The 60,948-nt window shown below is 35.8% G+C and overlaps 1 non-coding gene across 1 annotated transcript; it reads right to left on the bottom strand.

Annotated features, from left to right (window-relative positions):
- Positions 1-23,484: 23,484 nt before the first annotated feature.
- LOC126030643 (small nucleolar RNA SNORA4) lies at positions 23,485-23,622 on the bottom strand. Its single transcript, XR_007503150.1, has one exon. It is a non-coding gene; the product is annotated as a small nucleolar RNA SNORA4 (small nucleolar RNA).
- Between the last annotated feature and the right edge of the window lie 37,326 nt (positions 23,623-60,948).

Here is a 60,948-nt window from a genome sequence, read left to right as displayed (position 1 = left end):
TATGACTTCAAAATATAAACCTCTTAAGCCTCTTAAGAAATATATGCTGGAATTGGTAACAAATTATATAGATGACTGCAAAAAAAATTTTAAAATAAAATGTAGAATAAATCACTGCTCTCCAGAAGTAAGAAATGGACTATTTAATCGTATCATTATTTTAACAATGGCCTGGACAAATCTTTCAATTCTAATTCACTGTGATGTAAAGTGGCCTGTTGTTAATTTTTAACACAGCACAATTCGAACACTGATTTATTCAGTATGCTAAGGCACCCAGCTCTCTAATTAGTGGTTTATTAAGACTCACTGTGAGCATACTGTCTGGATAAGTTATAATTGTGTTGTTACTTAGAGTAACATAGAAATATGAAGATTGGTGGAACATGGGAAATCAAGTTTCATGTCAAAGCAGTACTATTACTTAATAGTGGAAGATGAATCCATTATACTTTTATGTTTTGTTCTTTGGGGGAGTAATAGCTTATTTCCTAATTAGTAAAGCAAAGTTAAAATAGATTACCAAAGAAAGCTCAAATTGTTTTCAGTACTATGAAACAATGCTTTGGTGATTGCTTTAACAAATCTAGGAAAAGTCTGAGAAGAGAAACATAAGTTACTTGAAGAGAAAATATTATTTTTCTTAATATCAAAAATTAAATATGGATATGAATAATAAAATTGCTTCTATTATCTTCACCATTAGGGTATTAAATTACAGGAAGACATATATTCAGTACAATGAATTGATAATTAGTAGAATATGCCAATAACCTTAAGACAAAAAGGATGTTTTATGTATTTCATGAGCACAGTTATTTAGCTTAATTTCTACAAAGAGCTACTAATTTCTACAAAGAGCTGATAGTTTACTCTTAACCAATATGTTGACTGATCTGGAAAACAATTCCACTTTGGTTATAATAGAATTTAAATCCCTATATATTTTTGTGAAATGTTTGTGAAAACATTAAAATTTATGTTTCCTTCCCATACTTCTATCCTATCCCACCTTGATTCCTTAAGTATATTTTTTCAACTATTAGTAGGTAACCAAAGGCTTTATCTGAAGTTATCTCTACTCTCACCAATAAACAAATATTTCCTGAGACATCTACAATGTGTAAATCCTAGGTTTATGTAACTATAAGTGAATACAAAATATTTATTTTCAGCATTGCATTCAATAGTATTTTCAGAGGGAAACATAACTTTTGCACATGATGTTATAAGTAATACATCAATTCATTTTAACAGTTTATTTATTAATTGATTGGTTTTGGACCACACCTGGCAACGCTCAGGGGTTACTCCTCGCTCTATGCTCAGAAATTTCAGCAAGCTTGGGGTACCATATGGGATGCCAGGAATTGAAATGGGTCTGTCCTAGGTCGGCTGCATACAAGGCAAATGCCCTTCTGCTGTGCTATCTCCAGCCCCTTCAGTTCACTTTAGATATTTCAAAAGTTGAATACACAGAGATAAATCATGAACAAAGGGTATAGGACTGTCAGTCAATATATTTTTGGAAATATATACACAAAATTGGCAGCTAAGAAGTGAAGTAAGAAAATTGAAACCTCACACATTCCACTTGTATTTTCCTTTGCATGGTTTTAATTATTTACTGTGCTCTTAAAACTTTAAATTAAATATTTTTTTCAAAAGTTTAAGTAAAGCTAGCTTGTAAAGAACTCTGAGTTTTCAAACTAAGAAGATATTTGGCATGGGGTCCTGGGTTCTGAACAAGGTGCGATGCCATTTTGTAAAGGCCCACATAGTAGGCTTTGTAGAATTACATATTAATTATAGAGCACTGGATGGTTGTGAATAATGAGGAGATGGAGTAGAAGTCTTTCTCTGCCAGCCTGGGCCAGGTGCCTGTAACTCATTCCAGCCGGCAGGTCCGCAGGTTCAGGGTAATGGCGAGGAAATGATCCACAAGCAATCAGGTTCATCAGGAGACATCAGCTTAATTCCAGGCCCTAGTCATAATGTGTGGCTTCTAAGCTCTAAGCAGGCTTCTAAGCAGGCTCCATAAGCTGCCCTGAACTTAAACCTATTTCTTATCCCTCAATACTGCCAACTCTCCCAGCAGCTGCTTGCTTCTCTCTCCAGCCCCTTTATACCCCTCAAGCAACCCTTTTGTTACCTTTCATAGACCCCTCCCAGAGATGGGCTGACCTGACCAACAGGTAATATTAGCATTATGCCCTGGGAGGGGGTGACAGGCTTCTCTTTCTCAAGCCTAAATTTTCATTATACTACCCCAACCTACCTGGCCATACCAATCAGCCTATCTGGAAAGGACATGGGAGAGTGGTAGGAAGCAGCCCTGATGGGGTTAGTTTGTGACTTGTGACTTACGGAATAAAGTTTTATTTTGCTTTACCCCAATTGTGTGGTCTTGTCCATTGACTCCAGACACTAAATCCAGGATTGAATGATGGTAACTCAGTTTCCAACAAAGCTACGTAGGTCCCATGAATATACACCAGGACTCTTTCAAGGTAAGTGAAGGCTTAAAGGAAACAAGCTCTAGAGGGAGCACAAGGGGAAGAAACTGGATGCTATATGGTTCCCCAGGACTGGAGGATGTGCGGGATACCCATTAAAAGGTGGGTTTGACTATTGTCATTATCAGAGGCAACACCAAGATGGGTTTGAGTCCCACCCTGAGACTTGAATTCTACTGAAGATCCCAATCACTATGTGTCTCTGTCTTTGTGTCAGGGAGCATATGGACATGGGTTCGAGTACACATGGAACCTCTTGGGTTTGATTCCAACTGGAACTTCCAGTCACTCTGTGTCTCGCTGTCTTTTTCTACCATGCTGTGTTTTCTCTGTACTACTGTCTTATCTGGTCAGAACATGGAGAAAAATTCTAGGAAGAATGCCACCCCGTTGGGAGTGGTGAAATTTGGTTTGAGTTCAGCAAAAATTGTGTGTTGTGTTATGTGCCAGTTATTGAGTCTTGTGTCTATCTTTGTTGCATAGCTTGATTTGAAAGTCTGGTATTATTTGCTTCACAATCAGCCAACAGGACTTAATTCCATCCTGGAGAAGTCCAGACTTTATGATCCATTTTAGTAGTTTCACTGTCATTCTCAGGTGGGAGGGTGCAGAAGAAGCTCAGTTGAGCTTCTCTGCATGTGTATGGAGAGAGGGAGAAGGCAGAATCAAGGAAGGAAGTCCGGAGGAGTTGGATACTGAGACACCAGCCTCCTTTCCAATAGTTGGAACTGGCTGGAGATAGAGGAAAAAGAGCCATTTTAAAACCCAATCCAAGAGGGCTAGAGTATGTGATTTTGAAAACACATACTGTTGGTGATTAAGAATTGGAATTTGCTCATTATCTCAGCAGGGAAGCTATCCTAGTCCCTTCCCCTTAGAGAACTTATTGTCTGTATGCTAATGAGTAAACTGCTGATAACTTTCAAGTGGAGAGAAACTTTCTCTGATTTTACAGGTTTTTGAGAATGAAGAATTAAGCAGAAAGTTTTGCAAGTTATTGTGGTTAGCCTTTTTAGACAATATTGTCAATTTTGTGAGTGCATGATATTATTAAGGTAACAATTTCATGTCAGTTTTGCCACATCAAACTTTAATGTTGGACTTAAGATAGATTTAAGTATGAAAATCTCAATACTTTATGGTTAACTTAGTAAAGGCTTCTTTCTAAAGGTGATGGTACTTGATTGTGCATATCTAAAGGATGGAAAATCGATATATTTGGTTTAAAGGTCTTTAATAAAGTTCATAAAGGGCAATCTGGTCTTTCTAGGTGTAAGATTGTTTAGCAATTTGGTTCCAAATTGACAGTGGGTAGTTTTAAGTTCCCCTCCTAGATACTTAGTGCTGAGTTCTAGGCAGCTAATTTGAGAAGCTAGCATGACCTGGGGGAGGAAGAGGATACAGAAAAAAGATAGAAAAAAGGCCAAGAATGGCCTCTCCAGTGCTTAGAGCTGGGTGAAAGCAGTTGCCTGTGGCAGTCAGGGCAGCAAAACTGCACATTGGAGAATAAAGAGAGAGGACATTGGAACAAGAAGGGTAGAAGTATGTTTTATGCAAAAAGATAATGTATCAAGATATGAATGAAAAAAGGGAATTTTGTGAGAGTGTAATTAGTTGGATGCAAATAGGAACAAAGAAAAGAAGCTGTATGGTCAAACTGGATTATTAATATATCTCTAAATTAGAAATGATCTAATATTTTGGTATAAAGAATTCTATGAAGGGGCTGGAGCAATAGCACAGCAGTAGGGAGTTTGCCTTGCATGCAACTGACCCAGGACAAACCTTGGTTCTATCCCTGGCATCCCATATGGTCTCCCAAATCAGGAGCGATTTTCTGAGCACATAGCCAGGAGTAACCCCTGAGCATCACCGGGTATGGCCCAAACAAACAAAAAAGAATTTTATTTAAAAAAAAAAGCTTAGAAGCTCTAGATTTATGTTACAATGCTCTTAAGAAATGGACCTTTAGAAATGACAAATAATCAAGGTTTTCCAAATGAGATTTAAAATTATATTCATAATAGTTGTTCTGTGTGTTTTGTAAATTGAGAAACATTTTTCTCTTTTCTTGACACCGTCAGTATTTTTTATGCTTCATGTTATTATGTTGGTTTGCATAAATACAGGCAGCAGGAAGTTTTCCTCTCTGTAGTGGGGATTATTTCACATGCATACAGGAAATCTTAAATGTCATCAAGGGCACCCCAGAGCCCTCTTTTAGGGAAACAGTTAAAAGGGGTTGAAGTTAAGTGACAAGTAGGTCCAGTACTGTTATAAGTACTCTGCTAACCTCAGGGATACCCTAAAGGCAGATTGGTTTAGGGAAATCAGAAACCATCTAGGAATGTTTAGATCTGCACCAACTGGTCGCAGCCTGGGCCCTGCTTGCAGCACTGAGAAAAGTTTTGAATATCAGTATCTCTTCCAAACCTTGAGAGGGGTGAGGCATATTCCCTTCAGGACACTCCTACAGAGGATGAGAAGTCCAAGGTCACCTTTGGCTCATCATGTTGACTTGACTTTCACATGTTTACATCAGCCAGGCTTGGTAAACCCTGTATTAATACTGTTATTGGCAAACCACCTGTTCTGTCATTTCTGAATCCCAGAAATTCTCTGTAAATAATGGTGTGCCTTAAATGGAGATTTCTCCATTCTTGCTGGGCTTTTTGAAAGGAACAAGTCAGGTTTATTCAGCCATCTGGCAATATTTAATGTGAGGGTGGGAAAAAAAACTATTTTTCTGTAGCTGACTGAATTAAATGCATTCTCATAAGCTTAACTTAAAGTCCACTCCTCTTGGGTAACCCATATGAAAGTACTTTCTGGTAGTAAAAGAGTAGTCATTAGAAACTGAAAGCTATACATGTGATTGCTAGTCTGGCTAGAATAGTGGAAACCAGAACTTTACCTAGGAAAACTTAGGCTAAGCAGGACAATGAGGAAAGTAGCTGTTAGTGAACTGAGTGGGAGTCCTGGGTCTCCTCTTTTGGAAAGTCCTCTAACAATAGGGAGCATATCCTGAGGAAAAGTGGGAGTGTGACCTCAAAGAGATGCCAAAATTACTCAGGGAACAGGTATAGTGCTTTCACTTCTGTGTCATAGACCCAGAGGGATCATTTTCTACTGCTCTGTCCTCCTAGGGATAGAGGAAAACATTCACTGCTCCAGAGCCTGATTGGTTTAAGTAACATTCCTCTGTCTAATTGATCTGATTTTTCAGACATAGGTAAGTGCAGACCTGAACCACTCAATTGCCTTGGTCTTCATTAAGAGCTAAAGAAGCATGAGATTTCACCCCTTCTTATAAGTAGAGCCTACAGTCATTTACCAATGACTACTTCTTATAAGTAGAACCAGCCTGAAGAAATTAAAGAATTTGGGCCTTCACCCAGATTCCCTTTATTGACTTCTAAGGTGGTGAAATCTCGAGGCAAAATGTAAAACAGAAAGATCAGCAGGAAAGCTGCCAAGGAATAAAGGCAAGTGGGGCCACAAAAACTCAACTAACTAAGGCTATGGACATCAATTGAAAATTACACTTTGCCTGGGGCCGGAGAGATAGCACAGCAGCCAAGCAGCTGATCCAGGTCCCAAGGCGGTTGGTTCATTCCCCGTGTCCCATATGGTCCCTGGTGCCTGCCAGGAGCGATTTCTGAGCAGATAGCCAGGAGTAACCCCTGAGCACAGCTGGATGTGGCCCAAAAACAAACAAACAAACAAACAAACAAAAAGAAAATTACACTATGCCCAGCCACCCTAACTTCTACTTCTACTACTACTACTACTACTACTACTACTACTACTACTACTACTACTACTACTACTACTAGAACACTTTTTCTCAAAGTTTAATAACTGAGTTTTGTGCCTAAACAGAAGGTACGTGCAATGCAATGAACTGCTTTTTGGCTATATTTCTGAGTGAAGGCAAATTTGCAGATTTTGAGAGCATTTTCCAAGTTCAGGAACAACCTTGTTCATGGCCACTAATGCTGCAGTTGGCTTCAGGCACTGTAAAGACTCTCTGGTAATTGAAGTCTGCCAAGTTCATGGCTTTCCATAGCAGAATATGCTAGTATTGATCAAGGGCACAGAGTCTAAGATGGAATGGATACTTCTTATCATTTCCATCCTTATCAGAAGTCTTCTGTATAGCAGGCAGGTTGTAAAAGTTAGAGTTAGAGTGTTTCCCCTGTATGGCTCTAACAGGGAGATTGGACTAAAATGTTTTGTCACTGGGTCTTGAGTAATTTCTGGGCTGTTTTGATTAAGGTAGGCATTTTAAGGAATTTACATGTTGGACCTGATGATAAGAGGCTCTAGCTCCAGACTTCATTCAACGTCAAGGGAAGATATTAGCAGCTTTTCATGTGCTTATTGTTTGCAGAAATATATATTTAACTCCTTTTCTATTAAAAATGTTCTTGGTTAAGGTGCAAGTTCTTTACATATTATAAATATGAATTGTTTCTAATGTAGGTGAGTTAATGTATGTTTCCATTTCGCAGAGCTAGTTGCCAGAGTTGCCATCAAATTTAGATGACCTACTTTTATCTTTTCTTATTTATACTTTAGGTAGTACACTTTAAAATGTTTAACCAAATGTGAGGTCATGTGAGGTACTCCATTTTTTTCTTATAGATATTTGGTTATAATATAGATATTATAGATATTTAGTTTGGGGCCTCACTGTCATTGCTATGGGTTTACTCTTGACTCCACATTCAGAGATCACTCTTGGGGGGGGGGTCAGGGACCATCAGGGGTGTCGGGCTTAGGTTGTTCATATCCAAGGCAAGAGCCCTATCTGCTGTATTATTTATTCAAACCCAGAATTAACATATTTTTTGTATTTCACCATTGTACTTACTCTTCCATTTTTTCCTTTGTGCTTTTTGTTTATTTGGGACGCACTTTGGCAGTGCTCAGAAGTTAGTCCAGCTCAGTCTTCAGGAGTAATTACCATGAGTGATTGGCCATTGAATCTAGGTCTTCCATATGTAAAATTATTCCATATGCAATACTCCAGTCACTTGAGATGACCTCTTGCCCACCTGTGATATATTATGAACAATTCTTGTGTGTGTATTGTACAATATAAAGACATGTGTTTATTTCTTTCTTCCCTGGTACCATTTATTGAAAGATTATTGTTTCTCAACTATAGGCATTCTTTTTGAAAACCTAAACTGGATTTTTAAATTGCTTAATACAATGTACTATAACTTGCATTAAAAACTCAATGAGATTCAGATAGCAACTGCATTGAATTGTAGAGCAGTGTAAGGATTGTTAACATTTTAAATTTATTTTTTATCATCTTTGGTATCAGTAATGCTTCTTATAATTTCCAAAGTATAAGTTAAGCATTTCTTTGACTACATTTATTTCTTGGCATTTTATACTTTTTCTGTGTTAACATAAATTAAATTGTTTTCTTAATTCATTTTGGGGTTTTCTTTGCAACTGTATAGCAACATTGATTTTTTTGTATATTGATCTTATATTCTGCAACCTTGCTGAACTCATTTATTAGTCCTAAATCATTTACTGGGCATTCTTGATATATAAGAAAAAAAAAAACAGTGTTGATTTCTTTAAAATACATAGGAAAAAAGAAAGACCATAATTTACTATAGATGGGTCAAATTTTCCTCATATAGTTTGTGCTTTTCTCCTACATCTCTTGAGATGACCTCTAAATTCTCAGCTCCCTGGTGTTTATTCAAACTATTCCAATGAGGTGAGGTTAAATCAGACAGGACCTGATCTTTTTAATCTGGCTTAAGGATATTTTGTTTCTTTCTTTTCCCCCTTAACTTTAATGTGTTTTATTCATATTTATGATCACTCCCTTTTCTAGAAGAACTTCTATTTTTGATGTAGGTGTTCACTATACTAGAATATTCTTTCTCTCAGAAAATTCTCCCAAACATTATATTCAAATCTTGTCCACAAACTAAAGTGAATTCCATTTTTTTCTAGAGCAGACTATGAAAATAAAGGTAGGGGCTGGAGAGATAGCATGGAGGTAAGGTGCTTGCCTTCCATGCAGAAAGACAGTGGTTTGAATCCTGGCATCCCATATCATATCGAGCCTGCCAGGAGCGATTTCTGATCTTAAGAGCCAGGAGTAAGCCCTGAGTGCTGCCGGGTGTGACCCAAAAACAAAAAACAAAAACAAACAAACAAAAAAAAAAAAAGAAAAGAAAAGAAAAGAAAGGTAAAACAAAAAGGCATCTAAAATAAAAATGCTGCATTTTATACTCTCTACTTTCTAGTCTCTGAAATTCTGAAGCAAATTTTGCTTTTCTCTCAGTACAAGTTTTCCAAAAAGAAAAATGCTGGGAAATTTGGTTTCCTATTTATTATTCTGTTTGTAAGGTTGAATTGGTCATTATTCATTAGGAAGAAAGTTGAGAATAAAAAATTAGATCACTTTAAAAGTCTCTGTGCATTAGCTCCTCACATTGGTTGCCTATTTTTCCAGCTTTCTTCATGTGCAAATATCTGTTGATGGGTATATAGAGAAATCATTCTTTTCCAGGTATTTATACCCAGCTTCAAATTTTGTTTTTTGTTATTTTTTTTGTTTTCATTTGATTCACTTAAAACACATTTTTCCACATTGTAATATTGCAGCTTGCCAAAAATGATTTTTGCTTCAATATCTGCTTATAATTACTTTAAACAAGTATTTTTCTGCCTTCTAGCTGCTAAATAAATCCAAATAATCAACACTAATCCTTTAAAAATATTCTTTGACAGTTTATAAGCAGACATATGAATACATATTTAGTATTTAAAATGCTTTTTTTCCTCAATAGAGTAGACTGAATATGAAGAGACCATTTTCTATGAGTCTTAAAAATGCTTTTTAAACAAATAATACAGTTAAAAGAATTAAGTTATTGTATTGTAGATTATTTCAATTATCTACACTCATATTTTAGAAAATATTCATTTTGGAAAGATGAATTCAAATAATTCATTGAACACAGAGCCCTGAGTTCAATGCCAGGCTCTGCATGTTTCTCTCAGCTCTGTTGGGAGTGGTTCCCTCTTAAAAGATGTTTAGGTGCATGATATGCATGTATAAGACACCTATGGTTCTATCCCTGTGAACACCACACAAAATGTATACATAAATAAATGTAAAGAATTAGGAAAATTTAAATTTTGAGCAAGAGGAACTATGCAGGTGTGCCAGAACTTCTTCCTTTTTATTTTTCTATTGCTCAACGAAATGCAAACCTGAGACCAGGAGCTCTTGCAAGCTGCAAAGTCAGCTCAGTGAGCAGCAGGCTTAATGGCTTGGGGGCAGGGGTGGGAGGTGCAAGCACATGGCCACCCTTCCATGCATCAGCTCATTCCATGCTCTCGCTATAGTCTTGGGAACCAGAGAAATCCCAAACAGATGCTTTTTCCTCAAGGTAAGGGAGAAAGTGAAAACGAATCCTGGTAATAAAGAAAGAAAAAAAAATTAAAATTACATCTGTGTATTTCAACCCAAATTTAGGAAGGAGATATTGCAGATTTTATAAACAACCCTGAAACTACTATTTTTGCAATTATTTTGTGTACCTTTATCCTTCAGACATAAAAAATCATTCCAGTTTTCCCATCTGTACAAATGAAAGTACCTTAAACAAAGTGTGTGTGTGTGTGTGTGTGTGTGTGTGTGTGTGTGTGTGTGTGTGTGTGTGTGTGTGTGTTTGGGGGGGGTTGGGCCTCACCCGGCGTTGCTCAGGGGTTACTCCTGGCTGTCTGCTCAGAAATAGCTCCTGGCAGGCACAGGGGACCATATGGGACACAGGGATTCGAACCAACCACCTTTGGTCTTGGATTGGCTGCTTGCAAGGCAAACGCCACTGTGCTATCTCTCTGGGCCCCCAAAGTATATATTTTTTAAACCAACAAGTATGACTAAGACACGAATGAGTATTGATATATTCATGAGTGTTCAATTTTCTGTGAAGCATTAAAAAAACATATTTTAGGGCCACCTCTCATTGTTCAGGTTGGAAAAAATTTAGTTAGGAAACTATTGAAGCAAGAAAAAATAATGCAAATAATAGAGCTGGACTTGTTTAGATTGGAATTACAATTTCATATCTGCTATACATGTGACCTTTGCAAAAATTATCTCAGAGTAGAGAAGTTGGACCACATCTAGAGGTGCTCAAGGGCTAATCCTAGGTTTGTGCTCATTTCTTGAGAAGATGTATCTTTAACTGATATAAGGAAGAATATCAACATTTGCTCTTCAGACAAGCATGCTTTTTATATTACCAGCTTCAAGTAGGTGGAAAACTTATTTATTATAGACAGAAAGTGGTAGAATTGCTGAGAAAGAAGAATCAGAGTTGATGTTCCCCCAACCACGGGCAGGGGTCCTCAAACTTTTTAAATAGGGGGCCAATTCACTGTCCCTCAGACCATTGGAGGGTCTGACTATAGTAAAAACAAAACTTATGAACAAATTCTTATGCACACTGCATATATCTTATTTTGCAATGAAGAAACAAAACAGATACAAATACAATATGTGGCCCGCGGGCCATAGTTTGAGAACCACTAGAAAATGAGAATTTGGGAGTGGAGAATGGATATTTATATTCAGGGTTTATTCCTGCCTCTATTTCAGGATCACTCCTGGAGATGCATGGTGTGGCCATTGACTGAACTGGGATTAACCACGTGGAAATCTTGCACCTTACCTGCTGTACTATCTCTCAATCCTGAGAATAAGAGGATGAAATGGATTCAATGGATAATAGATTGCTCTTAATACATTCATTTGCTAAGGCTATCCTAAAATGCCACAACCTGGATAGCTCAGTATTTATTTTCTCACAGTTATGGAAGTTGGAAGTCTGATATTATGGTGAGCTCAGAAAATGTTTGGGGGAAGTCAGCCTTTAATGGGAAAAGAGCCCTTTAAGCAGGCACTGCAAAGTCTAGCAGACATTACTTCTTTTCCTTCTCTTATATTCTATTATACTTCAGTCCAACAAAATCACCTTCTACACCTTCTTTGACTAGAAACTTCCTCAAAGTCTATACTGGATCATAAAATCCAGAAAATTTCACAAAAATAACCCCTATTAGACAATTGACTTCAACTCTAAGACTTGTACTCAGCTGTACTACCTTATACAATTGTCCATAAAAAGGTGGTCACTCTTGATCAAACAAATTTTCCCATGAGAGAAACAACTTTAGTTTTGTTTGTGGAATTGTTCTGGCTGTGCTCAGGGCTTACTTATGACTCTTCACTAAGGGATCACTCCTGGTGGGCTCAGGGGACTAGATGGGGTTCTGGAGATCAAAACTGGGCCACCATATGCTAGACATGCACACTAATCACTGTTCTGTTGCTTTATTGATTAGATAATGCCGACTGTTCATATGTCTTTGCACAGTATTGACACATTTATTTCATATATATTTAGAATGTATCATCATAGGGTTATTCAAACTATTTATTTTTAAATTGATAAATCAGTACACATCATATGAAATTTAGGAAAATATTTAAATGAACTTATTATTACTTTATAATTTCATAAAATTTTAAGAATTCCTCTTTATGAATATATTTTTGTGTCATTGTCACACACCTCCACAATGAAATAAAACCTCTTTCATATGTGATATATGAAGAAGCCTAGTCATGAAACAACAACAAAATACCAAAGACATTTTTTTAAATTTTATTTTATTGAAAACATTGTGATCTACAAAGTCATTGATAGTTGAATTTCAGTCAGGGCCATTCCCACCACCAGTGTCGACCTCCCTCCACCAAAGACACTTACATTGAAGAGTTATGAATAGAGCTGAGCTTACTGGACCTGGTGAAACAAAGCAGACACTGGTGGAGCGTGTGGTAGTGAATTGACATATATTGGACTGAACTATGCAGGCAACCATCATTAACTATATCGTACATTACTGTCAATAAAAATACAAAAAAAATACCAACATGCTTCACATTTAAAAATAAAAATCATTGTTTCGGTGATCTTTGAGAATCAGCCTGATGCAAATCTTTCAACATTGCTTCCTGAGTATCTCATCATAAATGACCCCTTTAAAATATTATGTTGAAAAAAATAATAAAATATTATCTTGGATAAGGATTTTGATTTCATATATTTTGTAATAGCAAAGAACCTGGGATCTAAATAATGAAGCCTGCAGGCTGAATTCCTGATAAACTGAGTTGAGGATGGCTGGCTGGTCTTCTGACTGTAGTCTTCAAGATATCTCTATTTTGTGTACATTTGTTGCCCCTTAACTGCTAGAAAGACACTGAGTCCTACCTAATGACCTCAATTTACCTTAAATGTTTTCTTATGATTTATATCCAAGTCTAAATGGAGATGAGGGCTTTCACTATGAATTTTATAGGGTCATAATGCAGTTTACAAAATTCAGGAAAAACACTTTCTCTAGTCTATAAGTTACATAATTCATTACAACTTAACAATCATCTATTCAATACCTACTCCTCCCATCTCACTCAAGATTTCTTGCACATGTACCCCTCCCTGGGGTTGCAGATAGATTCCTGTGTATGTGACAGGCACACAGAAAACCTTTGCTTAATACCTTTCCTCTATTTTTATTACTGAATTTTATGCAAGCTTTTCAGGCATTCATAATGCATATCTAGTAATGGATAATTTATAGTTCCATTGCAGTATTTTTTCCTCATAGTACAAATCTAATTTAATAACAAGCAACACAAGAATGTAAAAATAGTAATAATAATTACATTTAGTAAGTACCAAAAATGGCATTTGTTTTAATTCTTTACCTTCCTCACCTACAAAGTAAGGAGATAATGGGGGCACAAATAGGAAATGCTAGGCAATCTAACTCAAAAGACTAGACCTTATATTCTACTTTGAAAATTTAAGACTTACATTGAATGCCAAAATCTCTAAAAAAAATTCTTCTCTGAATTATCTTGCTAAAAATTTCAGTTTTTCTGAAATGGGCATTGTATGGGCTGGATTATATGTCTATACATCATTAGAATATTTGTGATTCTGGAGTTCCATTATGTTTACCACTGCTCATTTGTAAGTTCTTTCCTTCCAATGAATTGTCTTAAAAGGATTAGGAAGATGAATAAAACTCTATTTCTGGGAGAAATTCAAAGCCTAATTGGGAGATATATGTACCCAATTAAAACACATTATGATGTTCAGGGTATTTTATACAGTAAATTTAAACTCTTACGCTAGAACAGGAGTGCCTGGTGTGGACATAGATTGATTTATGAGGGAGTAGCTATAGGCACAGATGAAAGGGAGGTCTGCATTTGCCAGGAAAGAACTAAGGAGTTCCAAGTTGAGACAAGATGTGTTTTTAATGTTCCAAGATTCAAGTTTAGGTGTGAGTTTTGTTGTGCAATTTTTTTTTCTTTTTTGGTTTTTGGGCCACACCCAGCGTCGCTCAGGGTTTACTCCTGGCTGTCTGCTCAGAAATAGCTCCTGGCAGGCACGGGGGACCATATGGGACACCGGGATTCGAACCAACCACCTTTGGTCCTGGATCGGCTGCTTGCAAGGCAAATGCCGCTGTGCTATCTCTCCGGGCCCTGTTGTGCAATATTTTAGAAAAGTTATAATGCACTTGGTCCATATCTTCTCTCCTCCTGCCAGTTTTCTGTCCTATTAAATATCCTCCAGGTGGGAACAAGATTCCAGATAGCTAATATAGTCTGGAAAAACCAGGATTTGATCAACTAGATAAACAGTGATTATAACAATGAATCTGAATTTTTTTAAATTTAGAATATAGATGACCCAAAAAACATTAGAAATTACAGAATAGTCATTGCATAGGATTTTAAGTCAAATCAGAATGCTCTCTGCCTCTGCCAATCATGGAGCAAGATAAGAAACTCATCCTCTCAGCTTGAAAGGCTTCTTTGATGTTATGATAATTTTTTTTACCTCCTAATTCATACCCCATCTATTAGTGGCTTATCAGGATCTGGCTCATTTTACAAACGAGGAATTTTATTTAAAATAACCAATCTTGTATATATCTTCTAGACCAGTAAATACTCCTTTTTTCGAGTTCACGGATTTATACTGCCTGATTATCTGACATAAGTCTATGAACTGCTCTTTATATAGATCCATAGGTCTCTCTCTAGGTCTTTTTTCTCAAAAATTTTTCTAGTCTTAAAGTATAAAGCATCACATTATTTTTTATGATGCTGCTGCTCTTTCTTTTTGTGCCTAGGTTACTTGCCAAAACCCATTCTCAGAAAACCTTCCCAGCATTGCCTCCAAATTGTTCTTATCCTTCTGAGAGGATCAAAAGCACTAAAGTAGAAAAAAATGGTGGGGATTTGATAACTAGGTAACTAGGTGACTAGACACAAAGTATTTTGTTCACTCTCTGTCCTCCAATAAAAGTGAAACTAAGAAAGCTGCTTTGGCCAGTTTCCCCTCTAACAGTGTCCAGGACGATATGAAACAGAAGGGGAGTGAAAAAAAAAGTAGGGACTGAGAGGTCCAGGAAAAAGAAGAATAAGAAGAGACTCATAAAGATTAACCATGGCAATAGCAATAGAAGGAAATGATTATCTGATCAATCAAGGCAGTAAAATACCTGCCACCCAATTAACTTGTGGTGTTTGTTTTGGTGATGAGCTAAGTAGATTACACAGGTTAGCATTTGCATAGATCTACTTAAAGTGCAGAGGAAGAAGTAAAAGCCTTCAAACAGAAAATTATAAGGAGAATCAATGACCTTTTCTGAATGGTACTAAACGATGTGCTTGAAGCATTGATTCTTCACTTGGTTGAATACCAAAATCACTGGAGAAGCGAAACTATATATTATAGGAGACTTTAAATCTATTTCATATGAGTCACTGGATGTGAGACCCCAGAATGTATATGTTCATGTGTGTAAAATGGTCATCATCTCAATGACTTAGCATGCTGTTCTAGAGATTCAGAAGATCAGAGCCCCAATTTTCCTATAATCTTTGCCATAATCCAGAGAAGTAGGGTAAACAGGGAAGCTTTCTTGAAGCATTCCTTCTGTAATTGTTTCAATAAACCTCAGAGGTAGGGGAAGGATGGGGCCCTGCTTCTGCATAATGAACTACAGACTTGTGCAGAAAGCTGTAAAACAGGCTTCAGAAGGTATAAAATGAACTTTTTGCATAATGGGTCTGGTGGTTAATGAAATAATGTAGTGGAGATGGCTCATTAAAGCTCTGCCTGTGGTGTTGCATCTGCTGTGTGGGACACAGTCACTATGTGTGCTGTTCTGATTTGCAGGCTCCAAGCTCTGTGGAAAGAATAGTTACAGTTGATCAGTTATTCAACAGCATGTTCCATGAGATTGATCATCCTTTACAGATAAATACTGGAACATGGAATGCATATGAGAAGCTGTATGGTTTATTATGTTGCTTCACACTTTGTCATAAATGTATTTCCCACAAAAAGGAGATGTGCTGCAAACTTGAGTATTTAAGCTCAAAAGACAGGTTCTAAGTGTAAAATTATAGAACAAACTCAAGAGCAACGACTCAAGAATAATCACAGTTCCTGAGGAATAGGAAGGAGAATTTGAGGAAGAACCACTAGACAAAAAAAAATCACAGATAAGAATTTTCAGAGTTAAGGACTACAGATTCTCAGATTCAATAGGCTAGAAGAGTCCCAGTGAAAATATTACCTAATAGAAAAACTCCAAGATACATTGCAATTAGAATGACAAACTCAAAGACGAGAGAATACCAAAAGTACCAAGATCAAAGAAGGAATTTACATACAAAGGAACTCCCTTTATAAAACTCATAGCAGATATAACAATGAAACTCTACAGGCCAGAAAAGAATGTAGAAACTCTGCAGGCCAAACAAGAAAAAAAAATACACAAAAAAAAGTTCCATAAATTAACATCTCATCAAAAATACTCATCCACATAGATTATCATTCAGATTTGAAGGAATGATACAAAGCAGCATGAATAAGCATTAACATAGGGAACTTGAGTCTTGCATCTTAGTCCACTAGGTCATCCTGACATGCTAGCAAGACATTAGGGAATTCATGGCCTTGAAACCAAATTTTCAAGCAGCATTAAAATAGCTTCTTTAGGGGCAGGAGAGATATCATGGAGGTAAGGCGTTTGCCTTTCATGCAGAAGGTCATAGGTTCAAATCCCAGCATCCCATATGGTCCCTCATGCCTGCCAGGAGCGATTTCTGAGCATGGAGCCAGGTGTAACCCCTGAGCACTGTCGGGTGTGACCCCAAAACCAAAAATAAATCAATAAATAATAAATAATAAATAAATAAAATAGCTTCTTTAAAAGTCAAGAGAAACTTAACTTTTCACAATGGAATAAGCCATTTGCTCATGCACTTTATTGCTAGCTATTTAAGGGTTTTATAATTTTAAATAATGAATTAATGTTTTATTTATTTTAAACATTAATTTTATGTCTAGTAAAGTGATATCTACATATGTAGTTATTTTTCTTTTATTTGTTAATGCAGTGTGCTTAATAATTACAATATAAATTTTTCTTTTTGGGGGAGGGTTTGGGCCAAACCGAGTGCCACTCAATGGTTACTCTTGACTCTGCACATAGAGATTGCTCATGGCAGGCTCGGAAACCATATGGGATGCTGAGTATGGAACCATGTGCAAAACGAACACCCTACAGCTGTGCAGTATCAAGAGGAAAATTTATGGCTTTACAAGCATTTACTAGGAAGAAAGAAGGAGCCTACAGACATAATTTAATGATACAGCTTAAAAATTCAGGAAAGAACAATAAGATAAACAAAAAATAGGCAGGTGAAAGGAATTAGTAAAATTTAGAATAGAAATGAATGAACTGAAAAAAATGAATGAACTGTAAATAGAATAAACAATCTGAAATTTCAGTGAAAGCAAGGTTTGATTCTTAAAAAAAGATTTACAAACCATTAACCAAACTCACAAAGAAAGGGAGAAAGATAAACTTAATATATCAGGGGCCAGAGAAATAGCATGGAGATAGGGCATTTGCCTTACATGCACAAGAATGGTGGTTCGAATCCTGGCAACCCATATCTTTCCCCGAGCCTGCCAGGAGAGATTACTGAGCCTAGAGCCAGGAGTAATCCCCGAGCACTGCTGGGTGAGACCCAAAAACCAATATCTATATATATATATGTGTATATATATGTATATATACACATCAATATACATATATACATGTATATATATAATTAGAAATAAAGAAAGTAAATAGTATAGACAACTACAGAAGTTCAAAGGGTAATAAGAGATTACTTTGATTAACTCTATGCCACAGAATATGAGAATTTGGAAGAAATGATAAATTCTTAGACTCCTATAACCTCCTAAGATTAAGCCAAGATGGTCTTGCATATCTAAATAGACTTATCACTATTGAAGAAATCAAAATAGTAAACAAAAGTCTTCCCAAACACAAAAGTGCAAGCATTAGTGTAATTTTTTCAAAGCTTTCAAGAGACTCTACTACCAATACTTTCAGGCTTTTCTTTGTTTTGTTTTTTTTTGTTTTGTTTTTTTAAATTGAAGAAACCGAAAGACCCCCAAATAATTTTTATGAAGCTAATATCACCCTAATACCAAAAGCAGATCGAGATGCCACAAAAAGAGAACTATAGATCAATATTCTTAATTCTTAATGCAAAGATCCTCAACAAAATCCTAGCAAACAGGACCCAGTGTCTCATCAAGACATGACCAAGTAAAAGTCATCTCAGAGATGCAAGGATGGTTTAACATACACAAGTCAATGAATGTACTACACTAACAACAAGAAAAAGAAAAACCATATGACCATATCAATAGATGTAGTCAAAGCATTTGATAAGATATGATACCCATTCATGATAAAAACTCTCAACAAGATGGGAATGGAAGGAACTTTTCTCAATTATAGTCAATGCCATTTACCTCAAGCCATCAGCAAATATTATACTCAATAGAGGAAATACTGAAAACCTTTCTTCTAAAATCTGGCACAAGACAAGACTGCTTCCTCTTGCCACTTCTATTCAACATAAACTAGAAATACTTGCCATAGAAATTAGGCAAGTAAAAGATATCAAGGGTGCTCATATTTGAAAGGAAGTAGTCAATCTCTCACTGTATGCAGATGACATCATACAATATTTAGAAAATCCTAAAACATACTAAGAAGCTTCTAGGAACAATAATTTCATATAGAAAAGTGGCAGGCTACAAAATTAATATGCAAAAATCATTTAAAAAATCTCATTAGCATTAGTACAGAAACTCAAATATCATAGTGTCAACTTAAAGAGGTGAAAGAAAATGAGAGGTATCACTTTCCCCAACTTTAAATTGTACTACAAAGTCCTCAAAACAGCATGGTATTGGAATAAATTCAGTCCCTTAGATAAATGGGATAGACTTGAGTATTCAGAACACAGAGTACAATCAATTAATCTTTAATATAGGGGGAAAAAACACCAAAATGGAGCAAGGAAAGTCTCTTTAACAAGTGGGTTTTGGACAACTGATCAGCTATATGCAAAAAAATTAACTCAGATCTCAAACTAACACCATGCACAAAGGTGAAATCCAAATGGATTAAAGACCTTAATATCAGACACAGAACCATAAGTTCTACAGAAGAACATGTATGTAAAACACTCCATGATATTGAGACTAAAGGCATCTTCAAGGAATAAACACCATTGTCCAAGCAAGTGGAAGCAGAGATAAACAAATGAAACTATATTAAGCTGAGAAACTTCTATACCTCAAAGGAAACAGTGACTAGGATACAAAAATCACCTGTGGAATGGGTGAAACTATTCACTAAAACAGAAATTTACAAGAAAAAAATCTAAACTCATCAAAAAATGAGGAAGATAAATGAACAGATATTTCTTCAAAGAAGAAACATAGATGGTCAATAGGCATATAAAAATAATGCTCCACATCACTAATCATCAAGTTATGAAAAGCAAAAGAACATTTAGGTATATTCTCATGACACAGCAAATGGCACCCATCACAAAGAACAAGAACAACCAGTGCTGTCTGGGATGTGGGGAGAAATTACTCAATCACTGATGGTGAGAATGTCATTTATTTCAACCTTTCTGAAAAACAATATGAGTATTTCTTAAAGAGCTAGAAATTGAGCTTCCTCATCATATGACCCAGCAATACCACTCCTAGGGATCTCCCTAGGAACAAAAAACAAAACATGATAAAAAAAATATGCCCTCTGAACCCTTATGTTTATCACAGAACTATTTACAATAGTCAGAATCTAGAAATAACCCAGGTACTCAACAATGGATGAGTGGCTAAAGAAACTGTGGTACATATACACAATAGAATACTATACAGCTGTAGGAAAAATGAAGTAATGAAAATTTCCTATACATGGATGGGAATGGAGACTATTATGCTGAGTGAGTGAGCCAGAAAGAGAGGCTGACCATAGAATAGTATCACTCATCTGTGAAATATAAGAACAATAAAAGACCAGTATGGCAATAATATCTAGAGACAATAGACTGGAACTACAGGAGGACCAGCTCATAACCTCAAGCTTGCCACAAAGAGCAGTTAGTGAAGCTAAAGCACTAACCAAAATGACAACTATCATGATATTGATAGTAAGAGTGAGGGACAGAATGTCTGTCTGAGAGACAGACAGGTGTTTGAGATGGAGGGAGGGGAATGAGGGGACATTAGTGTTGATCACACTGGTGAAAGGCAGTCTACATTCTATGACTAAAATCCCCCTAGTATAAAAATTTTTTGTTTACATGATCATTAAATAAAAAATAAAAAGAGAATTTGTCTATCTTACATAATTTTAAGAGTCTTTAGCAAAAAATAAAGCATGCTATTAGTTTTTAAAATGTATAAACCTGTAAGAAAAGATATATCCATTTGGAAAATATTTCTTATTCTCTATAATTGAATTGCAATTTTCCAGAATTTCAGGAATAAATTTCATTCTTCCATGTGTGTGTTACTACCTCCACAATGAAAACAAACTCATATATGTTATAATAAAACATAGCAAGGGAAGAGTAAATAGCCAAAATCTTTGCAACTAGTACCTGTCAACAAAGCTTTCTTGTATGAAGAGGGGTCCTTGCGACATTGATTGAGGGAAGAACACTCTCTGTGATGGGCATGGCGTCAGAATGATGTAGGTATGGAATGCATAATTCATAGCATTGCATATCGTGGTAGTTGGATAAAATTTGTAAAGAAAAATAACTGTTTTGCTTCTGGGACACAGCCAACTGTTTTCAGGGCTTACTTCTGAATCTGTGTTTAGAAATTACTCCTTGCCATGCTCAGGGAACTTACAGAAAGAATTGGAAACTCCCTGGCACTTCCAATTCATTTTTTCTATTTAACTTATTTTTCTATTTATTTACCTTTTGGTTTCATATTGTAGGGGCTTCCATATTTTAACAAGCCCCTAAAATTCTAATATCCATCAATGAAACTATTTTTTCCTATTCAATTTAGTTTCTAAGATTGTTTTTTTTTTATTTTAAAATGACTTAATTTTCTTGTAGCATTCTATTTGTTAATTGAATGCAATTATCCTTTTGTTTCTTGACTTTGTTTTATTATTATAATAGTAATAATAATTATTATTATTGGGGGGGTTTGGGCCACACCCGGTGATGCTCAGGGGTTACTCCTGGCTATGCGCTCAGAAATCACTCCTGGCTTGGGGGACCATATGGGACGCCAGGGGATCAAACTGCTGTTCATCCTAGGTCAGCCACATGCAAGGCATATGCCCTATTACTGCGCCACTGCTTAGGCCCCTGTTTTTTTTTTTTTTTTTTTAACTTTCAGACCACACCCAGTGGCTCTCAGGGATCACTCTTGGTAGGTAGGGCTTAAGGGGCCATCTAGAATACCAGGGATCCAATCTGGGTCAACAATGTGCAAGGTAAGTACCTTTCCCACTGTACAGTCTCTCTAATTCCTAAATAAAATTATCTTAAATGTCTCAAATCACTAAATAATAACGTAGTAATTTCTCCTAATTTCTTTAATTGCAATTTAATTTTTTTCTATTTATTTTACCAGTACCATTTTTGTTAAAGCTGTCCTTTTAAATCTATGCTGATTCTTTGCCCATGCATATTTAAAGCAGAATTACAAAAAAAACCTGTTTGACTTTTATTGAAGTAAACCAAAGTTATTTTAATTAGTGCAAAAAAGGATAGAAATATATGCCAAACTGAGAGCAGGTTATATATCTGGCAAGTTGGCAGGTCTGAATCACTCAGGACAATTGATCATGGAAATTATCCATTTTGTTAAGAGCATTTATAAATTATTTCCTTTTGCTAGTTTCTTTCACTGGAAGAGAATGTAAGATGTTTTACCTGCCCACCTAATCTCTTTCATTCAGTTTTCTCTATTGAGCATAGCTGTCAGCTAATCCTGGGGCCCCAAGTTCATAGATTTATTGACCTAATCACTCAGTAGGGTCCACTGTGTTGTGTAGGGCACTAGAGAACAGTCTAAAATATCCCTTTTGAGTTTCAACTGATATTTTCACTTGTACTTCTATTTTAAATTCTATCCCTTAAATGCAATTATGTGTGCACACACCTACATGCATATATAATTTAAATTGCACATAATTTAACATTCATTTTTTTTTTTTTTTTTTGGTTTTTGGGCCACACCCGGTAACGCTCAGGGGTTACTCCTGGCTATGCGCTCAGAAGTTGCTCCTGCTTGGGGGACCATATGGGACACCGGGGGATCGACCGCGGTCCGTCCAAGGCTAGCGCAGGCAAGGCAGGCACCTTACCTTTAGCGCCACCGCCCGGCCCCCTTTAACATTCATTTTAATTGAGTCAAACATTGTTAAAAATATCACCACGCTTACTTTGGTAGAGTTAATTTTTTTCTTTGATTTGAGGCACCATGATTTAAAATATTACTGATATGGTTTTATGCATTTCAACCTTATACCTTCCATCCAAATGTTGCTCTCTAAGCCCACCCTGCTCTCATTTTGGTAGAGCTTTTATAGAATTGCAGAGAAAAAAAATACACATTTTGTTTGACTTGTTTAATTAGAAGAGTTATTCTTTATTCTTTTATCTTCAAGTATTAAATTTATCAAGTGAAAAGTGATCTGGATCAGTTGTCTCAAGAAAGCTTTTAGATAATTCATACTATAATCGCAGATATATAAATTTATTTCTCAGTTATTAAGTATTAAAAGCTAAAATGCTAATTCCATGTACCACTAGGGAGAACATAAAGTTTTACATTCTCAGTTGGGATCAGAGCAATAGCACAGCAGTAGAGCGTTTGTTGTTCATGCAGCCAGACAGACCCAGATTTGATTCCCAGCATCCCATTTGGTCCCCGAGCCTACCAGAAGCGATTTCTGAGTAGAGTTAGGAGTAACCTTTGAGCACAGCTGGGTGTGCCCAAAAAACAAAACAAAACAAAACAAAAATTATCTTTCCATATTGGGCAAAGTATTTTCCTCTGTGCTTCAGTAAAATATTGGCGACTGGAGAATGACTTCTAAGATTTTTCTAGACAAAATATTTTTGTATTCTAATAGGTAATTTAAATTTCTACTAAAATTCACCAAATACTGTTGGCCAAATATGCATATCACTATGGTCAAGAAAGTAATAGTTTTTGGGTTTGGGGGACACATTTATTAATGCTCAGAGGTTACTCCTGGCTCTGCACTTAGTAATTACACTGGGTGCTCGGGGTCAAATCTAGATCATTTATGTGAATGGTAAATGCCTGCTTGCTATAATATTGGTCTGGCAAAAAAATTTTTTTAATGGAATTACAATTATGACTTTTAATCTTTATTTTAAAATTATATCATTAGATATTTATTTAATTAAAAACTTTTTTTTAACAATGTAAACCACAACATAGTAGTAAGCTATGATGAGTGACATAGCCCACTGTGGAGGATGGTCTTTAAGTTCATTTTCCCAAAGAATTCAAGCTGGCAAAGGTCATTGAGTAACCTCCCCCAAATTAACTTTTAGTAAGAAATGTATTTAAATTTTAAACTAATATTGTAACTAGCATAAAACTAAAATTTTCTTTGTAATTAAATTTACTCAAACTTAAAGCTATGATTTGATTTAAAAACTGTGAACTAAATGGTGGCAAAAGTTATATAGATAGGATAAAAATCATGATACTAGAAAAAAATGGTGTAGTCTGTGAAATATGCCCATGGCAGGTTAGTTTAGGAATATATTTGCAAACACATTCATTTTCCACTTCACATATCTTTGGTGTACAGCTCGAAGGTTGCTTGTTTACTGAACCCAATTGAATTGGAAGAGTTTCATCTAAAATACTACATTTTATCAAAAACTGGTCTATTTACACAAACCAAGGACTGTGTATTTGTGTCTCTAGAATATCTTGAAGTTCTTGGCATTTAATGAATGTTAAATCAATATTGGTTGCAACAATAAACCAAATAAGTATATTGTTAAATGCAGTGGCCAAAAGCTTCCTATTATTGATTTCTTTTCAGCATGTATCACTAACTCCGGGTCAATGAGAGCTCTTTTAACTTTAGTTCCAGAAGATAATGCCCACAGGAACACAGAGCAAAACCAGGCTTGGTGTAAAAGATTAATAAAAAGAAAAAAAAGCAAAACTATTGAGATCTTTTGAAAACAGCCATGAATCCTTGCAAGTTTTAGTAAGGAAATATTTTAAACACAGTTGAATTCTAACTTCTAAGATACACAGACACTGAGATTAATGGTTCTCTGATATAGATTTATTTTTCGTTAGAGCAAAGTCAACTGTAAGTAGATAAAAATCTCACTCTGTACCATCTTCAGTACTTAACCTTACTAATGAACTCATGTTGTTAGCCTTGCCCAATGTCTTTCAGGTAGGAAATCAACCTACTTTCCTTCATCAAATTCAAATATAAAATTCATTATATTTATTTCATCTAATCCCCATGAATTGAGCAGTGTAGTATAACTGTGTTTTAGATAAACCCGGTTGTTAAAATGTTTAAAAGGCTATAAAATAACTGAAAAAGCTCAGTGAGAAATAATTCCAATATATTTCAGATACTTGGTACTTAAAAAATTCAACTTCTATACATAAAGGACAAATTCAGAGATTAATAGAGTATAAGTAATAGAATTTCCTATTTCTAGGGAAGCTACAGATCCTTGGTGCTTTATATAGCATAGTATCTTCTTCTTTTTTTTTTTTTTTTCTAAAAAGTACCCTGATTTGAGTATAGAAGAAGGAAAGAAATAGGAGAGAAAGGGGAGAAAGATGAAAAACAAATGGGGAAAATGGTCAAGGGGATTCAAATACATTGTTGGTATTAAAAATGATAAAGCTAATATTCAAACCACAAAGTCAACAATACTGAAATAATAAGATCCAAAATTTAATAGCTAAATAAAAAAAGGTGCCTGTCAAGATGGCAGGTGGCAATGATAGTGGTGGTGGGTTACTGGGAGGGAATCTGGAAGCAATGGTAGAGGAAAGTTGACAATGGTTCTGGAACATTGTACATCTGACACTCAGTTACAAATAACTTCGTAAATCATGCACTTTAACAAAAAAACACTAAAATTTAAAAATATACTCTGGTTTGGGTAACAAATATAAAATTGCTCTACATAGTTATAACAATGGATTTAAGAATATAATGTGTAAAAAATAATCCTATGGAAAATTGTCTCATTTAAGGAAACTAACAAAGTCTATGGAAGCAATACTTTTAGATATGTATTACATTATATGGCTTAATGCAGTTTGAAACTAGAAGAATTTATAACTGATTAGATTCTGAATTCAATGCAAATCCCTAATTTTAGGCAACTCAGGAATCCATTAACATTATCTTCTTATTAAATTTTATCTACTTGGCAGAAATAAGGTAACTGTGTTTAAAAGAAATTAAGATTCTTTCTTGATCTTTACCCTCCCCATTCTTAACGGTATTTACATTATATTTTAAGCACCATACAGTGTAGATAACCTTTAGATAGCATATGTATATTCATAAGCTGTTTATAAGAACTTTGCTGAAATCTTAAGATTTATTGTATTAGAAGTATTTGCTTTGCACAGTCTTTGTTTTTTCTCTGACTTCTAAAGTGCTTAGAGTTTCTAAAGTCTATATTTGTTCCTGTTTTATATTTAGCAAAAGGGGTATCAGCAAACTATGCTTGTATAGTGATTATTTTTGAAGGTTAAGTTAAATGCAGAGTAAAGATGTAATATTGTTTTAACATATTTAGTCCTTTCCAACTCAAAAGATATTATTAAATTTAATTACTGAATTCTTTATTGCTAAATGTACAATATTTATTCACTTGCTTTAGCCATACACAATTAAAATTTTTTAGCATTTAATATAAATTCTAGATTAAGGGATAGTAAAAATAGTAATAATAATGCTGGAATTAGATAAAAGAGTTAGTGAAATTAAGATGCTTTATCTTAGTAAAACTTAGTGAACTGAAAAGAGGGAAAGTTCTGGGAAAAGGAAACTAAAAATTCAATTATTTTAATTTTAGCATTTAATTTTAATTTAAAGCATATCACACTCTATGGCTATTAAATATATTTGAATGTTTTCACAAGAAAGTTACATAATTTTCTTATATCTATATCTATATAGTTTTCATAGACCTTAATAACAATAAAATTTATTTTTTAGTTTGCTAGATTTTAAGGTATTATATTATGTATCAGGGACAAGTATTTTTCAACTCCAGTGGACCTGTTTTACTTGTTCAGAATGACTTTATGTTGGATCATTTTGCCTCTTGCAACTTGTTCCTAATGTTCAGATTCTGAAGATGAAATGTGACCTTGTTATGTCTAATTAACCTTTTTTCACCATCAGTAGGTTTGTTTTAGAGATAATTTGTGAAAGCACATAAGGATGGTGCTTACTTCATAGTATACTGGTAATCTATTAGCTTAAATGTTGATTTAAATTCTGTGAGCCACTCTCACAAATAAAGTGATCCCAAATATCCATAGGCAGCCTATGAAACACAGGAGATAACTAGAATCTGAAAGTGAACGGTAGTGTTGTGTAGTGTTGTGTAATTTATTTCTTCCTCTATAGGATCTGACAGTTTCGGTCCATGTCAGAACTGAGTTAAACTGAGGGACCTACATATACATGGTGTCTGAGAATTGTAAGTTGGTGTGGGAATTGTGTGCCCAACAAACGCGTTGAAACTGGGTGCTAAGTCTTTTAGTTAAGAACAAATTTAACACATCCCTCATATTCACAGTTTCAAACATGATGCCAAAGCAGAAGGCAACAAAGTTCTGTCGACTCAGAAGCACTCACTTTCTAAAAGAAACAATAACACCTCTTGTAAGTCCTTAGACATATGGGGGATGTGTACTTTTTCATTACATACAGATAAGTTTTCTAAATAACTTCTGCTTTAATTTTAATTATCTTAATATGAAGATGAATCCAGTGATGTCAGGTGCCAGTGGAGTTCCTGAATAAGCGACTTAGCATGGGAAGGGACTGTAAAAGACCAATTTTGGGGAGATTATTTGCATGCTCTAGCTGAGAGTAGAATATTTATAATGTGCTCAGCAATCAGGACCAAAGGATTTCAACCAAACAAATGAGGGGAAAGCAGGGCGTGGACTCTGTGTTTAGGCGAAAATAGGGTGTGTGGGTTGCTCTTTTGGGAGGTCAGCTTGTGCCTTCCAGATAAGTGCTCATCTTTAGCATTGGGGTGGCATCTCTTACATGGTTGCCTGTTGAGGCTCCTTCCGGAGAAAGTCGACTTTACAGGTGCCTTGGATTGTCTCCCTTGGTGAAAGCCTCATTCTGCTTTCCCAAGCCCAGTTCCATACATGATACGCCCATAAAATAGGCTGGAGAAGTGACAATGACGGGGTTTTATTTATTTTTATATGTTACTCTTAGATATCTATATATTATTATTTTTAACAATTAAGATAGTCTGATTTGCAAAGTTATTCATAGATGAGTTTTAGACACACAATGTTCTAACACTAATTTCACTACCAGTATTAACTTCCTTCCAGGTTTCCTCTTACCTATCTGCCTGCTTCCACTACAGCCCTTCTCAGAATCAATGGTTCTCTTTAAGAGCCTCTTGTTCAAATTCTATCCAGATTATAGTCTCCAGAGTACCCATATCTAAGGGCCATTGGAAGAGGAGTTGGTGAAATACTTGTCAGAAGCCCACTACTGTTTTTAAAGAAATTCTAAATAAACTTTGACTATACATTTGTTGCATGAGCATAAATAAAATAGTGAAGCAGAATAGAACCTATGTGATCACCCTGAATTATTAATATATTTAAGATTATTAGTGCCTATTTTCTTTCACATAATTATCTCAGCAAGAACTACAACACTGTATTGTAGGCATTGATAATAATTTCTGTTTGTTTTTAATTTTTGGGCCACACCCCACTGCGCTCAGTGGTTACTACAGGCTCTCTGCTCAGAAATTGCTCCTGGCAGGTTCAGTGGACCATATGGGATGTCGAAAATCGAACCCAGGTTCATCCCAGGTTGGCTGTGTGCAAGGCAAATGCCGAACCACTTTGTTATAGCTCCAGCCCCAATTTATTTTATTTTATATTTTAAATTAAAAACACTTGGGGGGTTACACCTGGCAGCACTCAGGGATTACTCTTAGCTCTGTGCCCAGAAATCACCCCTGGCAGGCATGGGGGACCATATGGGAGGCCGGGATTTGAACCACCATCCGTCCTAGATTGGCTGCATGCAAGCAAATGACCTACCACTGTGCTATCTCTCTGGCCCTAATTTTAAAAAAAGTTTTTTAAATTTTAACCCCCAACTTAATTAATGGACTATTTTTTTCTATTGTTCATGAAATATTCTTTTTGCTTCAACATACTGAATATGTTCCCCAATATTTGAGTGTGTTCAGGAATATTCACCAAGATACTAAGGGCTTGCCAATTAAAGCCCACATTGAAATGTTGTAAAAAAAGAACAGTTTGTCGTAATAACAGATACTGTACATAATAAGAACAATTTGCTTCTTGAAAGCTAATTACAAGAGTTGTTTGAAAAAATCAGGACTTTATTCAGAAGCTCAGGCATGAAACAGCTGTATAAATACTACCCAGTAATGGCAAGAGAGTAGGGTGGAAAAAAATAGGTTAGTTAAAAGTTTAAACAAAAAATAAAGAATTAAAAATAAAGGAAATTAATTCCCTTAACCCTTTTTAGTGACTGCAGTAAATAATGAAGGCCATAATGTTCTAGGTTTGCAGCATAATTTTTAAAGGTATTTTTACATGATAATTGATAGTATTATAATTTAAAGCTCTACATATCTTTTGAATTAATTGCATTTAAATATCTGGGATCATGTCCATACTCAAGGTAAACTCTTATAGCAGTTTGAATCATGCCAGTTTTCTCTGGAGAAACGTTGTAAAACAGGTACCAACAAAACAGATGGCATTTTAAGTCTGATACTCTCCCTCAACGGAATAAATTGGCATCCAGAATGTAAAGTTGGGAAGCCTGTTTTGTGGTTTTTCATGGTCGTTTATAAGATGGATTATTAGAAAAGCAACCTTTTTCATTCCAGGGTCTTATTCAGACAGACCCAAGAAGTCCTGATTCTTGACTGAGCAAGCAAGTTATGTGGGAAATAGGGAAAAAAAAAAGGTTATTTGTTGAGTTAAGAGAGCCCCATGGAGTTATAAATACATATACACATTGCATAGATAACGTCTTCTGAGTTTTATTTCTTTAAACTGCACTACAGTCTCTCTACATTCATCATAAATCCTGACCAAGTCTAATTTAATTGGGTTTCAAGATCACTAGTGTTTTATCTGCTACTGAACTTTTAACAGTCACTTCATTATTCACTGCAGTGGGATATGTATTATCTATTTTATGGTCGAATATTTTTACTCAACAGAGTTTTTATTGTTTTGTTTGTTTTTGTTTTGGGGCCATGTCTGGCAATGCTTCTGGCTCTTCATTCAGGAATTCAGGTGGTGCTTTGGTGACCATGTAGAATGTCAGGTATCCAACCTGGGCAAGCACCCTACCAGCCCTTAATTTTTTTAACCCTTAAATTAGAATTCTTTTTATCATTTAGTTAAATGTTAAATACAATATATCATGAGCATTTGTTGGAGGATTAGATATTGAAGAAAATATTCTAAATATTTGAATGTGTTTTACATGAAATATAGGATTTTGAACATTAATTTTTTTAAAAATCTGTGGGCTATTCATAGTCTCATACAGTATAAGGGTTAAATATTTAGCTTTAGAAATATGTTTTTATTTTTTACATAGGCCCCATGATTTATAAATTTGTTGACAAAAGAGATACAGGAATGCAGTGTTCCAATTCCAGTTCTAATACCAGTATCTGCAGCTCTCCACCAGTTGGATTGAAAAATCGTTCAGGAGGTAAGGTGCTTGCTTTTCATATAGCTGACCCTTTCTTGCAATTCAGACCTTGATGGGGCTGGAAGGTGATGGGATGGTGGATGAGGTTTTTCCCCTCCAGTTTGGACCAGTCGTCTGCCACCCTGGTCAGCCGACGGGTCTGAGGGTTCAGGATAGATGCGGGTAGAAAACTCACAGGCAATCAGGCTTCAGGATATATGAGCTTTATTCATTGGAAGAAGGCCGAAGAATCCGTCCCAGAATGACCCCCAGCCTTCCTCAAACCCTTGCTTTTATACACAAGAATCAGGTACCATCCTAGGGTGGGAGCAGAATACCAAGTAAGGAATAATTCAATATACTATCACCAGGTCACACCCAAGGGTGGGGCACAATTATTGATTAGGGTAGGACCAGTAACCCAACAACCTTGATAGATCCCTGAAACCACACATGCTTACTCCTGTAAGCACCCAGGAGTGAATCTGAGCACAGACATAGGAACAAGCTCTGAGCACTGCAAATGTTACCCCTGAACCAAAAGTAAATAAAGACGTTGAAAATATTAATTTATTAGTTCAACGCTGAGCACATTTGCAACATGTCTTAGATGCCTGACTTTTTGTTATTTAAAATGATATTTAATATTAGTATCACCACAGCAGTGATGCTCTAGGATAGAACTTGGAACTTCTTGTATACCAGTCATGCTTACAGCTTTTTGAAATGTTTCCCCAGCCACCTGATTTTTTTTTCACTCATCTACAATATTTAGTAATGTGGACTATTTTACATAGTTATATGTTCTTATAAATGAATCACATTTTCTTTTTTTTAATAATGTCTTTATTTGTAATGGCATCTCTCCTGTTAGAAGTGAGTCATTTTCAAGTGCAGGTAATTATTTTGTGCCTATCTCCAAGGAATATAGTGTCAGTTTCATAACAGATGTGCTATAAAATAAATATATGATTCAATAAAAATTGATCATATATTTTTGTTTTCATAAATATTTTTATTTTTTGGACTGTGTGACAAGCTTTATGTATTAAGAAAATATTAACACATTGTGGATAGTAAGAGAGCTACACTAACATAGAACTATATAGTACAATGAAAATTTTGTTACAGAAAAACCTCAAGTTATCCCAACTTTGGGAAATGCTTTCTTGGGAGAATGAGATGTTAATGGAGACTTGCAGAATAAGGAAGAGCTCTCTAGGTAAATATGGGGAGGGGATCAAAGAAAGAAATGTATTACAGAAATCATAAAATCTGTAAGACTCAGCATCATTATTTAATCTCTGCAATGATACTAGTATCTAACTTGAGGATCTTTCCATAAAATTTGTTTCATTAAAAATAATAGGTACTCAGCATTTCAATTATCATGTGCAAACTTATCATTATCAAATATGAAATTTCAATTTTTATCATTGCAGGGGATATAAAAATATGTAAATCTACATTGTCAAGTTTACAACGTTGGTAGTAAAAGCAAACTCAGACAGGGAAAAATTATACAGAGAGATCTTATTACATATTTTTGAGATAAGCTGTTTTAAATTACCGTCTGCATAAAATGCTGTGTAAAATGGACAAAAGAAACAATAATATAAAATAATTATAACTGTAAAACAGAACAGTGAGATAAAGTATTAGACCTATAAATATATCTAGGTTTGCATTTGCATGATAAAATTTGTATTTGGTTGTTTAAAGTTATTATTATTCCGAGATGTGATTTTATTATCATTGATAAAAATATTATTTATGGGGGCCGGAGAGATAGCATGGAGGTAAGGCGTTTGCCTTTCATGCAGAAGGTCATCAGTTCGAATTCCGGCTTCCCATATGGTCCCCCGTGCCTGCCAGGAGCAATTTCGGAGCATGGAGCCAGGAGTATCCCCAGAGCACTGCCAGATGTGACCCAAAAACCATACACACACAAAAAAAATATTACCTATGATTCAGAGTTTGTGAAAACTCAAAGCACAGTAACTCCATAAATTTGTAAACTATTAGTATTAGTGTGAAAATTCTGTAAGGAGTAACCATATTCTGACTTCTTTTTGAAAACAATTTTTCAGATATTTAGCAAAAAGCAATTAAAATGAGTACTTCTGCCCTTTAAAATAAACTCAAATAGGCAACTAAGTCAGAGAAGTTAATTTATTTAAAAACAAATTTGAAATAAAATTTTTTAAAAGGGATTTAAAAATTTGATATGATTCAAAGGATATGGTAATACCTTGTCAATTAAGAACTTTAAATAAAAAGAACTTTTTAAAAATTTATTGAGACCATTGTGAATTACAAGTCTGTCACAGTTGTATTTGAAGCATATAGTGACAGTGAATTAGAGTCATTCCCACCACTAGTGTTGATCATTCTCCACCATAGTTCCCAGCATGTATCCCCTACATCTACCCTTAGCCCCTTGAACTACTAGTGTAGCACGTCTGTTTTGTGTTTAGCTTGTTATAGTTTGGGTCTCTTGTTTTATTGTTGTTAACTTTAGCTTGGGTATTTAGATCTGACCCCCTTTTTTTTACTCAGTGCTCTTGAAACCATCAGTACTCTTGGATCCCATCCACTTTTCTCTCTCTTTTTTTTTTAAATTTGTAGAAGAATATAAAAATATAGGCTGAACAAAATGATTCAAGTTCTAAGGTTCAATGAAAAAGGCTGGAGCCCATATCTAGAAGATATTAAAAGGGGGTGGCAGATGTGACAAGATTTTTGTTTTGCATAGGTGCAGTAAATGTTGGGGAAATTAGAAAGGAAATTTCCTTGACCTAAGAGATACAAGGTGTCTTCCTCCATGAAGCATACTGTCATAAGACTGACTAGAGGCTCCAAACATATTGGTTGTCTAATCCCAAGGTCTTTCTTAATGATTCCAGAAGAAGTTCTGTTCAGTTTTGGCTGTCAAAGTCAGTCTTCTATAATTAGAGATCTTGATTTTTGCACAGGTCCTAGGATGAAGCTTAGGGTAAAGTCTTTCTTTATGGCCTCAGGAAAAATTCTGCACAGTCATGGTTGTCATAGTCAGTCTTCTGTAATTAGATCTTGTGACAGAGCATCTTCTGATTTCATCTCAGTATTAGGTGATGAGGTAGTGTAACCTGCCCTTAGACTGAGTTGCTTTTGTTTCCTTGTGGTCAGGGTGTCATGGGACCCTACCCTGGAACAAGTTAGTACCAAGGTGTTATTAGGGTTTCTTTAGGGGGCAGTTTGATTTCTGGTGCTGGTGCAGGAAACTGTGCCAGTTCTAATGTTGGGATCTGGGGTTTAGGGTGGATGGTCGATGTTTCATTGATTGAAGCCTAAGTCAAGTCCCCATGACTAATGTTTAAGGTGGGAGGTGCCATACAATTTATGGTTCTTATCCCTATTAGTTAAGAACTTCTTTCTATACATATGATTTCTTCATTTTAGTGTGCCTATGCATTTGGGTATAAAAATACTTTCTATAGGGATTACATTGTTGTCTTAATATGTTTGAACCTCTATTAGTGGTTTATAGTTAATTTGATTTTCCTAAGAGTTTTCTTCCAAATTGACAAAGTGTCACCTTATTACTATCTTTTCATTGAAAGGAGGGAGTGAAAGAGGGAAGAAAAAGGAAAAGAGGAGGGTGTAGGTACATTAGAAGAAATGAGAAAAAAGGAGAGGACAGCAGAAGAGAGCTGAGGAGAGCAGAGGAGACAGAGGAAAGCAAAGTGAGATCAGGGAGAGAAATATTGAGAATGGGGGTAAAACAAAAGAAGTAGAGAGAAGGATGAGAATGCAAGTGAATAAGTGAGAGAGAAAAAGAAGAGAGTATATTCTGTTGTATAAATTATTAAAGAGTCCTAGTACGGATGGATGGATGGATGGATGGATGGATGGATGGATGGATGGATGGATGGAAGAGGCCTTTCTTGGCCCCGGCTAGTGCCTGCAGCTCCTTCAGCCCACAGGTCTGTGGATATCAGGGTAATGGAGAGGAAATGGTAATGGAGAGGTAATGGAGCAGTCAGATGAAGTTTCAGGAGACATCAGCTTTATTACAAGACCCTAACTACCATTGCATATCTCACATGACCTTTAAACTAAGCATCCTCTCTGCATCCCTCCTGTGTATCAGATCTCCTTCCTGTTGTGTCTCTTTCACCCCTTCCCCAGGCCACTTTAATGACCAACCACAGACCCTTCCCAGCTGAGGGAGGATCTGACCATCCAGGTAAGATTAGCATTTGGCCTTGGGGAAGGGTAAAATCTTTTCTCTCCCTTAAAAAACATCTTTGCTCCCCATTTCTTAAAAAGCAAAAGATGTCCTTTTTCCGAGGACCTCAGCCTCCCAATTTGCAGAAGCTTAAAGAGGCCACTGATTGGAAAAAAAAAACCCAGAAAGAAAAGGCTTCATTGATGGTGGACTGGTTTCTGGATGAGACAGACCTACAGCCCTCCACATGGATTCCGGCTTTGGAACTAACAAACTTTCAGGTTAAGACCACCTGGCTTTAAACTCCCAGATTGTGGCTGCAGTGGAGAGCTGCCTAAACAGGCACTGTGCTCCAATACGAGCTGCCCCAATGTGCAGAGAGGTGGTGGCAGCTGTGGGCATGCTCCCAAGCAGGCAAGTGGAATGGTGAGCGGCTCCAGCCTGGGACCTTTTGCAGGACAGGGTTCGTGGAGGTAAAGCCATGTGGCCAGCCTGCATCCTGCTGAGTCGCCCACAGCTTATCCAGGTCTGGACAATTTGGTGATCATGGTGATGGGAAAAAAGACGAAAAAGGAGAGAGAACCGCCCAGCAAGCCCAATAGAAGTTGATTTTTAAAATCTCCTGCATTTAAACTGTTTCAGGTTATCTCTTAATCCTAGTTGAGTCATTGTTTTGCTGGTTTAAATGTATTTTATAGTTTTCCTAATTAATATTTCCAATTGCATAATGTTTTATTGTGTATCTTAATGTAGTAGCCTGTTTTCAAGCTGTTCTTGTAATTTCATTTAGGAAAGTTTAATGAAAGGAACTAAGGATGTTCCAGTATAAAAGTGCTTGGTTATATAGCATTAAGAAGTTTAAAGTCCAGATATATTTTGCAGAAAAGTTTTGGTAATGGAAAAGGCTGATATATTAATTATACATTTTAAACTTTGTTGCTTTGGGGGAATATTAGGTTTCCTGCTTTCAGACAAACAAAAGCTAACCTTTCCTTTTTTGTTTTTTTAAAACAAGGAATGGGGAGATGTTACCCCTCCCCAAGGCCAAATGCTATTCTTATCTAGACATTCCCACATCTGGGAGGAGTTTATGGTTGGTAATTAAAGTAGCCTGGGGGAAGGGCTGAAGGACAGGAGTAGCAGGAAGGGAGATGCAGCAGGTAGAGATAAGACACAGGTTGGGTGCAAAGAGGCTGGCTGATTTTAAAGATCATGTAAGGAATATGCACATGGTGGATAGGGCCTTGTAATAAAGCTGGATGTCTCCTGAAACTTCATTTGACTGCTGTGGGTCATATCCTCACTGTTATCCCGATACCTACAGATCTGCCAGGCTGCAAGCCCTGGACTGGTTGGATAAAGACCTCATCATCCACTAGGACTTATTAATTAATACTTATTACAGTATATTCTACAGCCTCTTTTTATAGACCTTTGGATTAGGATTGTACCTTTATGATTTATGAACTTTAATAAACTGCAAACTATAGTTACACTGGGAGGTAAGCTTTCATCTATAAATTTTAGGAGACAAATCAGTCCACAGTAACTGTGTTTTCTGAACATATTTAAGGAGAATTTTAAGTAGACATGCTTACTCAAAGGCTAATTTTACAGAACTGAAATAACTAGGTTTCTGGCTGGCCAGAAAGATGATTGGAAATAGCTTTCAACTGGAGGAGTCCTATCCTGCTACTCAATAGCACTGTGTTCATTTTCTACCTGGATGATTCCTTCTCAGGAACCCTCAGTCTTATTTGGTCTACAGTTGAGCATAGTATTGAGATAAGAGTAGAATTCCGGGGCTGGCAAGGTGGCGCTAGATGAAAGGTGTCTGCCTTGCAAGCGCTAGCCAAGGAAAGACAGCGGTTTGATCCCTCGTCTCATATGGTTCCCCCAAGCCAGGGGCAACTTCTGAGCACTTAGCCAGGAGTAACCCCTGAGCATCAAACAGGTGTGGCCCGAAAAACCAAAAGAAAAAAAAAAGAGTGGCCTTCCTAGAAAGAGTGTTCTTTCTACAAGAAGAATGACCTTGTATCCTAAAAACATAAAAGTGGAAATACAACAGAAAAGATTTGAGAGGCACCAGGGAAGGGAGACTTTATCTTGAGGACTATAGGGTTTTAAAAGGGAGGCTTTATATTTCCATTTGTTTTTAATGTAGACATGCTAGGGGAGTTTCATTTACCATTTTCCTTCCTCTTAGAAATTTTCAAATTTGAGGAGTGTTAACCAAATGACATAACTTGTTTCTCCTTCAATGCTATTGGTAAACCACACTCCTGGGTTTAATCAGAGAAACCCAAAGATTTATGATGGCAGTTTATTCTTATGAATCTACCTTTGAGTTAGGGGTAAATTAACTTATGGACTTGATTTCTCAAAAGTATATTTTTGTTTTAAACTTTCAACCCCTAGGCTTGTTCTTCAAATCATGTTCTCTCTCCAGAATACAAATCTCCCTCAATTGCTTTTTTCTATGCCCCCTCCCTTTTTTTGAAGCCTGTGTTGTCTCTTGAACATCAAGCAGTATCCACATTGAGGAAGCACTATAGAGAAAATACCTCTAATTAGTTGACAGAGTGATTAGGACTGGTCACTAAAACATGTATTGATTTAATTAGTTAAGATTTGAAGGCTATCAACTACTGCCTAGGAAACTGATATCTCGAAGCTATAGCAGCACCTTGATTCCCTAAACATTACTCACTTTTTAATAATTTTTCTTTTTATTTGAATTAAATATACCCATTAAACAATTAAATAATATTTCTGGAAGGAAGCTAGAGTTTCTTAAATAATATTTTAATGGTCTTAGAGATAGAAATTCTAAAGTTAAGGTCTTTTAAAAACCACAAGTTTTAAAATTAGGCCCAGTCTCATTTTTATAATCACAATTCAAGTTTATTTTAATGTCAATTTATGTGGAAAATTAATAGACTATATGTCTAGTACCATTACATCTTATATGTATGGGGCACCACTTACATTGTATATGAAGATGATTAATTTATAATTGCTCATTATTTATTGAACTCATGATGTGCTTAGTATAGGCATACGCATATGTATCTGTAAGTCACATAGACAGAACAAGAACCATATGAAGAAGGTAACAGAACACTGAATGAAATTAGTAAGAGGAAGAGGTATAGGCATAGAATGATATAACTCATTTGTGGAATATATTAAGAAAAAAGATAGCAGGTTATGACTATCCAAAGGCAATAGAGTCAAGGGCCAGGAGAACCTATCTATGGTGGGAAGCTTGCCATAGTTGGGGAGCACAATTAAGGTAGAGAAGGGACCACTATGACAATAAGGGTTGGAAATGATTACTCTGGACAAGAACTGGGTGCTGACATGAAATAAAGTGATATTTATGATGCCCTTTCAGTAACAATATTGCAAACCACAGTGTCTAAAAAGATAAAAATAACAGAGAGAAGAAGGAAGAAAGGGAGGAACAGAAAGAGAGAGAAAGAAATATCTGCCATAGAGGGGAGGGAGAGAGGCAAACTGGGGTCATTGGTGGTAGGAAATGTGCACTGGGGAGAGGTTTGGTACATTGTATGAGTTAAACTCAATTATGAACAACTTTATAACTGTGTATCTCATGGTGATTCAATTAAATAATTTATTTACAAAAATATTTGAGGAAAGAAATAAAGATTACAGGGTGTAGAAGACAAGAATCTCCAGTAGGACTAGAATTATGTTTCTGTGTTTAATTATTATATGCCCTCAATCCAGCTAGCATATCTGCAAAAATCCTTATCTAGGCTAATCATGTCTGATTATACATGAATCTTTTGCCCTCAGAATTGAGGTTACAGTTCTTGATTGCCAGATTGTCTTAGGACTTTCTTTCCTTCCTGACTATTTCAATTATTGGCATGGTTTCACCAGGATTGGGGATACATAGGTGAGACAGTGATGAATTACCTGGTTTCCTGAGTTTTACATGAAGTAAGAGAGGAACAAAGGGTTATCAGGGAAAATGGCATTAAACTCTAATTAAATAATTACATTTAATTACTTTACTCTAATTACTGCTGTCATTCTACAAAGTCCAGGATAAAGTCAAGTTCTATTACATTTAGAAGTTGAGAAAGCTCTAATGTAACTTTCAAAAGTGACATTGTGATGGAGCTTATTTTTTGAGAAGATCTTCAATGTAAGTAATCCTGAATCTTCAAGGCAATTCTGAGAAGGAAATAAGTTTCTTAACTTATACCTGAGTAAACAGAGGTTCAAGTTTTATAACTAAATTCTTTTCTTATTTTACAAGTCTTTCACAATTATATTTAAGGCACGCAGTGACAGTGAATCAGGGCAATTCCCACCACCAGTGTTGACCTCCCTTCACTCCTGTTCCTAGAAAGCACCCCATACCTCCACCCTATGTCCCATGGACTGCTAGTATAACAGGTCCCTCTTGTATATAGCTTGTTGTAGTTTGAGTCTTGATTCTGTTGTTGTTGGCCTTGGGTTGAGTATTTATGTCTGATTATTTTTTATTTCCTCTCAATGTTCATGAGACGCTTGCCACTTTTTTCCTTCCTTTCTCTGTTTCATCAATTTATGAGGCAGAGCAAGATGATTCATGTTCTATGGTTCTGTTAAAAAAAGGGGAAGGAGTCCCTGTTTATAAGCTATAAATATACATTTACAAAAAGAAAGAAAAAGAAAAACCAAAACAAAATGAAACAAAGAAACAAGACAAGAAAACAAAATGAAAACTAAAACAACAACAACAACAAAAAAAAAAAAGGAGAAAGAAGAGGGGACTTGTGTGGCAGGTTTTTTTTTTTTTTTTGTGCATAGGTACAGTAAGTATTGGGGAAATTGGAAAGAAAGGAAATTCCCTTGGCCTAAGAGATACAGGGTATCTCCATCCTTGAAGCATACTGTCATGGGATCAACTAAGTTATTAACATGTGCAGTGAGAAGCTTCAGTGATGATATTTAAACTTGGTTGTCTTCCACATCTGAACATCAACTTTCCATGATTAAGATGATGTGTCTATGTTCAGAACACAATCATGAAAGGGACATTGGGATTTCTGGTCTTTTATCCTTAAATGGTTCTCTGGTTTTGCATTTCAAGATTAGTGTATTTTTAAGCTTAGTAAATATGAGTTAATGAACTGATTTTTAAGCTAGAAAAGTGCTCCTTTTCTCTGTATTTTTACTGCCCACATATCTTAATAGGCTAAGTACAATACTAGTGGGAGTCTTTCTGTAAAACAAAACAAAACAAAACAAAGTGGCAATTCCTTGTGTTCATTTACTATTAATAAAGCATTCAAATATACCCCACCAAAAGCAAGTGCTTCATTATTATATTTTCAAAATAATGGTTCTTCCATTGAGCTAAATTGTTTTTCTCCTTTTCAAATACACCCACTTATGTAACAGGGATCTTTTGAGTCATTGTTTTTTGCCCGAGTCTCAGTTATTCCCCACATTTCTTATTGCAAAGGAACTTTAAACCTACTAATTGTGGCATCAGTCACTGAGTACTCAACTATATAGATTATAAGGTGTCATTTTTATAATTAATAATATAATAGTACTTGCTAAATTACACTCCGGAAGCAGCATTGGGAAGCAGTTCTTCAAGAAAAGGAAATAAATTCAAAGCTAAGAGGTTTGTAGCAGTGAATTTTCTTTTTAAAACTGTGATAAAAGAGATGGGATAAAATGTACCACTTCAAACATTTTTAAATGTATGGTTAGCAAAATAAATGATTTATTATAGTATATTAGCTATTACTACTACCAGTATTAATTTCCAGAGACTTTTTAGAACTCCAACTTTTATAACAATTAAACAAGGACTTCCCGGCTGGAAAACTCAACAGGATGAGTCCCCCTCCCCCTTTTTTTTGTATGTTTAAGGACTGACATTTTGATCTCTACCTCTGCATGATCCCTTGAACATCAGCTAGAATGACCCATGAGCACAAATCTAGGAGTAGAATCTGACCAGTTGCAGGTGTAGCCTTCAAACAAACAAAAACACTCTCACCATTGTCTTCAAAATAAAGTCCTATTTTCTTATGTCTCTATACATCTCACTATATTAGGTATATGTTGTAAGTGGAATCAGCAAATTTTGTTCTTTATATCTGATGCAATAGAGAATGTATAAATAGATAAGTAAAGTTCATTATTGCTTTTTAATTTTGGTCCTGTTTAATTGATAGTATTTTGGCTTTGGTTAATTCAGCTATTCTGTTGAAAGTCATATAAACTACTTCTATTTTAATTTATAAACAAAGCTCTTAGAAAAGATGAAACAATGCATGTATCTCTGTGTTTTTATTAGACAGTGATAATACAGAATCAAGTCTGATTTTCTTTACTGATGACCTATGCTAACACTTTATATTCGGTAAACAAGAGATAAATGAATTTACCCTAAGAGATTACTCTCCTACTGTGAAACACAAAACAAGGATAGGCATTATTTTGAACATCAAAACTTCTTCCTCCAAGTGTTAGAACAGAAGAGGAGATATCACCCTCTTACCTAATTAGGAAGGTGTCATAATATCATTTTGTCTATAAATAAACCATGCAATTTGCAGCAACTTGAATATAAGTAGAGGAAATCATGCTGAGCAAAGTCACAAGGTATCTTTCATATGGAGGACTTAAAGATACACAGCAAGGTAGTAAGAAAAAGAAGAAAAGAGGCAAATATAGAATATCTTTCATATGTAGAACTTAAAGGTATACAGAAAGGTAGAAACAAAAGTCTAAAGGCAACATAATGGGGAACTTACCCACAATTTTTTAGGGGAATAAGAGGGGAGATATGGTCTTTGGAGAAAGAAGATGGCTGATGGGTCTGATGGTGGAATTACGTCCATGAGAAATTATTATTATAACATTGTAGACAAAAACATAATTAAAAAATTAACAAACAATTTAACAACCAACATTGGGAAAGTGTAAGCCATCCACACTCATATTTCTGGGTTCTGTTTATATTACCCTCTTCATCTGGAACTTTTTGTTCACAGGAATCCACTTCATTTAAATGAGAAAGTTTCTTCAACTTTCTGTCAAGCACTTGTATAAAAGATTTCAAGTAAGAAGCTCACTGTACCCAATGGACTTATTTTACTGTTTTGGTTGATTAAATTTTTAGAAAAATAATACTGTCTTTAAGAGAGCAAAGGAAAATAAACTGTGGGAAGAGTCAAATCAACAACATCACAGCAGTCTGCATTCCCACTGCTCCGTCCCTCCCCACCCCCCATTACTATCTGGAAGACATATGAAGGGTAAATAGGGTCTCTGATCTGGAAGCCTAACATAGCAGATAAAGTGTTAAGTCATAATTATTTAAGTTGGTGGAATAGCACATATACTTTTACTACTTCAGCTATTTTATTTTATTTTTTTTATTTAAACACCTTGATTACATACATGATTGTGTTTGGGTTTCAGCTATTTTAATACAGAATTTTATTACTATGCTTTGTTAAGATTTGTCTCACTTGATCAGTATATGCCCCTCTTCCCATTTTAAATTCAGTTTCAGAGACTCTGTTTTGTTCCCTGAGTCACCTCAACCTTTGTTCCATTTAACCTAGAAGATAAGCCACAAGAAAGAACCTTAGAGTTATTTTGGGCATTTTTTGTTCAACTGTAAAGTTCGTTTCACAGGTCTAAGCTTCATCCAGAACGAAAGGCACTCAAGTGCTTCCATATGAACCATCCTTCTTACTGGGGCAACTTAATCTGTGGATGAATGAGATTTAGTTCAGTGATTCTATTTCAGGAAAATCCTATTTGGAAAAAGTCAAAGCACGGAAAAAGTCAAAGTGGTGGAGTTTGTGCTTGTGTGCATGAAAGGACTTGTTGATGGAAGGGTAGAGAATAAAAGGCAGAGAGAAAGAAAACTGAATGAAGCAGACATAGAGGAAACAGCTAAGAGATGGAGAGAGCGTTGCTGGTGTGACTAAAGCAAACAAAAAGATGTAAAAAAAAAAAAGAAAGAAATGAAGAGGCAAGGAACAAGCTGAGAAGTGGCACAGGGAGAAGCCACAGGCTTTGTCCATTTCCCCAAGCACAAGCTTTTATTTGAAAAAATTCACAAAAGTGAAATTTATTTATAAATTTGGTGTTGCTGCAAATCTGATATGCAATTACAAAGTGGTGAGTGCCTACCCTTTCTTTACATCTATCAGTACTTAATGGCCTTACAATGACTGTATAGCACTTGGGAGGGTAAATAGTTCCATAATGTTATTTGTTAAATACATTTTTAATTGAATCTCTGTGGGATACACAGTTACGAAGTTGTTCATGGTTGAGTTTCAGTCATACAATACCCAACACCCATCTTTTCACTAGAGCACTGTTCCTGCCAACAATGTTTCCAGTTTTCCTCCTGTCATTCCCTGCCTGCCTCTATGATAGATAGTCTTTCTTACCTTTTTTCTTCCTTTTTTTTTCATATTCTTTAGACACAGTGGTTTATAATATTGTTGCTGAAGGGTAATCATGCATATTACTTTAACTCCTTTGATTACCCAGTTTTTTGGTCCAGAGTAATCATTTCCAACTCTCATGGTCATAATGGTTTCTTCTCTGCTCTAACTGTATTCTCCTGCTCTTTGTAACAAGTTTTCTACTACAGACCAATTTTCCTGGCCCTTTCTATACCTTTGAGTATTATTTTTATATATATTATGTTTATATATACTATTTTTATGTTCATATAATTTTATTTTTGGATTAATTAGAAAAATCTCAGGAAGTTTTCTTTCTCTATTCCCCAAAGAAGAAAATAAAGTAAGTGGGAAGAAATTCATTAGTTACAATTCCAATGATGACTTTTCTTTGGGAATTATTAAGAATTCCTGCAATTTTTATGATAATAAAATAGATCATGGCAAAAATATTAACTGGTGAGGAGAAGATGCCAGAAAAAGGCATCTAAAAAGGAGCCACTTTGGATTGCGTCCAAAGAAAATGTGAGGCACAAAATACAAAACATGAGAGTGCAGTAAATGACAAGGGGCAATTTATCTGAAAATATAACTGTATATTTCATGACCACAATGGTACTGTAGTGAGGATATGTGGTAGTTTTTATCATGAACAGGTGTTGGACCTTATCAAATGCTTTCTCTGCATCTATTTATATGATTATGTGATTTTATTTTTCCTTTAGTTGATATGGTATATTACATTGATTGACTTGTGTATTTAGGCATCCTTGCATCTCTGTAATGAAAAAAAAAAGAATTCCTGCTTTTATAAAGAGCTCCTTCATTATTCTATCTTTCTAGTGGGGAGCAGCTATGGTCTTTGGATCTGTAGCTATCAAGATGTGGAAGTTTGCTCGCAAATTGTAATGTGACTCTATTGTGTGTTAGCTACCCATCATTACTCTCACTGTTACATGATATTATTGCCAAGAAAATAAGCAGTTTTCCTTTGCTACACATAGGTTGAAAGTATGTCACAAGTAACTCCAAGTTCCCTGAGCTGGTTGTTGCCATGATTATTTTGACACCTTTGGAAGTTTTAAAATTAGGAGTGCAATTCCTATATATATTGATCTTATAGACTCTGGTATTTGTCCAAAGAAATTATCTGCCTTGATAATTTCAACTTTCTTCTAGCCAGAAAAATAAAAAATATACAAATTTCATCACGTACATTTCTTCCTTAATAGAACTTTGATAGCTAATCAGTGAGCATGTGATTTTTTAAAATCTTTCTTCAGTGTCACAGTCACAATCTAGTAAGTCTCATCAGTAGGCCCATTGAGAAGCCTTTCCTCAGTGTGGATGGCTGGCCAATATTTCTGATAGTGAGGGTGCTATTTCTCATGCTTAGTTACAAAAGTTTATTTGGCTTAAATATTATCTTTGGCTGTATTAAGTGTGTATATATTTGAGCTTTTACTTCCAAAACACAGCTAGAAGTGCTCAGCATTTACTCTAGGCTCTGCAGTGAGAAATTACTGTTGACAGTGCTCAAGGGTTATATGAGATGCTATGATGAAATTAAAGTCAGCAGCATGCAAGACAAATGCCCTACCCTCTGAATTATTGTTTCAATCCCTCAAATTAATTTCTTATACTAATTAGAAGTATTTGAGAAATTGTTTTGTTTTTAAAAAATTAATTTATCTGTAGATATATAACAGATAAAACTTCTAAAGCTTTAAAAAGCATCATCAATTAATGAATTGTATATCTATAATTAAGATTAATGTTCAATAACAACTGAATAAAATGATAAAAATTAAAAGCAAACAGGCAAATAGATATAAAGAAAATGTATTTTGTGTAATTGTAGCCTTGGTTTATATTTGAGAGCTTTTAAAGAAAATATATTTATTGTAATATTGTATTATATCATGTTATGTCTTGAATATGTGTAATTATAAATTTACATCTGTCCATATTGCATTAAGTTTATTACTAAAGTCCACTTCTGATCCCATATAATCACTCCTTTTATCTCATTTACCTTCCTTACTATTTCCAGAGAAATAGTTAATGCAAGTCAACTTATTTTTGAAAGCAAATATCTTTTCATCCCCTGTAACTAGTAACTAGTAATTTCACCTTAAAGCTACTTATTAGTATTGTATGAAAAAAATCTAAATAGAATAAAATTATTAATATCCTACTATAAATTTAATATTCCTCTGTTACTAATATTCTTCAATTTATCTCTATCAACTCTTCTCTTGCTTTCTTGTAATCCTAATCTCACAAATTCCTTAATGAATTTCATATCCCTAAAGACACCTTAGTACCAATGTAGATATTTTGTTAGTATGATTCCTTGATCATTAACTTTCATTTTTCTAAATGCCTAGGATAGTATTTGGGTTATAATGGATAGAGCTCCAGAGCCTCCCAGGGCTATGGGACTGGTTAAACAGATGCTCAATAAATATTTGTGCTGAACAAAGAAATTGTTTAACACTGTAAAAAGCAAGTAATACAAGAGTTTAGAGAATTAAAACTCTCTCATCCATAAAACTTTAAATGAGGAGTATATAGAGAAAGTAGATCTGATTTGATAAGTGTCATTTTTGCACCTGAAACTGCTGAGAGGAATTTTGAAAAGGCTCCTATTAAAATATAGGGATGAGTGAATATGTACATTACATTAATAGTTCTTAAATTTTTGCTTCCATATTTTATAGAAATAAAATGCAATTTTTAGCTACTTTGTCCTTCACTTTTTCTTTCACTTCAAGATTTGTCTGTAATGGGTCAGACTGACTTATTTTTATATATATATGGTAGGTTTTCAAATAGTGTTACTATGTTACTATGTTTAACATCTTTTGTTATGATATTGATGAGAAAAAATGCCTATGAAATTTATTTTTACAAAATGGTGTGTAGTATATATATTTTCTCTAGGCCTAACTGAGTTTCCTTCTACCTCCACAGCTGTGCATATGAAGGTCTATGTGGTCTCTGCCTGAGTATATGTATATGTGTATGTATGTGTTTCTGTGTGTGTGTGTGTCTGTATGTGTGTGTGCATGTGTATTATGTACCCTGCAGCGAATAGACATGAGTTCCACATTTAGTCCGAGGCGTTTCCAGCTACTTACCAGTTTGAAAAAGTAGGACTGAGGAATGAATGAATAAATGCAATGATTATATACAATTAGGATTATTTGGGAATCTTTATCTAGAATGCTTATGATTACTTTGTGACCAGAAATGTGCCATGGGAGCTTAACTTCTTTTTAACATACTTTTCTTTTTGTTACATTAAAATTATTTTAAAAAATGGAAAAAATCACATATGTAAAATAATCACATAAAACTCACATAGTTGACAGCTGATCAGAATGCATTTGCTTCCAGATAAGTAAAAGCAGATATTAAAAATAAAAACTAAAAAATATAAAGTATAAGAAAAAATGAAAAAGTTCAGTAGCATGCACATTTGTGAATATTATAATCTCTAATAAAACCATTAATAAAATGGTATAAGGTTTGGTAAACTCATATTGTTAGCTTTCCATTCTGTTCAATTGGTGTGTTTTTATATTAAACATTATGAAATGTTGCATTAAACAAATGAAGTTGTCCAGAGATTCACAGCACTATTAGTGGTACTATGACTTTTGGGACATGTACCCCATTGCCAGGACTTCTGGAAGAAGGAAGATATGGAGGAGGGTGGCTGTGCAAGCTCCAAAAAGCCTTGGTGCTATCAGATCCAAAACTGGTGTACCTAAAATTTGGTCAGAGTGTGTCTCAAAAAGGAATAGTGAGAGTCATTGATGAGGAAGAGCCATAAGGAAAATAGCAATTGTGGGTTCCAGTAGTATCACTGATCATTTGCCTTTTGTGGCCACCAAGGTTTGTGCCTGGGAGTCAATAGGGAACCTCACATCTTACTCCCTTCCACCAAACAAAAATAGAGTGTGTTTTGGGGACTTTTCTCAGCCTCCTTCTGGGTCCCATTGACATTGCTGATCTTTTGTCTCGGGACAGTCAGCTCTCTGTCTGGGCAGAAATAGGGAAACTTTCTTCCTAATCCCCTCTACCAAGCTGGGCCTTCTTTCCAGCTTTCCCTCAGCCTCCTTCTGGGTTTCAGTGCTATTATTGAAACCTCCCTTCTTCCCATCATTCCTCTTTTTCCCAAACCACTCAGATACTAATGCATATGCACAAAGTCATTTCAGTTTATATCATAGCATTCCTGGCAGGTTGGACCTAGCATTCTTTCTCTTAGAAAATACACAGCTCAAAAACCAGCTGCACAGTTTCATAAACTAATATGAAATATTTTTTATCATATGAAGACAACCTTGCTAGTTTAGAAAAATAACCTCCAAAGAAGATATACATTGAGCTACCTTTCTTACAAACATTTTAATAGATAACTTTCTAAACACACCAATATTCCATCTTTCCAAACTGCTAAATGCAATAATCAGTGGGAGAAGCTAAGAGAGACACCTATAGTGGAGGATATGGAGAGAAATCCTGGTAAATTTCCAAGTCCACGCAAATACCTGAATCTTATAGATGAGCATCTAAAATCAATGCTTAATAGTTTAGCAATGGAAAAAAGGAGTCACTAGCCTGTGAAATTAAGAAATCTATACATGAACAATTCAACCAACTCAAAGAAGAACTCTTTTAGAAGATGATAGAATCCATACAAATAGAACTGAAGGAACTAGCAAGCTATAATAGTAGAATTACACAGGTGGAGAATCGCATAGACAAACTTGAAGACAAATTAGAAGCCAGCAGTGATAAAGAAGTCACAAAAGAAAAGACTTAAAACACTAAAGACAATGCAAGGTACTTAATGACAAAAATAAGAAAATTAATTTCCAAATTATAGAATTACCATAGGGGGAAGAAAATGGGAAAGGGAAAGAATTAGTAGTGAGGGATATCATAGCAGAGAACTTCCCGACCCTTGCAAAAGAGGTTTCTACAAATCCAAAAGGCAAAAGAGTTCCAAACAAAATAGAGCCTAAAGAGCTAATAAAATGTTTTTAATTTTTATTTATTTACTTATTTTAAAATAATTTTTGTTGTGATCAAATTGAATTAAAAATCCTTCACAGTAATATATAAATTACATAGTATTTGGGATACATGCTGGGAACAGGGTTGGAGGGAGGACAACATTGGTGGTGGGAATGGCCCTAATTCATTATCACTAGAGCTAATTAAATGCTTTAACACATATGGTAATAGAGTTGTGTATTTCTGTGAGCGTTATAAAAGGCATTAACTTGTACCTTTCACAAAAGTGAATGGGTACATAATGTGAGTAGTATCTCAACAAAACTGCCTACATAGAATAGCTGGGTGTAGTATCCCCTTATTATTATGCAGTTTTGGGATGGTACACAAGGTGGCAATGTAGTTTGAAGTTCACATGCTGAAGTCCACATGCTGACAATCAGCTCAGGTTTTTAGAGCCCCTAACTGATCTCTAGACTTTCCAATTTGTAAGTACAGCACCTCTCTTATGAGGTTTCTCAGAAGGTTCTAGATAATAAACATTATTTGGTCCAAGAATTAAGTGTGAAAACTCAGTCATCATTTTTGAACCTAGCCAGCTCTATAGACTCTTCTCAAAGGAGATGTAAACTGAGCCATGTGAAGATAATGGCTACACTGGCCCACACAGCATAAAGCTGGCCATCTCAGAAGTAGAGGGTGGGCCAAGCCTCACTCTGCCAAAACTAAGCTTGCTGCCTCCATTACTCAGAATCACTGTTTCCCTGAGGACCCTGCCGCATCATTGACCCTCTACAATTCCCTGAGGGTATGCAGCTCTAACCACATGTTAGGTACACCAGTCCTTGGGATGATATCAGCAGGGCTTTTTTTTGGAGTGAGTGTGAGCACCTTCCCCCATATCTTTCTTCTTCTGGGAAAGTCTGGCATTTGTAACCATGCCCACAAATGCAGTAGCTATGTTTGAACCTGGCCTTCTTCCGCGAGACTCTACAGCTAAAATTCGTTAGTACCATTGCTTTGAATTTCTGGACAACTTCATTTTTTGATGCTGTCATCCCTAAATGAACAAACCAATTTAACAGACTGGACATATAATAAGAGGTTACTAAACCTTCTGCCATTGTATTAATTGTTTCACTGGTGATACAATAATTTTCACAAATGAGCTTACTATTGTACTTGTTTTTCTTTTTCTCTTCCATTTTATTTTTTGTTTCCATTTTTAATAACTTTTCTTTCACTTATCTGGAAACAAATGTATCATGATCTACTATGTGCTGCATTTTCCTTAAAAAATAAAATAAATTAAAAAGAATTAAGTGTACAATAATTTGTAAATATTTATTACACTAAATTGAAGAAAATTATTTAACTATAAAAAGTTTACAGTCTAGTAAAAGTTCTATGATCTAACAGAACTATGTAATTTTATTTTCCAAGAGAAAACTAGTTTCAATCCAGCCCTGTCTTGGGAAAGCAGGTGAAGAGTGTATCAGAACAGTGCTCTACTTCATACAACCTACATTTGAGCATAACTATTCCCATGGCATGAGGAAATATGCCACAGGCATGATGTTTGTGTTCTTGCCTGCACGGCTGTGTTCTCTTCTCTATTATACATAATAGTGGAAACAATATAGCCAGATGTCTAAAATAGAAGAGATTAATCACCTTTTACATATACTTAGTCTCTTTTTGTAGAATTTTTTTTTTTTACTAAGGTAGAATAAGGAGCTTGATAGACAGCACAGTGGTAGGGTGTGGGTTCAATTCCCAGCATCCCATATGGTCCCCCGAGCCTGTCAGGAGTGATTTCTGAGCACAGAGCCAGGAGTAACCCCTTAGCACCATATATATGTATACACACACACATATATATATATACACACACACATATATATATAGTTCAAATATACTACATATATACAATAAGGCATTTTGAAGGGGACAGAGGAGAGAATATGCCCACTCGTGAAGTTTCTGTTATACTCTTTTGTTATATTGTTGTATATTATTTATTATGTTAATTTTAAGAGCCACTTTCTCTTGAACTTCATTTTATAAATTCAATTTAAAGAGAGAAAAAGCAAAATTTAGTGAGAAAGAAAGATTGCCAGTATGGAATAAGCTCCCAGATCTAAGAAAAGAAGCTTCTTTAACAGAAATAGATTATACTTAGAATACACTGTAGAGATGTTTTTAAGACTGATGAATGAGGTCTGAGGCCTCCTAATTAGATTTGTTCCTATGAGCACTTAACCTTAAGGATCCCAATCCATTCATATTTAATATAAGAGTTTTTTTAAAATAAAAAGAGACAGGGATAGACATGGAAATGTCATGCTAAGTGAAGTGAGTCAGAGTGAGAGGGACAGGTACAGAATTATGTGAAACAGAGTGTGATACTCATTTGTGGTGTATCTAAAAACATAGCAATAAAATAATACCCAAAGATAATAGAAACGAGAAGGAGCACAGAGACCAGTCCAGGATTGGAAGTTTGCCACAAAACAGGGAATGCAGTTAGGACAAAGCAGCAACCACTATGACAATGATAGTTGAAAATAATCACTCTGGACAAGAACCGGGTGCTTAAGGAATTAAAGTGAAATGTATGATAGTGATACAGTAACAGTATTGCAAACCATAGTGCCTACATAAAAAAAGCTAAAAAAAAAAGAGAGAGAATGAAAGAAAAAAGATAAGTGTCTGCCATACAGTCAGGTTAGGTGTGGATTGGGAGGAAACCTGGGAGGAAAACATCTGTGGCAGAAATTGCACTGGTGAATTGATGGGTTTTAGAATATCATATGCCTGAAACTAAACCATCTACAAACAATTTTGTGACTGTGTATCTCACAGTTATTCAATTCAAAGAAATGAAGAGAGATTGTCAACAGGTAGAAAATAATTGTAAAAAAAAAGTAGAAAAGAGAAAGTTTGTTAACAGATTGTTGATATCTAGATATGTGAAGGTGGTAGTATAGGTAAAAAGCAACCATTTTAAATTCTCAAAGAAAATGTGATCTGCATTTATTAGATGCATCTCCTTAAACTAGTGAGACTGAAACACCTAAGGAATGATGAAAATAGGCAGTGTTGAACTGAACACATAAAAAGATAAATCCTTTGTTCAACCTTTATGAATAAAAATATGGAGACTTCTCAAAACAACAACAAAGAGGTCTTTCCTGAATACTTGAAGCTTTCCTCAGAGGCCTGGGAAGCAAACTCCAAAATAACTGTGTCTTGAAGCTGCCAGTGAGTGAGTAAGATCTGGCTGTGGATGTCGCCAGGCAGAGTGCTGATCCCTCTGCTTGTGGAGACTCTGCCCTGTTGTGCTTTTGATCACCCTGAGGACCTGAAGGGAACTCTTTCCTGTGTTTCTCTGTCTTTCCTGAATGTTTGAAGCTCTCCTTAGAGGCCTGGGAAACAAACCCCCAAAAAACTGTCACCTAGAGGCCATAGAAAAGCGTTGTCACGAAGCAAAGCAGAATGGCCATGCATTCTTTCTAATCAATGAACCCCACCACAACATGCAGAAAAAAAAATCACACTACTAGCTTGACAATAGGGAAACCTCGCAGGCAAACACCATGGACAAAGAATGAAGACGATAGCTCTGATGACCCAAAAAATTCCAACCATCTGATTAATCTCTCAGATAAGGAGTTTAGAATAGAAATATGGAAGATATTCGTAGAACTCAAAGAAAGCATATAACGATCTAAATAGAACACAAAGACAGAAATCAGAAAACTCCAAACTGAAATAACAGATCTGAAAAACACGGTAGCTCAACTGAAAAACTCAGTGCATAGCCTCTACAGCAGGTTCTGAAGACAGAATCAGTGTGCTCAAAGATGAGATGCAGAAAAACTCAACACAGCAGAAGAAATTAGAAAAGAATCTTAAGAAAAACAATCAGGCAATGGAAAAAGTACTCAAGGAATGTGAACAGATGAAAATAGAAGTCTTTGATAAACTCAACAGAAACAACATAAGATTCATTGGAGTCCCAGAAGCTCAGGAAGAATCAACTGTCAAAGACATCATAAAAGAGATACTACCAGAGTTAAGACTACATGCAATCAAATCCTGCATGCCTGAAGAATACCAGCTAAAAGAGTCCTGAAGAAAAACACCCCAAGACACATCCTTGTTAAATGACAAATCCCACAGATAGGGATAGAATACTGAAAGCAGAAAATCAAAAAGGGAAATTACATTCAAAGGAGGATCCCTAAGACTTACAGCAGACATGTCACAAGAAACTCTCAAGGCCAGAAGATAATGCTGGGATATTGTAACAAGACTGAATGAAATGGATGCCTCACTGAGAATACTGCACTCAGCCCGACTCATGTTCAGGTTTGAAGGAAGAATACATAGCTTCATGGATAAACAACAGCTCAGAAACTTCACAGATAAAATACCAACCCTAAATGAAAAACTAAAAGGTCTACTTTAAGGCAAGAGAGACCAACAAACAGCAAACTTACCTACAAAGATGAAATTAAATTCTATGACAATCATCTTCCTCAATGTCAATGGGCTAAATTCACCAATTAAAAGACACAAAGTGGCAAAATGGGTCAAAAAGATTAATCAAACCTTCTGCTGCCTACAAGAAACACATCTGAATAATCAGAACAAACATAGACTCAAAATCAAAGACTGGAGGAAAATCATCCAATCAAAAAACACCCTTAAAAAAGCTGGGGTGGCCATATTAATATCTCATGACACCAACTTTATACTCAGGAAAGTGGTAAGGGACAAAGATGAACACTTTGTACTAATCAAGGGATATGTGAACAGCATGAAATCAGATTATTAAACATATATGAACCCAATGAGAGACCAGAAAATTATCTAATACAATTATTGACAAATCTGAAAGAAGATATCAATAATAACACAATAATTGTGGGAGACCTAACACAGCCCTGTCAACACTTGATAGGTCAACCAGACTGAAACCCAACAAAAACATACTAGCCCTGAAAAGAGAAATGGAAGAAAGAGGACTAGTAGATATATATAGGACATTCAACCCCAAAAAACCTAGATCCACATTCTTTTCCAATGTACATGGGTCATTCTCCAGGACAGACCACATGCTGACACATAAAACATACCTTCATAACATCAAGAGGATAGAAAACTTGCAGTCTACCTTTGCTGACCACAAGGCTCTGAAATTAGATGTGAAATACAAAGAGACACAGAAGAAAAACTTTAACAATTGGAAATTAAACAGCCTGCTACTGAATAACCAGTGGGTCTGAGATGAAATCAAAGAGGAAATCAAAAATTTCCTGGAAACAAATGATAATGAAGACACAAACTGCCAGAATCTATGGGACACAACAAAAGCAGGTCTGAAAGGAAAGTTTATAGCTTTGCAAGCACACATCAGGAAGGAAGAAGGGGCATACCATAATAACTTAATGATGAAGCTCATAAAATTAGAAAATGACCTACAAAAGAAACCAAAAATAGGCAGACAGAAGGAGATAATAAAGCTGAAAGCAGAAATCAATGAAGTGGAAATCCAAAAACCAACCCAAAAGATCAATGAAAGCAGAAGTTGGTTCTTTGAAAAAATAAACAGGATTAACAGACCATTGGCAAAATTCACAAAGAGAGAGAAACCTGATAACTTGTATTAGAAATGAAAAGGGGGAGATCACGACAGATACTGCAGAGATCCAAAGGGTAATTGAGAAACTTTTTGCTACTAAACATGAGAACCTTGAAGAAATGGATAAATTCTTGGACACTTATAACCTTCCACGGTTAAGTAAGGAGGATGTAGCATATCTAAATACCCCCATCACTATGGAGGAAATTGAAACTGTATTCAAATGCCGTCCTAAAAAGAAAAGCCCAGGCCCAGATGGATTTACTAATGAATTCTTTCAAACCTTTTAAGAAAAGCTCCTACCAATCATAGCCAGACTCTTCCATAAAATTGAAAAAACGGGAACACCCCAAACAGCTTTTATGAAGCCAACATCACCAAAAACCAGACAGAGATGCTGCCAAAAAAGAAAATTACAGACCAATATGCCTGATGAATGCAGATGCAAAGATCTTCAACAAAATCCTGCCAAATAGGATCCAATGCATCATCAAGAAGGTCATACACTACGACCAAGTAGGTTTTATTCCAGGAATGCAAGGATGGTTTAACATCCGTAAATCTATTAACATAATACAAAACATCAATAACAAGAAAAATAAAAATTACATGATCATAGCAATAGACACAGAGAAAGCATTTGATAAGGTCCAATACCCATTCTTGATAAAAGCTCTCAGCAAGATGGGAATGAAAGAACCTTTCTGAATCTAGTTAAAGCCAACTACCACAAGCCAATGGCAAATATCATCCTCAATGGAGAAAAACTAAAAGCCTTTCCTCTAAATTCTGGTACAAGACAAAGGCTGTCTGCTCTCACCACTCCTCTTCAACATAGTACTGGAATTACTTGCTATAGCGATCAGGCAAGAAAAAGATATCAAGGGAATCCAGATAGGAAAGGAAGAAGTCAAGCTCTCACTGTTTGCAGATGACATGATACTCTACTTAGAAAACCCTAAAGACTCTACCAAAAGCTTATAAAAATAATAGATTCATATAGCAAAGTGGCAGGCTACAAAATTAGCACACAGAAATCAATGGCCTTTTTATACACCAATAATGATAGGGAAGAGATGGACGTTAAGAAGGCAATTTCATTCACATTAGTGCCACACAAACTCAAATATCCTGGAGTCAACTTGACCAACGACGTGAAAGACCTAAACAAAGAAAACTATAAAGCCCTGCTCCAAGAAATAAGAGAGGACACACGGAAATGGAAACACATACCCTGCTCATGAATTGGCAGGATTAACATCATTAAAATGGCAATACTCCCCAAAGCATTATACAGATTTAATGCGATCTCTTTAAATACACCCATGACATTCTTCAAAGAAGTGTATCAAAGACTTATGAAGTTTATTTGAAACAATAAACACCCTCGAATAGCTAAAGCACTCCTAGGGAAAAAATATGGTAGGCATTACTTCCCCCAACTTCAACTGTACTACAAAGCAACAGTTATCAAAACAACATGGTATTGGAATAAAGACAGACCCTCTGATCAGTGAAATAGGCTTGAGGTCTCAGAGAAAGTTCCCCAGACATACAAGCACCTAATTTTTGACAAAGGAGCAAGAAATCTTAAGTGGTGCAGGGAAAACCTCTTCAACAAGTGGTGCTGGCAGAACTGGTTAGCCACTTGCAAAAAAGTGAACATAGACCCCCAGTTATCATCATGTATGAAGGTAAATTTCAAATGGATTAAAGAACTTGATATCAGACCTGATACCATAAGGTATATAGAACAACATGTAGGTAAAACACTCCGTGACATTGAGACTAAAAGCATCTTGAAATGCTTCTTCTTCTTCTTCTTCTTCTTCTTCTTCTTCTTCTTCTTCTTCTTCTTCTTCTTCTTCTTCTTCTTCTTCTTCTTCTTCTTCTTTCGGGCCACACCCGTTTCATGCTCAGGGATTACTCCTGGCTAAGCACTCAGAAATCGCCTTTGGCTTGGGGAGACCATATGGGATGCTGGGGGAATCGAACCATGGTCCTTCCTTGGCTAGCGCTTGCAAGGCAGACACCTTTACCTCTAGCGCCAGCTTACCGGACCCTAGACTAAAAGCATCTTCAGGGAGGAAGCTGCACTTTCCAAACAAGTGGAAGCAGAGATTAACAGATGGCAATACATTAAGCTGAGAAGCTTCTGCACCTCAAAAGAAATAGTGCCCAGAATACAAGACCCACCTACTGGTGGCAGAAACTATTTACCCAATACCCATCAGATAAGGGGCTAATCTCCAAAATATACAGGGCACTAACAGAACTTGGCAAGAAAAAAAATCTAATCTCATCAAAAAACGGGGAGAAGAAATGAACAGACACTTTTATAGAAAAGAAATACAAATGGCCAAAAGGCACATGATAAAATGCTCCTCATCACTAATCATCAGGGAAATGAAAATCAAAACAATGATGAGATACCATCTCACACCACAAAGATTGGCTCACATCACAAAGAATGAGAACAATCAGTGCTGGTGGGGATGTGGAGAGAAAGGAACTCTTATCCACTGCTGGTGGGAATGCTGTCTAGTCCAACCTCTATGGAAAGCGATATGGAGATTCCTCCAAAAATTGGAAATTGAGCTCCCATTTGACCCAGCTATTCCACTCCTAGGGATATACCCTAGGAACACAAGAATACAATACAAAAATCTCTTCCTCACACCTATATTTATTGCAGCACTATTCACAATAGCCAGGCTCTGGAAACAACCAAGATGCCCTTCAACAGACGAATGGCTAAAGAAACTGTGGTACATATACACAATGGAATATTATGCAGCCGTCAGGAGAGAGAAGTCATGAAATTTTCCTATACATGTATGTACATGGAATCTATTATGCTGAGTAAAATAAGTCAGAGGGAGAGAGAGAGATGCAGAATAGTCTCACTCATCTATGGGTTTTAAGAAAAATAAAAGTCATTTTTGTAACAATCCTCAGAGACAATGAGAGGAGGTCTGGAACTTCCAGCTCACTTCATGAAGCTCACCACAAAGAATGGTGAGTGCAGTTATAAAAATAACTACACTGAGAACTACCATAACTATGTGAATGAATGAGGGAACTGGAAAGCCTGTCTAGAGTACAGGTGGGGGTGGGTTGGGATGGAGGGAGATTTGGGACATTGGTGGTGGGAATGCTGCACTGGTGAGGGGGGTGTTCTTTACATGACTGAAACCTAATCACAATCATATTTGTAATCAAGATGTTTAAATAAAGATATAAATATATATATAAAACAACAACAAATAAGAGTTGAACTTTCATACAGCTTAGAAATACACTTATTGGCATGTATCCTAAGGGTCCTAAAGTCCATTTTGAAAGGATTTTTTTGCTCTCATGTTCATTGCATAATTATTCACAACAGACAAGATCTAAAATCACATCCAGTGCGCAACATAGCTGAGTAGATAAAAAATGTGTGGTGTATATCTTTAATAATATATTCCTACTCTGCGAAGAGAAAAGTTAGAATCTTTCAGTTTTCTGCAATGTGAATGGAATTGGAGAAAGTTATGCTAAGAGAGTCAGAAAGAAAACAAATAGTAGATAATCTCATTCTAATGGGGGTATAAAGAAACAAAGGAAGAGATTAGGTAATCATCAGAAAAATCAAATCCTGTAATATGGTTAAGAAATCTGTAATATGAAGGAAATTGGGAGAGAATATTGGAGGTATGGTGGAGGAAAGCCCTTGGTACTCTGATGTTGGATATGTGTAGGCATTAGAATAAAAAATTATATTGGTATATTATTTAATTATTAAATCTGTAAAATACAAGTTACTTCACTAAAAAGTAATTAGGCTATGTGAGAGAGTAGTCTATTAGTGCATGCTGAATGAGAAATATTATATATGTGATATACAGAGCACGAGTTCAATGCACATAAACAATTTCTTGCACATCTTTAGGGACACTGTAAAAGTTTCCTGAAACTAGATGTATAAATAGCTATAATAACAGATAACTTTTCTAACATAAAATGCTAAACCTTTCCTTGGTGAGTGGGAAAAAAATAGAGAATGACTATGACTCCTACCTTATAAGGACTCAGAAAAAATCAACTGGGAAATTCAGAAAAAAACAACTTGGAAATGAGAAAAACTGTAATTTACATTTCAGATTTTACTAAGTGATCAGAGAGCTCAAAGGACTAGAGCATATGCTTCATAGTTGGAGACTTAGATTGTATTCTTGCCACCTCACGATCCCCGAGCACCAGAAAAAATGACTCAGGAGTACAGAACTGGGAGTAGTTGCTGAGTCCAGTGAACTCTCCCCAAGTTCTCCCCCACCAAATAGTGAAAGGGAACTCACATTTTTAATTTGCAGCTTCCTACAGCTGCTCTTTTTATTCTATTATTGCAATTTTTTTAATGTTTGAATTTCTATGAATTTCAGTCTAGGAACTAAACTGGAGGGATGTATTGGTTTCTTTAATTAGTAAATCTCAACACTAAGTCTGTGTGTTCGGTGGCAGATTTATTAAGGTCCAATCTCTATTCTGTGTGGACCTCCGATGATGCTCCTCTAAGATAAAGAGTTCCTTTATCCCAAACTCCTATGTTTCTGGTCCAGGCATTCACTCCCCCACAGCCTTCTCATAGATGCTATTTTATTTTGGGTTTCATGTTCCAAGTTCGGTGGAGAGCTCTGTCTGTTAGCACTCTCTCTTGGGGAGTTCAGCCGTAATTGCTAGACTTCCTGCTTTTCTTTGTTTTAAATTTATATATATAAAACCAAATACATATATTTGCTTGTTTGTTTTATTTTTGTTTTGGGGCAACACCACCAGCGCTTAGGGTTATTCCTGGCTCTCTGCTCAGAAATCGCTGCTGGCTGGCTCGGGGAACCATATGGGATGCCGGAATTCGAACCACAGTTGGTTGGTCTCTTACAAGGCAAATGCTCTATACCGCTCTGCTATCTCTCCGGCCCTAAATATGTATATATCTATATCTATATCTATCTATCTATATATATATGTGTGTGTATATATATATAAATGTATATATATATATATATATATATATATATATATATATATATATATATATATATGGTTTTTTCTGCCACACCCATTTGATGCTCAGGGGTTACTCTCGGCTAAGCGCTCAGAAATTGCTCCTGGCTTGGGGGGACCATATGGGATGCCGGAGGATTGAACCACTGTCCTTTCTTGGCTAGCGCTTGCAAGGCAGACACTTTTACCTCTAGCACCACCTCACTGGCCCCTAAATTTATACTTTTTAATTAAATTTTTATTTAGTCAAAATTGTAAACTGATTTATAGTGAGTTTTAAGCAAATCCTGTTTCAACATCTCATCACCAAATGTCAAATGTGCTCCCATACCTCATCATTTTAACCCTGCCTTCATCCTGCTACCTGCCACCTTGACAGGTACATTACAAAGTTCATTGGTTGAAACTTATATCTTATATTTTCAATCTTATATTTTCTGTGTATATGCACTAGGTGTATTTCTATACCACTTTCCCATACCACCAGTATAACTAAAGGATTGACTCCTGTTCCTTCATTACATGCATTCATATTCTTCCTTCCTGCCTTGATTTCTTTTATTCTCTCTCCTTTTCCTGCCTAAACTCTAGGGTTAAGAATGATTTAAGCACCCTGCCTTAACTATATCACATTTCCCCATCTAGTTATTCTATATGCTACAGATAAGTGAGGTCATCCTGTGTTTGTCTTTCTTCTGGCTTATTTCACTCGAATTATATCTTATGCCTTTTCTTAAAAAGATTTCTGTTGCAGGGTGATATGTGTGGGTGAGGTGGATGGTTGTGTTCAGGGCCAGTCCTGATTCTGGACTCAGGTATCAGTTGGTAATGTGTTCAGTGGAGGCAGCAGGCATGGGCTCCATAATTCTGGGGGTGGGGACTTAGACCAAGTTTTCCTTCCAAAATCAGTTTTCTCTTTTGTGGGCTAGTGTATACATGGTCTTTCATGGTTTGGTATACGTCTTTACAATTAAATTTCAGATTTTTTGTCCCTTCCTTCCTTCCTTCCTTCCTTCCTTCCTTCCTTCCTTCCTTCCTTCCTTCCTTCCTTCCTTCCTTCCTTCCTTCCTTCCTAATTCCTTTGATAGTTTAAGCTAGTTTAAGTTACTAGTGGGCAATTTCTTATCAAAAGAAGTAAGTCTCCAGGAGATACTATATAGAAAGGAAAATGGTGTCTTAATAGTCTATGCTAAGAGTCTGAACTTCACATAGAACTCTCCTGTACCCCCAGCATCTTGCATTGAATCACATCTCCAATATTATTGGAACACTCTCCTCCATGAGATGGATGGATAAATAAATCCTTTCCAGCAATAAATGAAACACAAACTGATATCTTTGGTTAAATGTTCAAAAATCAGTCTATAGGGTTCAATAGTAGAGCACATGTCTTGCATTAGGTTTAATCCTCATATCATTTTAAAATATATTAAAATCAATTTATACACCATTCATCAAATATTTAGTTTTTGACTTATCAAAAAATCTATCCACATAGTACTTAAAATTAATATCTTGAGCACTGCAGAATTGAAAACAAACAAAAAAGAAACACACTGATTTTGTTACACAGATCACAGTAATTGAACAATTTAGCTGTAGAGACCATTCTTTGCTTCCTGTCACATCTCAGAATGACATATATCTGAGTAACTGTGTATGAGTAAAGTAATTAGGTTCAGGTAAGCTTTGTTAAAGCTATTAAAGTTCTATTTTGTAACTATCTTCCATCTAGTTTCTAATAATAGGAACATGGAATAAATGTTTCCATCATTCTTCTAAGTGCAACCAGAATTTTGCAAAGAGAGTTTGCATGCATGCTTGTTTGACTGATAAGTTGTATCTCAATCATGAATTTCTTTTTATATACCTATTTCTGATTTACTTTATTTGCTGGTGCAGAAAATTTGTTTTCATCAGTGAAAGCAAGGACATTAACTTAGTTGAACAAGTGCAACAGATTTAAACTTGTAAACATCATGTCTATCAGCTCACAACTCTCTCCCTTTGCTCTGCAGAATATTGTTTTGCATCCACATCTTACCCGTCTCTGGTTAGAGGAGTTTTTTTTTCTTTTGATTCACATGCATCATTCATCCCTTACTTAAATGATTCTTTTCCCCTTCTTCCCCCTCTATCATTTTTGCTTTATTTGAAACAATTCTCTTTCCCCTGACAGGTTGAGTACCTAGGGAGACCTTGATTCAACACAAACCTACGAACTTCCCTGGAGTTTGGAGGAGGTGATACAATCAGTAAATGCTGGCCATACTCAGTAGAAGATCTGCCAGGAAACATCTAAAGGCTAAATTTCTAGATAAACTGAATGTTCAAGAGTCGCATTTTAGAGGCAGTAGTCATTCATCTCATAAAGTGTTATACTATGAACTTTTAGTTATGTTCTGGATTTCCCAGACAGAAATCAAAGGCAGAGCACAGAGAACTAGGAAAACGCCAGAAAAGAGGAAGAATATTTGCTGTGCTGTGAGGATTTGGAATTGTGGG

Source organism: Suncus etruscus, chromosome 1, assembly GCF_024139225.1.
Source record: "Suncus etruscus isolate mSunEtr1 chromosome 1, mSunEtr1.pri.cur, whole genome shotgun sequence".
Lineage (NCBI taxonomy): Eukaryota > Metazoa > Chordata > Mammalia > Eulipotyphla > Soricidae > Suncus > Suncus etruscus.
This window is presented reverse-complemented; position numbering and strand designations above follow the sequence as displayed.